Below are 65,880 nucleotides of genomic sequence, written 5' to 3' on the forward strand. Positions count from 1 at the left end.
TGTGGATGCTGCCTTGTCACTGGATTTAGGGTCTACTGGGATAAACTAGGACAAGCTCCCATCTGAAGATACAGCAATTTCATATGCAGACACCCCTCATTGACTTTTTGTGGTCCTGGAGATCCAAGCAGGAAAAGAAGTCTTTTCTACTGAAGTCTGGGGATATCCTCAGACCAAGACCTGTTGCACATAAGGTCATATTTTGAGTTTCCAAATGTAGTGAATTTGTGGGTCACTATGAGGGATACTTGCCCTCATAGTGACAGAGGCACAGCCATTCAGATTTGTTGCAGGTCCCTATACAGATTGTCTGTAGGTAAGAGCCTTGAAGCTCCAGCAGCTGCCATGCTGTAGGAGGGTTGGGTCAGAAGACACTATCCAAACCCATCAAGCTGACATCTTGGACCATGGTTGTTAACAGCAGGGCCTCCAGAACTTTATTATATTGATACAAGTCTGCAGAAGACCTGGATTTGATTCCCAGAACCCACCTCAGGCATCCCACAATTATCTGTAACTCCAGTTCTAAGAAATCTAACGTACCCATCTGGTCTCTGAGGGTACCCAGCATGCAAGTGGTGCTCATACTGACAAACAGACATATACACATACAATAAATAAAAATAAAATTTAAAGATAGAGTCACCATTTGAAAACATGCTAATAGAAATATAAACATGAATTTCAGCTTTCAGAACTTCATTTACATTGTTGATTTTTCAGGGGATAGGAGGTATGTTATGGTTTTACTGCTGTGAACAGACACCATGACCAAGGCAAATCTTATAAAGGACAACATTTAATTGGGGTTGGTTTATGGGTTCAGAGGTTCAGTCCATTAGCATCAAGATGAGAGCATGGCAGCGACCAGGCAGGGATAGTGCAGGAGGAGCTGAGAGTTCGAGAGTTCTATATCTTCATCTGAAAGCTACTAGTGGAAGTCTAACTTGCAGGAAGTTAGGGTGAGGGTCTTAAAGCCCACGCCCACAGTGACACACCTACTCCAACAAGACCACACCTCCAAATAGTGCCACTCGCTGGGCCAAGCATATACAAACCATCACAGTAGGGCTTTGGGCTTTGTGGGACACAAGGCAAAGTGATCAAGTCAGGACCCAAAAAAAATTAGAGGGCCTGGGTCTGACTCTCCATTCCTCATAGTTCCACAGTCCTGAACTCACACGGTTTCCATAGTGAGTGGGAATTCTCGGGAGAGCAAGAATTAGAAGTGACTTTTTAGTCATTTTTCAGTAGCTGAAGAAAGCAGAGGGATCTGAGGGTCAGAGACTACCATGGGGAGGGGTAATTTGCTCCAAGTGTTCAGGTGGGCCCCGTTTCTGAAGTTTCAAAACAAGGTTCCCTCAGGCATGAGTTAATTTGTCAGACACTCAGCAAATTCCCCAACACACACACACACTTAGGGGTTGACTTGGCTAGAGTCTGAGACAGAACCTGGAGGACCGAGGAGTCTATTGCAACAAATCTTCCATCCCCATTGCCTCCTTACCAACCCCATAGTCCTCTTCAGAGCCACCAGTGCGACCCTGACCTCACCACAGAGTCATCCGGGTGGAGATCCCGTGGCAAAGCGTCCCTAGAAGGAAGGAAAATCAGCAGAGACTCTGAGCCTTTTCGTGCAGGTAACCCAAGTGGACGGTATCTCACCACGCGCATCAAGCTCTCTCTACAGGCACGTAGGGATCAGCAACGGGTTGTGCACAGTGTAGGCTGCGACTGTGCCACCAGCCTCAGCTTCCCCACTTGAGACTGGCTGCACGCCCGGGGCCCCAGGGCCAGGTGTGCCCCACTCACTCTTCCCCAACCTCCGCCCGGTTCCCACGCTCTACAGCTCCACAGCGACCGCACCCTGGGTCGAGCTGCGTCTGTAGGCCGGCTGTGCCTGTGGCAGCCTTGTAAGGCAGTGGCTGCCTCGGGTGTCCGTGCGCTGTGCTCCGGCTGGGAGGGGCCTTAGTGCGAGCCGAGGCGGAGCGGGAGGAGGAGGGGCATGTGGGCGGTGCCGGAGGGCGGGGCCTGGGCGGACCGCTCTGAGAGCTCGGCGCCCGGGGGCGCGCGTCTAGTCGCGGAGGCGCAGCGGTGGATGCGTTCTGGAGGTAGGCTAGCGCCGGGCGCTGTCCGTGGTCCGAGGCGCGGTTCTCGGGCCAAAGCTCCGGATCCCTCCGGTCTGTGAGGCTGGCCACTTGCCACTCTTTGCAGTGGATAGATCAGCTCCCGCTGCTAAAGCAGCGGTCCCTCAGAGACCTCCGGGCAGTGGTGTCAAGAATGGGTATGCGTGTACACTGAGCCAGGCTCATTGCGTCGACACTTAATCCGGTGGACCGAAAACACCCCACGGCTCCCCACCAGTCTCAGGTGCCAGGCCTCGCCGGGCCCCGGGTCGTTGTCCGTGGACCTGGTGGGAAACGGGGTAAAGAGAAGCCACCGCCCGGAGCCGCGCATACCGGAGCTGGAGCTGCCGGGGCGGGCGTTCATGGGTCCAGAATCCTGAGCGCGCGTTGCGTCCTGCAGGTGACAGCGCCTGTTCGCTCCGCCACCCTCCTTTCGAGCCTGCATCTCTCATTCGAGATGGCTAGGGTTCTGTCAGGGTCTGGTGTTTGAATGCCCATGTTTGCGCGAAGGAGAGGGAGGATTCGACCCTTGCTCGGCGGTTTCGGTTATGTAAACGAGGCCTTGAACAAGGTGAGGAAGACGAGTAGCACCCTTTGTGGCGCAGCGTTGGACAGACTGTGTCCTGGTGATTGGTCCTGTGCGTGTCCTGGGGGCGAAAGGTGGCGTTCGGCCCAGCACCTACTTGCGTATCTGACTTCTCTTGTCCGCGTAGGTGGCCTTCTTAGGCGGCGTGAGCTCTCCAGGACTAGAGCAATGTTGGAGAAGGGGGTGGGGGTTAGGGGGAGATGAAGCCCTGCTTGCATAGTCTTTAGCTGGGTTCTCTGGCGGCGGGCTGCTGTTTCTGCTCCCGTGCCAGCCCCTCTCCCATCACGTGACCCTGGAGAACGGACGAGGGGGAGGGGCACAATCTGAGCGTCTCTAAAGGACTCTTCTATTCAGAAAAGCTCGTGATTACCACAGGGACCCACCATTAGAAAAGGTGCCCTATTCCAGTGGCGTATTTGAACTGACAGGATTGAGGATCCTCGTCTTTACCGATGGTGAAGTGAGGGCGACCTGCGCAGTGGCATGTTTTCCTCCTGGTGCTCCTTGGGTCCACCTTCTCCATTCTTTGAGGTTGTGGTATATGGCTATTTTAACTATCATATAAGGTTTTGGAAATTTTTATAAGCATTAGAAAATTCTGTTTAAGAACACTAAAACCAGCCATGAGGGGTGGAGGGTTGGGAGAAGTCTGCAGAATGGGGCCTTGAAGACATCTCTGCTGAGTTCCATGGAGGATGAGACCTAGCTTCCTCAGCAGGGCCTGCTGTCCTATTTATAGTGCACAACTGAAGGAGGAGCCTGTAGGAGGTGTGATTTCACTTTTGCCAGGAAAGGGAACCTTGCAGTCTTGTCCATCCCTTCTCCCTCGCCCAGAAAGGCTGTGCCTAGAGACCCCATGCAGGAGAATGGAGCTTCCCACTTCTTACTGAAGGAAGAGTTGGACCTGGTCAGCCACAGTCAGGGTTCAGACATAGCCGCCAGTCCATTACATCCTCATGGGGTCTCCTAGTGCTGATTCAACCTGAGAAGACCAGTTTCCTCAAAGAGAAGGGTCACAGTGTTGCAACCTTAGCATCTTCTATTTATAGCCAGGGCTTTCCTTGTCTGGCTCTCTATTTACACCACCTCCCAGTCAAAGTAGCCCCACCCATGACAGCCCCACCTATGTCTCTCAGGAGTCTCCTTATGGCATCCTTCACCAATGGCTTCTCTCTGGGCATTCCCCATCTGGGGCAGCCCCACCGAATACCCACAGCATCCACCCACAGTACTGTAGCGCACAAAGCTGTGCGCTATCGTACCTCTGCAGCACTTGGAAAGCCTCCCCCTAGTGTCTTTGTCCCAGGCAGGAATGGAATGGAGCTGTCCTGCTAGGGTCCCAGAGGGTGTGGTTTCTGTAAACTGAAGCCTGTACTTGTGTGGCCCACAAATGGTTTACTGTTATCAGGGAAAACTCCATGGACAGAATGACACTTCCTGATGAAGAATGAGACCTCTTTGGGCCCATGGTCTCCGTAACTGTACAATAACGTAACTCAGCTGTTAGCTGTGGTTTGCTGTCTAAATGGCTCAAATGTAAGGGTTTTCTTTGGTCTTTCAGGCAAGTATGAGGACGGTGGTGGTTCATGAATCGTGTCTCAGAGCCGGGCAGTGGTGGTGGATGCCTTTAATCCCAGCACTTGGGAGGCAGAGGCAGGCGGATTTCTGAGTTCAAGGCCAGCCTGGTCTACAGAGTGAGTTCCAGGACAGCCAGGGCTACACAGAGAAACCCTGTCTCCAACCCCCCACCCCCCAATGAATCGTATCTCAGGCTCCTTTGCCACCTGCTAGACTTTAGTGAGCTCTGCCAGATGGCTGGCCCCTGAAGTTCCCTCCCATAGGGACCCTGCTTCAGTACGATAATTTCAGTTTTTCTCCCGGTAGCCACTCCCACTGCCCTTTGTCCTGTGGTGGAAAGTGTGGGAGTGGAAGGGTCTTGATAATTTCACCTCATGAACATTTATCCTTGAACCCTGGCTCAGCTCTTGCCTGCAGTTTCTGACCTTTCACACAGATGAAATCACATAGCTACTATTCTGTTAGACTGTCTTCTTTGACCAGTCTTGGTCTAAGCAGACTCACTCATGGCTCTAGTTTTGTATCTTTCTTTCTGCTGTCAGCTGTCTTTACCTCCCTCTTGGGAGATGGAGAATACAGCTGCCTTGGACTCTCCTGCAAACGGAAAGGCTCCTGGAGAACAGCAATTTCTGGGCCTCAGGTCATGTGCACCTTCAGATTTAATGAACCAGGGATGCTGCTTCCAAGAGTGTCCCACCAGTTCCCTTCCCCTCATGGTACTCTGTGTTCTACCTTCCACCAACAATTGCCTAGGACAGACTTAAATGTCCGCACCTGGCAAGGTATGTCTGGTATCTGATTTGGGGTTGTGTCTGCACCTTCCTGGTTATACTAGTGAAGCTTGGCATTCCCTGTGTTCTCTGGTTCTCCCCTGGAAGTAGTAGTCTTTTGTTCTGATGAGTAATCTCCCCTTTGCCCCCCCCCCCGGGTTGACTACAGAGGGTTTTTGTATATATTGGACAAGTCATGTTTGTTGTACATAACAAGAATCTTTCCTTCTCTGAGCTTTGACATTTTAGTCTCTTACCACTAGTTGACAAGCAGAAGTCCTTTTGGGAGAATGTGTCCTGTGGCAAATCTTTCCTACCCAGGGGTATTTGGCTCTGGACAGTGGCAGATTGGTGTAAGTGCCCTTAGGAGCTCAGCTTCCTCATGCACCTGTAAGCGTGCCATGCTACACCCTTACTCATCTTCTCTGTGTGCCTCCATTTTTTTTCTGTCCCAGCACATAACAATTGAAGATGAGACACATGCGTGTCACAGAAGATAGTGCCATATATAATTCTATGTAAAACTCAGTCTACTTGGGCTGACTTTCCAGGGGCTTTGAGTGTAGCCCCATATGACTCTCTGGCCCCCTCCCATGTTTTTGTCCCCTTGTGGCAGCTTCCAAGATAGTGACTTCTTAGAGTTTACTCCAGAGAAAAGGCTTCAACTAATTTTTTACAACCCTGTTGGGAAGTCTTATTCTACTCAGGAGAGCCCAGGAAACTGATTTAATCACTTTCTTCAAAGTCTCATCTTTTTGGAGGGATACATGCAGACAGAGTGCTGTCTGGTCTCTGTTCTACAGGGACATTAGCATATAATTTACCTTCTAATTGTGGACAATCGAGGTTGACTTCATGTCAAGATAATATTTCCCAGCAAGATTCCATGCAGAAGTTCTGGCATTAAGGTGTAGATACATGTTTTGAGGGGCTATTGCTCAGCCCCTGTTAGGTAGTTGCCTGGCTCCAGGTCAGCTGCACCTACTGACTAGTCTTCACAGCCCTCTCTCACTATCCAAGGACAATGCTAAGATGTGTAGCATGCAACTTTGGAGTGCCCATGTACATTTGGTGATCATGAAGCCATGTTGATGTTATGTTAGGAACCAATCACCTACAAGTTCATCTGGACCTGACACATGGAGCTGACACATGGAGCTTCTAAAGGCATGGTGGCAAAACCTGGCATGCCATTGTGAGACAGATACTCGGAAAAGTGGCCTTCAGCACCTCTGCTGTAACTAGATCCCAGAACATGGGCCCACACACAGTAAGCATACCTCTTGATCTTGATTTTATCCATTTGGATCCATGCAGGATGTTGTATTGTCAAATATTTTGAAGGATGGACTAGAAATAGTGTTTGATCAGATGGTTGTGATGGGATTTGATTTGAATAATTTCTACTGGCCTTTGACGGTTGTCTAGAGCCTGGAGCTCATACTAAATACTGGATATGTGGATGCTACCACTCTCTTACTCTTCAATCACATTTCTGCAGCCACCCTGGGCTCCAGAGAAACCTGGTTTCTAGCTGGACAGTGGGAACAACCTTAAGCAGTCACTGAACACTCTGGAAAATCTCATGGTTCTTCTACATGCTCAGTCTTAGGCTCCCACTTAGCTACAGGGATTTGTCTTATTCATTATTTTTAGAAGGTATTTCTGTGATTTCCAAGAATGGTGGCTATCCTAATTCCCCTAGAACTGTAAGCCAGAACCTCAAATGGTCACTCCTGAAAGTGGCTGTATCCTTGCATTTCCTACTGAGGGCAGTCAGGGCAACATTGTGGGTAAGGCCTGAAATGTGAATTCCAGGAAAGTAAGAGTAGCTGGATAGAACAGCCACTGGCTTTGGGGAGTTCTGGGCTCATTTCTGTTGCCCTGGATGTTGGATACAAAAAAGGACCTAGATGTATAGGACTCTAACTCTAACCCAGTCTCCTTGCCCAGGATTCCCTTTTCCTAACATAAGTAAGGGGTTTTCTGGAACATGTAGTCTTGTTCTGCCTGCGCTGCAGCCCAGACCTAGGATATAGGAAGTGAGTTGACATGGACACTGGGCTACCCTCCCCCTGAAACATCCAGGAGAATTGTGTTGTGTTTAACCTAGAAACAATGAGAAGCACAGGGTTTGGTTCTCAGGTCAGCTTGTAGGCAGTAGCCCAGCCTTGGGACTCCAATCTTCGTGATGACTGGGACTGTGTTCCATCCTGACCAATCCCAGTCATCCTCTGGGCTGTAGACTTCTCGGTACACTGTGTAGATGGGGCCTGGGTGACAAGAGGGTGGGTTTCCTAATAGATTTGAGCTTCTGGTACTGCCTTTGTGTGCCTGCAAGATATACACATTCAGAAAATGCCCACTTTGTGGGAGTTCACCCTGCCTGGGATGACAGCTCCCATTGAAATAAGAGGCCTCTCACATGGAGTATCCTGACGAGGAGCAGGGTGTATGGCTGTATTATTAATGAAACAATTATCAAAGGCTGTGTTGTGTATAAGTACACTCTAAAGTACAGAGCTTGTATAGGAGAGGCTGTCTGTGTCCCATTCTCAGATGAGCCCTCTCTAGGGCTAGCTGGATGTGTCTAGATCCCACACAGTCAGACTAACCCTGGTCTTACATGGGATCTCATAGGACTAAAGCTTTGGTGGGATGTAGTGAGGAAGAAGAGGTGAGCTTCGAGTGGATACTATTCATTTTTTTCTTTCCATCTTGGACAGACTTCTTTCTCTTGAGTGTCAGGTCATGGTCTTTCTAATTGGCTGTCCCTGATCTCACCTTTGCTGATGAGGCCTGGGGAACTGAGGGCAGCCTAGCTGGTGGTCAGGGATTGAGTGGTATGTGTCTTGCAAGTGAATCAAAGTCTCACTTCCCTGGATTTATCTGGAGGTTGCTTCTTTCAAGCCCAATCAGCCTCTGGTAATGAGGATGAAATGGAGTTCATGGAACATTCTAGAGAAAGAGCTATCCCTGCCTGTGTGCTCCTGTGGAGATTCCTCAGAGAAGCAGAAGTGCTTTCTCCTTCTTTTCTGTATTCTTTCCTGTTTCTAGACACTTGCCTCACACACTGATATCTGTCTCACTCATGGGCACCTGGCCTAGTCATAACCCCTACTTTATTCATGAACACCCATCACATTCATAAATGCCTTTTCTGCTCAATGGCACCCTGCCCTGGTTATAGTAATTGATTCCTGCTTACAGACAATCCACTGATCCTCCCATTTCCAGTCCTATGGTGGGGCTGCACCCTGAGGTGTGTAGCAGTTGATGCTTGGCTTACACAAGTCTCTTGTCACCTCTAGCTTTTGCATTTTTTATTTCCTTCTTTTTGTGTTGCTACATGTGTACATGTTGTTTTGTGTGTGTGTGTGTACACATTTGGAAGCCAGAAAGCAACTTCATTGTCATTTCTCAGAACTCACTAATTAGGCTAGGCTGGCTGGCTGTTGCCCTATCTCCATCTCTCCAGTGTACAGGAGGATTAAAAGCACACACTGATATACCTTTTGTTGTTGTTGTTGTTGTTTTTAAACGTGGGTTCGAGGAATCAAACTCATCTCAGAACAGACTGAGCTATTTTTCTTTAACAAAAAAAATTTTATTTGCTTTAGTATTTTTCATTCTGAAAAATGGAGCCCAGTTGATTTTCTATAGACTTTGTTGAGAACAGTCAATCTTTTGGGGTTGGCAAGGAAAAGTTTAGGGGTATATGGGATGCAAGAAATCTTTTCTGGGCTAAAGGGGTCCTCAGGGTTTACAGAAAGCCTTGTCCCTGGCATCTGTCCATATCCCCTCCCATTGCAAGATCTGTAATTCTACCTCCAGCTGACCTCTCTTGCCCTCCTCAGGCCTGATCTGAAGATGCAAATCTGGTAACATAGCCTGTCCCTACAGTCAGTGCTGTTGTGGATAAGTTACCATCTCCTGTCCTCCTGACCCCTCAGGGAACATAAGCAGTCATTGCTGGGTCACCAGCTGGCGCCACTCCCCTCCTCCACCACACCTGCTCTCTTTGCTCCCAGAGCAATCACTGCTGCAGGAGGCCAGTTCAGGAAGGAGCACCCGCTGATAGACAGACTCCATTGGATGAATTTGGGGTACATCCTTTCTGGCTGTCTGAGAGACAATGAATTATAGGTTATCAGGAAAGAGGCACAAGGCATATCTAGGACACATACCTGAGGTGTAGGAGTCACACCTTGGAAGTGCAGAGCACACCTGAGAGGCTGCCCTTTATCACCACACTTGGTGGATCAGATGCCTTCCTAGATTCTCTTCTAAATGGGCTAACTTCCCTGATGGAAATTGTGCTGACATGGTGGGACACACAGAGATCTCCTTAAACCTTAGGTTTGCTTCAGATGCTGTGGGGCAGGAAAAACAGGAGGCCAGGGCCTTTAAATGGATGGTGGGGTAGGAAAAGACTATAGCTGGTCATTCCACAACACTGGAGGAGTGAAGGAACTAGGCCTATAGGTACCTCCATGTTCCAGGATACCTTGTCTGCAGCTTCAATTCTCTTTAGATACAACTTGTTCTCACTGCTGCTGTTGTGAGCTAATGGATCAGTTCACATTAGAACAGAGAACCTGTGGATAGGAGGCCTGGGTCCTAGGAGCCTGCTCCTGAGTGTACTCTGATTGCATGACACCCTTTCTCTTCCTTTCACAGAGCAAGTGATGCTCTGGTGATCTTTGTAGGGCCACAGTTAGGACCAAACCGACTGTTACTTTTATATTAAAAATGTTTTATCATGTAATATGAAGGTAGTACATGTTCAGGGTAAAACAAAGCAAAGATGGATGCAGAGTCTGGAGGCCTGACTACAGTCCCCAAGGTGTGTCCTGAGGGAAGGGTCTCAACCCCCCTGTTGCAGCCTATCCTTTGTGCAAGTGTGTTGTTGGCACCCTTCAGAGGTTGCTATGTAGGTCCCATACTGAGCTGATCTTGCTGAAAGATCTTGGCACTGGGACTTTAAAATAGTATGACCATGCTGTCAACTACTCAGTGAAGTCACAGTTGCCAGCTGCTCTGCCACGGAGCCCAAAAAAGCTCCAGGATGACTTATTCCAGGGATGAGTTTAGATAGGTTCTGCTTTCCAGAAGTTGGTTTTTCCTTAGCTTCCTACTGATTCCATTGGGCAGATACCTTTCAGGCCTGCACTCTGTCCTGACTCCTCAGTGCTGAACACTCATCTTCCTAGAGTGTCAAAGTTATCAGAAGGCTCTCTGAGCTACCTCTGTAATCCCTGATCCCCTGGATGTGGGTGGAAGTCCTGCCCAGGAGTCTCTCTCCTACAGTGGAGGGGCTGGAAGTGAGAGTTCCTTCCCATGAGGCCCATCCCTACCACAGTACCTGTTTACGATCTTGTGGGTCCATAGTGCTGTAGAAACCTGGTCAGAACACAGTCTGCACCTGTCTGATATGGAGTGGCCACACCAGCATGAGACATGCCCTCACTGCCCTGATGCGCGCCATTCTTCCATTGCAGGTTTGCTCACAATTCTTTTGCCTGGTTTGAATCTGCTGCTTGCCAGGCTCTGGCCTGCCTCAGCATCCTGAAGTCCTCAGAAGGCAGAGCCCCTCTTGTGTTTCAGTGTCCTGTGAGGGTCCAGGGCAGAAGCTCAGATAACCCATCAAGTGCATGGACTTGATTCACCATGAGTCAGGTCTTGTGGGGATGTAGGAGCTTCCCACTTAACCTCGCTCTCCTTATCTGCTGATTTTTTCTATTATGCTTTTATTACCATTTTCAAGGGGAATGGACAAGAAGGGGACCTGACCTTTGTGGCTGAATGTCTTTTGTGTTATTCTGGCTGTTTAGGGAACTTCTACTTTTGTGAGTTCAGCAGGGGCCGCACTTCACAGCATGACTTGACCATTGTTATTGAGATCTCCAGTCTGGACAGGGGCTGCACAGGCTGCACATTTCATCTTTGTGGGCCAGTGGTGTGTGCCTATACCAGGAGTTCCTCTCCCTGCATTGAGCTGTTATGCATTCAGTTCCCAGAGAGAAGCTAATTGGTAGTTCCTCATTCCTGCTTTCTGGGTGCTGGAAATGGCATGTGTCTACCCTTGCTGGAACATCAGTGGCTGTGGTGGGATCATCTGCATATCCTTGTGCTGCTGAGTCTTGCTGGGACTTGCAGGTTTGCTCACAATTCTTTTGCCTGGTTTGAATCTGCTGCTTGCCAGGTTCTGGCCTGCCTCCTCCAGAAGGTAGTGCCACCTCCTCAGTCTTCTTAGCCCTCCTGGATGTCTGGTTATTTTAGGAATCAACAGCCCACAAAATCCCAAATAATATGGCTGTACTTCTGGCTTTCCCTTCCTTGGGGGTCCCTTCCTCTGAGTCCAAGGGCCAACTTACTACACATAAGGATCCCAGGGCAGGCCCTTATTGTGTCTCCAGCAGTGGATCACTCAGCACTCCAGGGCACGACTCAGCCTCTGCTCAGAAGGCTCAGGTCTGAGGGACAATAAGTATAGAATGACTGGTCTGGATCTTAAGGATAGCATCATTTTATAGACTCTAAGCATCCCTCCAGGCATTCACCCACAACATGAGAGGCTGAGGGAGGAAGCTGTGGAAATTCGACTGGTGGGGGTTAAGGTAAAACCCACTGTTGCTGTGTCAGACCTTGTTTCCTTTTTCTAGAGTTTACAGGTGTCAGGTTGGCAGGGTCAGTGCCAGGTCCAACAGCTGGACCAACACAATTATGTTTGGCATTCAGCTCCCAGGGGTCCCAGACCCCAGAAACGGTGCCTTTCTTTAGCTCTTGCCTTATCCTGTTGCCTGGTACCACATGCTACAGCAAGAACCAGGGACACAAATGGACCGTGAGAAGCAGAATGACTTCTTTCTTCTCCTTCTTCCCTAGCAACATGGCTGACAGCAAGGCCAAGCCTGCCAAAGCTGCCAACAAGACACCACCCAAGTCCCCAGGAGACACAGCCAAGGCTGCTAAGAGGTTGTCACTGGAGTCAGAGGGTGCCAATGAGGGTGCAGCTGCAGCTCCTGAGCTCAGTGCCCTGGAGGAGGCCTTCCGTCGGTTTGCAGTACATGGGGACACCAGGGCAACAGGAAAGGAGATGCATGGCAAGAACTGGTCAAAACTGTGCAAGGACTGCCACGTGATCGATGGGAAGAATGTGACTGTCACTGATGTGGACATCGTCTTCAGCAAGATCAAGTAAGTGCCATGCAGGCTTAGGCAGCACAACTCATGTCAGTAGCTGTGAGGGTCTGTGAAGTGTCTTGATTGCAGATAGTGAAAGCTTGAAGCTAAGAAGTGGACACAGAACCTGTGGTGTCTGGGACAGTCTGGGCAGTACATTGGTCACAAGTGCCTTGGAACTGCTTGGCCATGTCCTGAGCTGTGGTCCTTGTCTCTATCCATTTGGCCTTGGATGTGGCCAGGTTGGGGGTTTATGGCCTTGAGAAAACTTAGTTAACTCTAACCAATACCCAGGTTAATGAGCTGTTGCTAGACATGATTAGGATCTGCTTAGGTAAACAGAGACCCATCCACTGTGGGCAGAGTCTGAGGTTAGCATGAGGCTCGGGCCTATGTAACTTTGTTTCCAGGATATGGCAGGGGCTCATGATACCCTCTTCCAGCCCCTTATCCACCTCCATTGATTTTGTACTTGAGAAATGATCACATGTGCAGCCAAACTGATACAAATCAGAGAATGGCCACTCATCTACTGTTTTGTCTTACATCTGCGTGCTATCAGGTCCCGTGGTTGATCTCTGTGGGTGCTACTAGCTAAGCATCGCTTCCTCCTCTGGATTTGGGTGGGTGATGTCTTCATAACTGTGGTTGCCAACCACCACTTTGCTTGTGGAATTGTTGGTGTTCTTCAGGTACAGTAAACTGCCCCCAGGTCGCGCACTGGTGCATGGGGGAGTCTCTGAGCAACAACCAGAAGGGTAGATGTGGCCCAGCAGATGGCCCCTGAGAACACCAACAAATATCACATGCCAGGAACTTAAGCGTTCCTGGGAAAGTGGAGGGATTTAACATGCAGCCCAATTGGAAGAAGTGACATAAGCCAGATTATCAGATTCAGGGTGATATTGACATCTTTCTGTTCCAGTTGAAGCTAGCTGTAGCTTCCTCTAGATCCTGGTTGAGGGAAATGAAAGAAGCTGAGCCTGAATTTTCAAGGTCTTGTCCCCTTGGAGGGGGGCTCAGTAAAGATTACTGGGCCAGAGTCTATCTGTCCCCATTCATTCCAATGCTGATATCAACTTCACTGTATACTGGGAGCTTGAGACCTCTGCAAAGCAAGAAAATCTCAACTCTATGCTCCCTAGTGAACTTCCTGTTGTACACAGCGTACAAAAGTGTGTCTTAGGTTTGAATGGTTGTACTGTAAAGGCTGACATGTGAAAACATGTCCCAAAGGGGTCCTCCATCCTGGCCCTCTCCAGGCTCTGCTGATCCCAGAGGATTCCAAAAAGGAGTCTGAGCTAGTCTATTCTGCTTGCTCTGCCTCCTTGTGACTTCCAATCCCAATGAGAAGCTGGAGAAGAGACTCTCCATGTAGCTTCAACCTATGCAAGCAGACACTGTGTGAGCATAGTTAGCATCTTTCTCCCATCTGAGACTCTGTTCCTATGATATCTCAGATCTACCTCAGCCCGAAGTTCAGTTATTGTGGGTGAAGATAATAGAGGAAGTTATGGTCAGTGGCTCAGATGTGTGTGGTCACTTTTCCCTGAAGCCCACTATGAAAGCCCTCACTTCTACTCTGGCCTGGCTCCATAATGATAACACTGATACCAGTTCTTCCCAAGCCTACTTGGAAGGCCTTTGGCCAGTGCTCCTATGTACTCCTAGACTGTGGTCCTTAGGCTTCTGTCAACGCTGCTTTCTCCACAGCTTCATCTGTGTGCGATGCTGTTGGGTACCAATGAACCCTATGTGACCCCCACAGAGGAGGATCTACTGAACACTGTATTCATTCTCTTGCTTTTATAGGAAGGTCAGGAGATAGTAATTCTGTCCCTCAAGTCCCTAAATAGAACAGCACAGTCACTGGAGATCAAGAGCCATGAGGAGTCTACAAAGTCCAGAACAGGTCATAAGGACCCAAAGATATGTATGCAGCAAGATATGTACAGCCTCCATACTGCTGCTGCTCCTTCGTAGATGACCTGGAAATCTTTTTTTTTTTTTTTTTTTGGTTTTTCGAGACAGGGTTTCTCTGTGTACCCCTGGCTGTCCTGGAACTCACTCTGTAGACCAGGCTGGCCTCGAACTCAGAAATCCACCTGCCTCTGCCTCCCAAGTGCTGGGATTAAAGGCGTGCGCCACCACCGCCCGGCTTGACCTGGAAATCTTGATGCTTATAGTTCCTGAGCATTCACCAAAATGACTGTCCCTGAGTTTGGGTACTGAGACCACCATGGACCTTGTCTGGGGGGAGGGGTTTTCCCAGGTTTGATGGAGCTCACTGTGCTGGTCACATGGCCTGTCCTGGCTATCACCTGCTGGGAAATGTGCAGCCTCCTCATAGAAACTGGTCTTTTGAGTTCCACTAGACAGTTCCAGGCAGGGACAGACAGGTATGTCTTGGTAAACAAAGCTGCTCTGGTAAGTTGGCCAGTCATGAGTGAGGGGCACTGACCCAGGCTGCAAAATGATGGGCACTGGACACTCTGGTACAGTCATTGCTCTCATCCTGGTGCCAAGAGCTTCTGTTAGGCCAGTGGACATGACCTGCAACATTGAGACCTAGAAAAACCAGGTTAGCTGTGTGTGCCATCTGCATACAGTTAAAGCTATGTCTACTGTGTATATACAGTTAAAGCCTTGTTTACCATGTGTATACAGTTAAAACTGATGGTTTTATGGAGCTCACCTCCAGTGTCTAAACTAGCAAATGAACTTGGACAGCTCCTCACTTTATCTCTCCTCATGGTTCTCCTCCACTAGCAAGTGTCCCTTATAAACCCAACCCTGAGCTTACCAGAAACTCTGGAAGCTCTTCCTACACTGGGAGCATACACGATGTCTTTTAAACAAGGCTAATGAGCTCATCATGTGCATCATGGTCTCCTTATGTCTCCGTGTCCTCAGTAATTCCAATGTTCAAGAGACTTGTGTCTATGAGGAAGCTTCTAGAAGGGATGGCTGGAAGGTAGGAAAAAGTGACCTTTCCAGAGGTCAATCAGCTTCTCCAGCTTCTGAAGGTGGCTATCTTCCAGCTTTTGTGTGCCTATATATGTGCACTGCACCCCCATGTAAAACTTGTGTTTCTACAGTCTCCTGATGGGTGGCCCTATGTGGTCATGGGTCTTTTGGATGATGAGGGCCACAGAGGACTGAGAACTCCAGTGCCACAAGTCCTTCTTGCCATGGGAGACACTGGACCCGTATGAATGAGCCATGTGAAGGGAATGCTTGTTTCCAGAATGCAGAACTTCAGATGATCAGACATTTCATCCCCAACTCCAGGACTTGCCATTCCTCATTGTAGACTCTGAGCTGCCTGGGAACCTTGGACTGTCCCTGCCTTGAAAGTCAAGGTCCTAGAGAGCAAGCCCAAGCCCAGAGAAGTCTAAAGGCTATGACAGTCTAGGTAGACAATCAGTGCTGGGTTTGCTGGCACTGTGGGGTCATTGATGTCTAACTGGGTGGCTGAGGAAGCCCAGGTGAGGATTCTGTACTAAGTAGAGACCCAGAAACTCTGATGTTCCTTTTGCCTACACATGGACCCTTGAGAACCTAGAGTCTGCCATCCCCTCATCTCTTACTGTCTTTGAATTCTCACTCCTGCTCAGAGGCTGGACTCCACTGGGTTCCTTGTGAACTATGTTCCACTTGGAACACTTCTGCTCTGGAGGAAGATCCTCACTCTAGAGGCATTTGTGAACAGAAAATTCAGAGTCCTATTGTCCACTAGTGTAGAGGGACTGTGTTCTGAGTACCAGGGTGCTGAGGAACTGCGAAAGGGGATCAGCAGAAAGGGCTGGGGAACTCTGGGATTGAGATTTCCAGGAAAACTGTTGCTGTAGTGGTGCTATTTGTATTATGAGGTCTGGGTGTTTGTGGTCCCTTGAGGGGCAGCAATTTGCCACCTGTAGGAATTTGGGACCTGGGAGGAAATTGCTTAGGTACCTCCAGGAAGTTGCTGACTCTGACAGGACTTGAGAGGGAAAAAAAAAGTTCAACTATTTCTGTTTTGGGGCAGGTTGCCATGGCTCTGCAGGCGTGGCGCCAGCTGGGGTATCTGCAGCCTTTGTTTAGGTCCCTGTCACCATGGCAGCGCTTGTTTGTTTTGATGTTACTATGTGTTAAATTTTAAACAAATTTCTTGAAGCTCTATACCAAGTTTTATTGTAGACTACTGTTAATCTAGACTCCCCATCCTGCAAAAGGCTCAGCATAGCCAGGCTCCACACAGTTAATGGAGACCTGACTTTGAAGCAAGGCCAGTGTGGTGCAGCTTGAGAAATACCTGGGGGCCCTAGGCATTGTATTTGTCTGTGACTGTCTGTAAGGGGTCTTTGTACCTGTGTATGTACCTGCATATGCTTGTGGCAGAAGAGGTACAGAGGCCTCAGGGTTGGGCTTACCTACGACCTCTTTATTTTAACCACCATACTTCCAGGTAAAGAGGCCCAGAGACCTTTGGCCTCCTTGGGCTTGGAATGGGTGCTGGGTACCCTCCAGAGTAAACGGACAGATTCCTGCCAACACTGTGCAGAGTCAAAAAGTAACTTGGCTGGGGTGTCAGGGCTGGGTGTCCATTATGTCTGGATACAAGTCAGAAGGAAGCCAGGCCAGTCCCTACATGTAAGAAAGAAGGGTCTAGATCTGTCTAGACTGGGGATTTGTCAGCCACTGCTCAGTCTATGAGCTGCTCTGTGTTCCTTACATGCCACAGATAGTCAGTAAGGCCTGATGGGATTTTTCTGATGTCCGTGTGCTGCCAGGGAGGATCAGCATAGAAGCCACCTGGGCTAATGTAGCCCATTGCTCCTAGGAACACGACACACGTCTGGAGTCCTGGCCAGAGTTTTGGGTACCGTGGAAAGGATGGGTTTCTGTGTCTACTACTTGTCCAAATATCTCAGAGAATCCAGATGCCGAGGACCCTAGACGTGTGAAGACTCACAGAGGTAGCCTTTATTCCTGGCTGTGGGCCCCACTCAGTTCCACTCACCTATGGCACACATGTCACTGGAGTTCCTCCTTCAGGCTCTGCTTCCTGGATTTCAGATAAGGCTAACAGTCATATGCTCCAGGGAAGAGTGGCCTGACCCTGCAGGCCTTGAGTGGAGCAAGATCCAGCATGCATCTTACTCTTCAGGCATCCCAGTACCTGAAGCCTTGTTGCTATTCTTACTTCTGCATGGCCCTCTAGTGGCTGTATATGGCAGTACATAGTAACTCCTCAGCTGCCTGCTAGGAAACTTAAGGGTTTTGACCTCTGTTGGGGGATAGACAGGACATGTGGAGCTTTTTGCCTGATAGTCATTGGGCTAGTGGCCCCCGTGACTTTCTGGATAAGGCTTTGTATGTTCTGGTGAGTCTGGAGTGATAGGCCGTTGGGATGGTAAGCATATTCTGTTCCTCAGCTCATCCATCTTGCCTTGGGAATCTGGCTGGCCAACTCATGAAGGACATGTAAGAGAATAAACTTCCCCTAACATCCATAACTTGTCTGAACAACTGGAGGTACATCCATCCTCATGGCTTACCCCTACTTAATCCAGGCCAGAGCCGTGAGGAGGTGGGGGTGAGCAGATGTAACCCACTTTGGGTCACCTAGTGAATGTTTATCCCACAGCCTCAGGCCCCTCGGAAAACACAAAATGACAGGTAGAAAGGATCTTTTCTAAGGATTTTTTTCTCAACAGAGGGAAGTAGCAATGCTGCAGGTCACAGATGCTTCCTCTGGGCAAGCTGGTGACTGCCAGTAAACAGACATAATGTGCAATGTGCCCAGAGTAGGGCCACAGCTTAGTGGGGTTAGCAGAGTAGGGTTGCTGCTTGGCCTCTGATTTTCTGAGATGGGCAAAGTCCTTGTGGCTAACTGACATCCAGGCCCCTCTAGGCAGAGAGCACATCACCTGTTCCTAAGGAATTTGAGTTCAATTTAAGTTCAGTGACCTGCTAAGGGTACAGAGAACTGACAGGCCTAGACTTTCATCATCATCATCATCATCATCATCAGCAGCAGCAGCAGCAGTGGCGTTATCTCCTGCACAGAGCCCAGGTCTAGGTCCTGGGAAGTCAGTGGGCACAGGAGAGTCCTAAGGAAGGAACAAGAGACTGGTGTCTGAAGAAAATGACCAGACTTCTACACCTCCCTTGAACACATCTAAAGAGCCAGACACTGGTAGCAACAGGCAACTTGAGGCCCATGGCAGCTGAGGCTTCTTTGTGGTTCAGCAGGTCAACTCCCTTACTGTTTCCTTACAGAAAGCCTCCAGAAAGGCTTCCTATGAGGTAGCATCCCTACAAGGCATCCCTGCTCAGGAGTCCCTTCCAGGTCCTTCAGCTGCTCTCTGACCACCACATGTACAGGGAGGGTATAGCTCTCATTCCTCTGGAGTGCCTCTGCCTGCATAGTAGCTGGCTGACAAGGTTGCTCTCTGGTGGTTGCTTCGGAAGCAACAGCTTCTGTAAATCTCAGGAAGTAAGAATAAGAAGCACAAGCAGCCTTGTCTTGTCCTATGTGCCCTATTCCTTCACTTCTTAAATGTTTTCTTATTACACGAGCCTTGACGAGACTCTTCGAAAAGTGCTGAGTAGGCTGAACGAGGGGCTCTGTGAAAGCCCAAAGCTGAGGTGGCGGATGGTAGTGTTTGTGGTATTAGCCATAGAGGAGTAGTCCTCAGAGGGCTCTGCTGCAGAGGCTGGGTCCTGACCCCTCTAGCCAGGTCCCAGGGTTCCCAAGAGACTGAGAAGGTGGCATGCAGATATGGGGACAGGGCCTGGGATGCAATCACAGGCTTCAGGTAAAACAGCTTTGGACAGCTTGAGAACCAAAGGCAGGGAAGCAAAAGCCCTAGGAATATCCCTTAAGTCCTGAGAGCTCTTGATAGAGGCTCTGTGGGAGAACCCTGGAGAGGTTTTCACATCTCTGAGGAAGAAGTGGGCATTGTCTTCTCGGAGCTGGTTGGGGATTCTGCTTCAAGAAGTGCCTGCATCTCCTGGGGAGAGTTCTCTGTAAACTGGGGCACCAAGACAGGGCACCCTCTCCCCAATGAAACAGTTAGACTTGTAGGGACACAGGCCAGAAAGAGATTCTTGGTACCAGTGGAGCAGACGTCCAACTCTATCTGAATGTGGTCTGTGATGGGACAGCCCCTCCAGTTACCCCATCCCCCAGTGACTCATACTGGTGGTGCCTGGTGCCGAGGCTGCCTAGAAATGGCCGTGTGCCCCAGCAGCGGGTTGCCAGGCAGGCCATTAGGCCTGGCATCCTCATGTTAACCCAGGAAGGGTTGGGAGTAGGAGACAAGAGTGCCATTGACTTCTCACGACAAAGAGAGCAGCCCTGGGGGGGGGGGCCTTTGATCACCCCCCCCCCCCCAAGGTCCTAGGAGAGAGGGGAAAGCTGTCAGCTCCAGGCACGACTGAACTGTGAAGCCAAGCTGCTCCAAAGCTCTAGGTTGCCCAGTATCTCAAGGGTAGCTGTTGAGTGCTGGGGGTAAGAACACTGAAGGACTAGAATCCACCCTCTAAGACACAAGGCACCTACTTAGGCTCCTTACCCGTATTAGAGGCCATTCTGCAAGGTTCTAGGTTCACACACTGTGTGCCTCTAGCTTCTATGCTGTATCCTTGGTCCAAGTGTAATGGCTTAGTGGCTTCCCCAATCTCCTGAGAAGTAGGGGTGGCCCACAACTTGGGGCCCTGTGCATTTCTCAAAGAACGTTTGGCTCAGCTCTCTTGGTTGTTTGGTCAAAATGCCCTATATATTCAGGACATGTGTAAAGCGTGAGACTCCTCTAGGAACCAGTAAAATTTTCATAGTGAGTGGAACAGTAGTGTTTTCATGTCTGGTTCCTTAGCACAGCCACCAAGGGCCCACTCTGTTACTGTGTTGCCACTGCTGTGTCCTCAAAGATGACTGCCCATAGAATGCTTATCTGGCCACTGCTAAGGGACATTTGGGTGGTTTTCCAAGTTTGAATGACTGAATAAAATCTGTACCTTATTCATAAATGGGTTTAACATGAGATTCAGTCTTCATTTCTCTGGAAGCAGCCTGCCCCCCCCAGGAAGGCTGGCTACATCCTCCTCAGCATGCCCCAGACAGCTTCCTCATCACTTCTGCTTTACCATGGGCGACTTCCTGTGTGTGTCATTCCCCATCAATGGATCTTCCTCGGTGAGGTGTCTGGTCCAAATACTTGGCCCATTCGAAAATTTTCTTTTCTTACTGTTAAGTTCTTTGTGTATTTTAGATATGAGCCCCTTTTCAGGTTTGTACTTTCTCCAGCTCTGTGGTATTTCTGTGTCTTCCATGTCATTTGAAAGAGCATGGCTCTTAATATTCTGAAGTCTAGTCTGCCCACTTTTCTCTTATTGAATGTGATGACTTGGCCTCATTTCTAAGAAATCCTTGACCACCTAAGGTTACCCATGTCATCTCCCAGATATACACGAGAAAGCTATTTCTGGGGTCATGCTCTGAGTAGACCGAGGGAGCTGTGGATCATAGCTGGCTTATTTTTGCATAGGTAGCAGATGTTCCAACTGCTTTCTGAAACAGTCCTTTTTCCTTGACCTTGTTCAGTTAGGTACCTGTGTGGGTGTTTCTGGACTCCAGATACGTCGAGCTGACTCCAGATATGTCTCACACCTTGTTAGTATCTCTCATCCGGTCTCCTTCAGGAGACTTCGCATGGTGTTTTGGACCTCCAACTCTGTTTTTGGTTTGTTTATTGTTGTTGTTTTGAGACTGTGTTTTGGAGCCATGGCTGTCCTGGAAGTCAATCTGTAGGCCAGACTGACCTCGAACTCATGGAGCTCTACCAGATTCTGCCTACTGAGCGTGTGCTCCACCACCACTTTGTTTTTGTTTTCTTAAACTCATCTTGGCTGCTCTGGATCCTATGCTGATGGAGAGAGACTTCAAAGCCCTGCTGGGATTTTGTTAGCCAGCTCCTTTAAATCCTTGAGTGCTTAGCACTCTGCAACTGGGGTCTGGGCATGCCTGGCCATACGAGGCAGCGTCTCTCTGGCCATTTCACTAAAACTCCCCAGCAACATGCAGGACATGCAGACTTGTGTGTCTTCTACATTATGTCAAAACATTGAAAACTTCAGTAATTTGGATTAGTTGGGGGGTGAGTGTCAAGTTGAAAATGCCTTAAAGTAAAATTACAACAAATTTTGGCAGGAGGATTTTGTGAAATGATAGATTATCTAGGATGCTCACAGGTGATTAGGGGCTCCAGTCTCAAGCCTGCTGACTAGGTTGCCCTGTAATGCTCACTCTTAGGATTTTGATCAGGCGGATGATATGGCGCCTCTAAATCTTGTCTACTTTGATAACCACAGCTTTAGGCTCTTTCCAGGCCACTTCTGATCCTCCCACTCCTTGATGGGCTAGGATACCCCTGGGAAGAGTTTGATGGGATCTTTGCTGTTTTTCTCTCTGCTCTCCCACCCAGGAGAGATCAGATGCAGAAATGTCCTGATACTCTGGTTGGTAACTTTTAGCTGTGACCAGTAGGGGTCACTGCAGAATGCAGGAAGGGATGGTATACCTGTGGGGTTGGTCCCAGAGGACCTCTACCTGAGGACTTACGTGACCTGTCATCCACAGAGGGAAGTCCTGCAGGACCATCACCTTTGAGCAGTTCCAGGAGGCACTGGAGGAGCTGGCCAAGAAGCGGTTCAAGGATAAGAGCAGCGAGGAGGCTGTGCGTGAGGTGCACAGGCTCATTGAGGGCCGAGCACCAGTCATCTCTGGCGTCACGGTGAGGGGGGTGAGGCACGGGTGGGACTTAGTGTTCTTGATTGCATCTGCCCTTGGGGAGACCATGGCGCAGTAGTATCTGAAGGCCACACTGGGTAGATTTAGAAGACTTTTACACTTGTTGTTAGTCCTGTAAGTGTGCGACTAACCCAGAGCCAGGAGAGGTAACCCCTGGTCTGTGGCCTAGCAGGTTCATACTCCTTGTCTTGCTTACTCTCCAGCCCCTGCCACCTCCCACCTAAATGGTGCAATGAATGGTGGCAGTCCTTACCCAGTTCTAACATTTGCCTTGTAACACTCTCTTCTATTCTCTTTCAGAAAGCTGTGTCCTCACCCACGGTGTCACGGCTCACAGACACAAGCAAGTTCACAGGCTCCCACAAGGAGCGTTTCGACCAATCAGGAAAGGGCAAGGGCAAAGCTGGCCGCGTGGACCTGGTGGATGAGTCAGGCTATGTGCCTGGTTACAAGCATGCAGGCACCTATGACCAGAAGGTGCAGGGGGGCAAGTAGGCTTACAGGCCGAAGCTCTGGACGCTACAGGTGGCAGGCGCAGGACTTACACCCATTGCACTTCATTACATTCCTATGTTTAACTGGGCAGAACTCAGAATGCACCTCCACTAGGTGATGGTGGGGGCAGTGCCCAGGCCTCCTCCTGCTGGGTGCTTTGACACTTCTCTCTCAGACCCTAGGTTTGGGCCATGATTCATTGTCCTGTCCTAACATACCTGCCCTGTCCACAGCTGGGAAGTGGACTGCTATTTCCAAACTGTCTCCCAGGATCATACCACACTGGCCACTTGATCTGCAGGTAATGGGGGGGGTGTTTTGGGTACTGGCAGAAATGAGGATGAGCAGAGCAGATGTCAGAACTCACGCTGACCTTATCTAGGCACTTCTGAGGCGGCAGGAACTAAGGAACTAACCAACTGCATAGAATAATCCTAAACAGGCCCCTTCAACTTTCTTGAGCAGAACACATGACTGAGGGTACTTGATGGGTTGTGCCAGTGTGTGCGAGAACAATTCACATCAGCACACATGCATGTATGTGTGTGTACATACATGCACACACGCACACATGCACACATGCATATTCACCAACCGAGTCTGTGCTGAGAGTGGCCAAGAGAAAATGCAAGCTCTCTGGTGACCAGAGGAGTGACTTGGGAGTATGAAGCTGGAAGTTTCTTCAGTGTTGTTCTAAGAAATGGCAAGACTATGTCCTTGGTCTCAAGAGTGATCCAGGGAGATTCAAGATATCACGCTGCCATGTCCCATCACCAGGTTGGGACACACATGATGCTGAGACACTTCGTCCAGACCAGGCTTGGGCAGTTTTTCCACCAGTGTGTTATGGAGGCCTTTGCCGAGGCAAGTTATGCTGTGTTTTGCTCAAAATTATGTCTTCAGCTCTATGGAGCCTTCCCTGGGTTCATTTTCCTAACTTTTCTCACAAGTGCAAGTGCAGGGCACTGGACACTAGAACTAGGCCCAAGAAAGATCTGCAGCATCTGCTAAGGTTTCTTTTTCTGCCACGAAACAGAAGTCAGGACTCGGCTCATCCATGTGTGAGGGTGCCACTTAGCCAGGCCCAAAGGCATGTACCATCCTCATAAGAGTCCCACAGCAATTGTTCCTTTGCATTAACACAGCCCTAGCCTTGCATGCAGCTTGGTGGACTGTGTGGCTTTGTTCCTAAAGAGAACACACAGTGGCCTCAGGATACGCTTCCTTGAGCAGATGGCTGTTGAAGGTGGGTGTCTTACATGACTTGGACAGCACAGGTAGACAGCAAGGCTGTCTTCCCCACTGCCATGGCACACAGTCACAGTATCCACCTCTCTGGGGCTCAGAGAGCATGCCTTTGCTGCAACACCAGGGAAGACTACCTTAAGAGAGAAAAGCATGGGCCTCAATACCAGACCTCCAGACAGCAGGCCAAAGGTTCAAAGTTAACAAACCCCTCAACACAGCCACCACTGGAAGATGGGGATGGTCAGCGTCCTCCCAAGGTTTTGTGAGTTTGCAGTACGTGGCAAGTGGTGGGGCCTCCTTTCTGGAATCTTACCTCACTGGTCCGGGGAAACAAAAGGACTCTTGCACTTCTCACACCCTCGCCCAGAACCCCTAGTCCCCATGTGGCTGGCAGTCTCTTGGTCTGAGGATGCTCTTTTCTACTGCCTATCAACAGCCTAGTTGCCACCATCATAGCCAAGTAAAATGGAACACACACAAACCCATCAGGAGGTGACGGCATGTGGGCCAGGGCAGAGGGGGCAGGCTAGTGTGGCATCAGAGGGTCCCCACAACATGTAGTGGGCCAGATGTTTCCCTGACCCCATAGTAGTTTGAAAACTCTGGACACTGCCTTCTGTTCAAAGGGCCAAGATGCCAGAATGGTGTCAGATGAAGATTCAAGTCAAGTCCAGGATTAACAGCCTAGGAACACCTAGGAAACAATGTAAGTGTCCACCTTCACAGGACTACCCAGCTTCATGAGGAACCTTCATTATAAACTGGTCACTTCACCCATGTGCTCAGGATTGAGCAGAAAAGCTCAGAATGGCAAGCTCATATAGGTCCTGGGCAGTAGAGGACTGGAACTGCCATCAGAGTCCCCAAAGGTATGATCCTCAGAAGGAAAGCATTCCAGGAAGGAAAGCACTTAAGAAAAGTTTCTAATGGATCTAGCACAACTTGGACTCTAAATGAAAATTGGGTCACTCTGCCTTGCCGGTCCTCACTGTCCTAGGCACAGAACCTGAGCACCCTTGGGGTACTGCAGGATAGTCCTAGACCCACCCATGTAGTTCCTCAGCAGCACCCAGAACTGTGTCAGACAAGTGGTCTTCATTTTGTCCTCCCTTACTCCCAGAGTTTCCTCACACAGCACCTTTCTCTAGTCAGTGTTAAGTTTAACTTTAAAAATAAACCCTCCCACTAGATGATATATATCATCTAGAAAGGAAAGGGTAGTAACAATTAGATCATAAAGACTTAGTGTCTCCATAAAGTGTCTACGGAATTTGTTGTGGCATCTGTGTACCCTCTCAACATAGAAACTGATTTGAATCCAACTTTGCTGCATAAAACAGATGTGTATTTTCCTCAGTTTGATTTGAACACACAGGTAGAGTTTGTCTCTGTTGCATGTTTTATGCAATACCAATTAACTATTAATAATTATGGATAAATAGAATTCAGTGTCTGTGAATAAAAACAAACAAAAACTGCACAGCATGCAAATCAAGACCCAGGGCCATTTGCTGTTAGGTGACAGGCACACAAGAGACAGGGATAGGTTCTCATAGGGGATGACACCCAGGAGATGACCTTTTTTTCTTCTAGAGGGGACACCCAGGAGACAAAAAGATATATTCTATCAGGGGAAGACACTCAGGAGACATAGACAGATTCTCTTGAGTTATGACAGTAAAGAATAAGGACAGGTTCTGTCAGGGACGAAACTCAGGGACATGGATCAGAGTGACAGAGTCATGTTCTGTTGTGCATGACACTCAAGGATATGTTCTGTCAGAGTAATACTTGGATATATTTTATTGGGGGTGACACCAAGGAACATGGTCTGTAGAGGGTGATATACAGGGACACATTCTGCTAGAGGTGATATTCAGGAGAAAGGGACAAACTGCAGGGAGGAGCCATGCAGATGGTGTCTTAAGTGTCAGGGAATGATGGTAGGTAGGTTGGAGGCTGTCTGAAACACTGACTCTAGTAGAACCCCTATTTATTTCTATTTAATGCTTTGAACAACTAGTTAGTGGAAATGCTTTACCAAAATCAGAGTTCAAATTACGTATTTAAATATTGTTGAAAAATCTATATTTATACTGGAGTATTTTTACACCTTTCAGTATCCTATCTTATATTGGGGCACAGGGACATTATGATAGATGGAGAGTTTTGAAAAGGGCTGCATGACAGTTCTGCCACCTCCCTGTAGTCTGTCCCAGGGAGTTGACAGGTGTCTGCCCTGAGCCAAGACCCAACCTTACCACTCCCAGAGGCTCTTGACTGCTTCAGCTGCCTGTTTCAATGAATAGTTTTACTGGCACACAGCTGTACCCATGTGTTTACATACTGTTCTGTAGATGCTTTGGTATTACAACTGGCTGGGAGGACTGAGACAGATGCCATGGCACAGACACATATGGCATTTGCCACCTGTCCTTTTTCAGAGAAAACTGCCTGTCTATGTGCCTGGCTCGCCCTCCCTCTCTCTCTGTAGACTCGTGTACTACCTGGCTACGACAAGGGCACATAGGGGAAGCCCTGCCAATTAAGAATGGCAAGAGTTACAATTTAGCTGTACTGTGAAGACATCAGTAGACAGAATATCCTTCCAACACTGAGCCAAACTGCTCTTCTTCACCAACATACTACTGACCATTCTGAACTTTACAGTTCATGGGTGTGGCCATCTTGGGACTCGTAAATTATCTCTTCCTTTAGACTTCTTAACTAAACCAAGCCAAACAACAAAGCCTGTACAACTTAAACTTGAAAGGAATAATATGCTACTACTAGTAGTTTGTACTAAGTTTTTTTTTTCAAGAAAGGGAGTTAAGTTTATATATATGTGATATATATTTTTACACTATTTTATTAATGTTAGGGAATATGGAGTTTATCACTTTATCAGTGTGATGGGTAATGTTGATGCCATGGGTGTTCTGACTCAGAAAGACATTTATGCTGACATCTAAACCACACTTGCTCAGAATGTCTATCAGGTCAGGATGGCCCTGCTGTCTGTCCCTCCTATAGAGTGCAAGGCATCTAGTCACCTAGCTGGACATATGGCCTGGCTCATATTGCTTTAGTGAAACAGCTTATGTCTATCAACATTTCGTTCATTGTGTTTGCTGTTATTAACATTGTGTGTCAAGTTGGTAAAGTGATGAATAAAGGTTTTAAAATATGGATTTCTATTTTCCTTAAAGTACTATGATATCTAGGCTAGTCATCACGTCCTCTGGCCGGCAGGGCCTTGACACTTGGGTATTAACACAGAGGTGTCTAAAGTCTTCCTTGTGTCAGCACTCACCAGCAGAGAGTCTCATGTCCATTCCACACAAGAAGTTTCTTAGCTTAGGCAGGAATGCATGCAGACCAGCCATCTGCCAGATTCAAGGCAAGAGCTGGCTTTGGTGCAGCCCTGGGTGAGGTCCAGGCTTAAGGTAGTTACTTATAAACCGCATCACAGATTATCAGCACTCCAAAGGCAGGCGCATCATCAAGATGTTTAAATTAAGGTCAACTTCAAATACTAGTGCAGAGTATCCATGATGTTGCTGCTCGTAAGGGGAAAAAAGGTTGGTTTTTGTTTGATTGTTTGTTTGGATAATGTAATAATTTGCTACCAATAGACATAAAAAAATGCAGAAAGTGATCACAAACGAAATGCCTTTAACAAAAAGTAAAACAAGAGAATTAGCAGGCAGGTGGCTCAGATTAGTAAGAGCTATGTACATATTTTGTGAAACTAAAAGTATTTCTTTAAGATACGTGGGAACAGTCACACACAAACCCAAAGGGGAATAGAGAGGCTAGTGCTCACAGGCTCTTATGTACTTTAGAGGTATAGAGGGTGGACCAGTTTCCTGATTAACAGGGGTAGACATGCTGAAAAGACACAGTCTAAAAACAGTCAGGAGTGATGGTACACATCTTTGATACCAGGAGGCAGAGGCAAGAGTATCTCTGTGGGTTTGAGGCCAGCCTGATCTACATGGGCTCCAGGCTAGCTCATGATACATAGACCTTGTCTCAAAAGAAAAACAAACAAACAAACAAACAAACCAAAAACAATCCAGAAAAACCAATCACCAACTGAACAAACAAATAAAAATGACAATACTGGAGTCAGAAAAAAAACAAAACCACCAAAACAGACTAGAGCAAATATACAAAATGAGATGGCAGACAGAACAAAGACAAATACAAAACAGGAAAACTGATGAAACAATACGCCCAAATACATCAGTGGTTTTGGAAAATGTATAATGCCATGGGCAACACCACCAGGAAGGGAAGACAGGAAGCTGGTTCCCCAGATACTTAGCTGAAAAAGTTCAGGACAGCCACCAGCATGCTCTGGAGTTCACCTGTCAGATACTTACTAGGATGGGAAGGCCAGGCCTGCTTGTTCACTGGCTTGATGAGCATCTCTACAGTGTGGGAGCTGAGGCATAGCCAATGGCCAGAGGTTGTCTTCTTACTCACAGAGTGGGCTCTTACTTAAAAGCCAAGTGTCACAACACATCTACACAATGATACAACTTCAAATCCTGAAGCTATTAAAACACTAACAAATGATTATCAGTACCAAAAGTAAACTGAAAATTAAGGCAATATAAGTTAATTCATAGACATACATGATATACAAAAACTCAAACAGAAATAGACAGTTAGCTGTACCACTCCTGACTTGGGGTAAGGAGCTGCAGAACACAGCTGAGAACCCTCAAAGCCTCAAAGTTGAGGCTTGAGATTCACTTCCTGCCTTGAACACAAAACCCACCTGGGCCAGTGCAGGAGTGGAGGGCAGAAGAATCTTTCTGACCTTGTGAGGCAGAGACCACGGTCCACTACACAACCCCAAGCTGTCTCCAGAGAATCTACTCAGCATCAATGTGTAAAGCCATCTCTCTGCATGGGCTTTACTCTACATAGTATTGTCCTGGTGGATTAAATCTGACTCTTCTAACGAGCACCTTTTAAACAGGCATCTGGGTTTCACTCTATACAATGTGTATTTAAATCTTTCCCTGGTTTTCAGGTGAATAGTCTGTTTATTTGCAGGAGCTATTAAAAGCAAAAGGGTGAGGCAGAAGTGGGGAGGTTTTTTGTTTGTTTGTTTTACTATGACATGTTAATGTCATACAAATTCTTAAAATGTTTGTCACATCTGTAAGTGTTACTTTTTAATTACAACTTGGAACTTATTTTTTCCTGCTCACTTTGTGTAACTTGTTTTATAGAAGAATTCAATAAGGAAATCAGTTATAATTTATAAAGAGTCACTTAAAAAGTTAACTTTTTAAACATAGCAATATATTACTTCTTTCAATAAGGAATGCTTGTCACATGAAAACATTTTAATTATACAAAACTTTCCCACATTGGGAAGAAAAAAAATACTGCAGGTACTTTACAACAGGATGTGTAATTAACAAAGCTTCTCAAACACATGAAGCCCCAGGGTCGACTGCATCAATTTAGGAGATATGAGCAAGCTGAGCTCATGAATACACTGTGAGGATCCTAAGGTAACTACAGTCTCATTTGGGCACTCAGACAGATATATACCCAGGTGTAACCCTGGGGCTATACCTGACAGAGGGCATTGTAGCTCACTAGCGCTAGCAGGACTGTCGGCCACCAAGCTGGGAGCTACGGCGTGGGATCAGGGCTGTAGTCTTCTTAAATTCCTGGAAGCTCCAGTGCATCTGCTCTACCTCAGCTCTATGTTGTGCCCGTGTACGGCTCAGCTCCTGCAGGAGATGTTCATTGGTGCTGACCAGGGAGCTGGAGGATGAAAGGAGAGTAATTGCTGAGTTCTTCCCAGTGCACCACCTACTGTTGTGTCCCGACTGCCACAGCCTGGCTGAAGTCCACCAGCATAAAGACATATCTCACCTGTGCCCTGGCATGGTGCTCCTAACTGTAGCAGTGCCAAGGCAACCACTTATCCCTGGCCCCATTATCTTCTTCTTACTGGCTACTGTCCCCCTGTATGACCTTTGCAAACCATACATGGACACAACTAGAGCCCTTGGCTTGTGCAAGCCTTCCTAAAGGCACTGCTGGTCACTGAGCTAAGCTTGGGAATAAGCTGAAGAACTCAATAGTTATGTCTTCCTGACATACCACAGTTCTATGGCAAGACAATGATAATTTTTATGGCTAGTAAATCCATATTCTGACTGTAATGACCCAATACTGCAATGTTTTTAACTCCTAGCCACATGGTTAATCATGACGTGGCAACAGCAAGGTGCACAGCAGAATTCAGAAGCACTAGTGCGTTTCCCAAGGTGACATAATGAATAGCATCACAAGTTCAGATGAAGCAAGGCAACATTAACCTTGGCCACCTTTGAAGATGGCTGCCCCATTGAATAGTCTACTAAGTAGGTGCTGGCCTTGTTTGTTTAAATCACAAAAATGGCTGCTGAATAACATCAGCAAGCCCATGAGTGGGCAAAAGCCTGATCCCACTGTCTCCAGACTTCTGCATCTCATTCTACCCATATCTGGGCAGGATGCTGAAAGCACAAACACCACAGTCCCCGGACCCAGCATAGGTGGCCTGCTAGAGTCCAGGAGTGTATCCCTTCGCCTGTCACTGCTCTAAATTAGCAGGTCAGGTTCCTTCCTTCCATTCCTCCCTACTGGGTCTCAGCAGTCTTCTCTGCCCAAAGCCTTTCCTCCAACTCTGTAAGTCAGGCCTGTCAAAGGTCAATGGAGTTACTGGACTGTAATGACTTAAGAGTGAAAGAAATTAGACTCCAGACAACCAAATTACCCTATTAAAAAATGGGGTATAGAGCTTAACAAAGAATTTTCAACGGAAGAAACTCGAATGGCCAAGAAGCACCTAAAGAAATGTTCAGCATCCTTAGTCGTCAGGGAAATGCAAATCAAAACAACCCTGAGATTCCTTCTCACACCAGTCAGAATGGCTAAGATTAAAAACTCAGGTGATAATAGATGCTGGCGAGGGTGTGGAGAAAGAGGAACACTCCTCCACTGTTGGTGGGACTGCAAGATGGTGCAACTACTTTGGAAATCAGTCTGGCAGTTCCTTAGAAAATTGGACATAGCATTACCTGAGGATCCAGCTATACTACTCCTAGGCATATACCCAGAAGATGCTCGAACATATAACAAGGACATATGCTCAACTATGTTCATAGCAGCCTTATTTATAATAGCCAGGAGCTGGAAAGAACCCAGATGTCCTTCAACTGAGGAATGGATTCAAAAAATGTGGCATATTTACACAATGGAGTATTACTCAGCTATTAAAAACAATGAATTCGAGAGGTTCCTAGGTAAATGGATGGAACTAGAAATTATCATCCTGAGTGAGGTAAGCCAATCACAAAAGAACACACATGGTATTCACTCACTGATTATTGGATATTAGCCCAGAACCTTGAAATGCCCAAGATGCAACTCACAGGCCTCATGAAGCTCATAAAGAAGGAAGACCAAGTGGGGGTGATTCGGTCCTTCTTAGAAGGAACAACAAAATACTCAAGGGAGCAAATATGGAGACAAAGTGAGGGACAGAAACTGAAGGAGGGGTCGTCTGAAGACCACTCCACCTGAATATCTATCCCATGTGCAGTCACCAAAGGTAGATGCTGATGTGGAAGTCAGGAACTGTATGCTGATAAGAGCCTGATATGGATGTCTCCTCAGAGGTCTTCAAGAGTCTGACATATTCAGAGGCAGATGCTCACAACTAGCCATTGAACTGATCATGGGGTTCTCAATGGAGGAGTCAGAGTGAAGACTGAAGGGGCTGAAAGGGTTTGCGGCACCATGAGGAGAACAACAATACCAACCAACCACAGCTCCCAGGGTCTAAACCACCAGCCTGGGAGCACTTAGGGAGGGATCCAGGGCTTTAGCTGAATATGTAAGAGTGGAGGGCCCTGCTGGGCATAGGTGGAAGAAGAGAACCTTGACCTCATGAAGGCTGGATGCCCCAGGGGGTGGGAATTTTGAGGGTGGGGAGGTGGGAGTGGGGGGGTAGATAGAGGTTACATCCACAGAGAAGAAGGAGGAGAAGGAGGAGGGGTGAGGGGATTGGGGGTTCCTGGGTGGGTGGGGGATGGGTTAAGGGGACAACATATGAAATGTAAATAAAACATCCAATAAAAAAAAAAATCAGTTATAGCTACCAAAAAAAAAAAAAAAGAGTGAAAGCTTGGCTTAGTCTGACCCCACATGAAGGACCTTACATGTGGTCACCTAGTAAGGAAACAACAACAACAACAGTAATAATAAATACAAGGAAGATGGAAGAGTCTGGGAAGAGCTAAGGTAACGATGACTACAGGTGAGCCCTCCTTATAGGAGGTTCCAAGAACAAAGGCTGCTCCAATGACCTGTTCTCACTCAGGCACTTGCCTCTTTCCCAGAAGAAACTTCCTCAATATAATGAGGGTCTGCCTTGCCCATGTTAACATTCCTAGCCTCCCCCTTCACTCACCATACAGCAGCAAGTGGAAATATAATGTGCATGTTTGTAAGTGAATAACCATGGCCTCCAGGGAGGAGAAAGTACATGCTACTAGTAGCCATGACCCAGGGAAGCAGAACACTGGACTAGACTTTACCATCTCTAACATGTACTTACCCCTCAGATTCTAGTCCATACTTCCTGGCTCATATACGCCTCAGCATGCTCCCATGCAGTGCTCCCATGCCTTAGTGTGCTCCCAGGCCTCAGCGTGCTCCCAGGCCTCAGTGTGCTCCCATGTCTTAGGCTGCTCCCATGCCTCAGTGTGCTCCCATGCCTTAGTGTGCTCCTGGGCCTCAGCATGCTCCCAAGCCTCAGAATGCTCCCATGGCTCAGAGTGCTCCCATGGCTCAGGTTGAACACTTTTCAGGTCTATACCTCAGAGCACACTCCTTGCAGCCATCATTATATCTCATTTTTTACCAAGGGAATATTCATACATGTTCAAAGTCAACATGGTAATGCATGTGGGTCTTGAACACATACTGTCAGCTGTTTCTTGGTGCCTCACATCCCATGTCTCAGCCTCCCCCTGTGACCCACTGACGCAGGGACCTGTGGCTCTCTTGCAGCATCTGTGTGAGCTCCTGGATCTTGTCATAGTGCTCCATGTGTTGCTTCAGCTCCACAACTTCCCCAGAGAGTTGCTTCATACTGGTCTGAAGTCCTGAGGAAGACAGGAAGTAATATTGTGAAATGATGTTCATCTATACATTTTGATCATTCTGGTTTAAATTAAAGCCAAAGAAAGAATATTAGAGACTCAAACATGGGGGTGAAGAGTATCAAGGCAACATCTGCCTCCCTCTATGGGAGCTAATACTTCTGCTACCTATACCTGATACCCTAAAGCTGGTACCAGCACAGACTCCTCCATTGGATCTGCCTGCAGAGTTTCCTCCTTCTTCAGGAAGCAACCTACATTCATTCACAAGGGAGCCTGTGGTTTAGGGCAAAGCATTATGAAGTCTATGGTGAACATATATTTGATGAATCCACTGATTCCTTTCTACCTGTACTAGAGCCAGTGTTTTCTTTCACTGAGTTTCCAACTCAAGAGAGGAAAGCAATACTATTTATTTGCTTCCTACATCTGAACAAAGGATAGATAAATCTATATGTAGACACACGGCTGTGAAACCATATAGCATCAGTAACATCAATAAAGCCAGAAAGCAAAGTGTGGCAAAGGACAACAGTGACACTAGCATAAAGTTCTTTTTACTAGTCAGCAGTATGCAAACATCTGTGCCATGTCAGTCAAGACAACAGCCTCCCCAAGAGCACAGGTCTAAGGGATTCTGGGAAAACAGCAGTGGCAGCCTGGTCTCAGGGCCTCCCAGGAACCTCACATTAACCAAATATCAAGAGAAGTTAGATGAAAACCAAAATCCCACAGGAGTCTCAAGTCCCTAACCCAAGGGACTAGGCCAAGCCCCAGAGGTATGGTAAGTGCATGACATCTCTCTCTACAGGAACAATTTGTCACCAGCGGGGCATCTGACAGATACAATGTTGAAGATCCCAAAGTACACATTTTCCTGGGTCAATGACAGGACTGTGGTAAATTAAGTGAAGGTTTCATCTTGCTAGTGAAGCAGAGACCAGATGTTCCATGTAGTGTAAGGAGATGGGAAATCCAGTCCCATTTAGAACAGGGCCCTCACTGGGAAAAAAAAACAAAACAAAACCACTTCTTTGGAGAGGACTGAGCAAAATATGACAACAGAGAGAAGGGAGGGGGAGAAACAAGAGATGCCCAAAAGGAGGCAGTTGTATTTTTGATCCACATAGTCAGAGAAGGTGCAGTAGCCTATCTCCTGAGGGAAATACTGAAGAACAAGTGTCATGAAAATGAGTGACAGAAAACTCCTGCTGCCATAAGAGAAGTGTAAGGAGTCCTACCTTCTGAGAGCCAGGTCCACAGAGCAGATTCGACCCCACACATCAGTTCAAAATAAATAAAGACAAACAGAAAATGACACAAGAAATAAGGAGCAACCTGAACCAGAATTACAGAACGTCAGAAAAACTCATGTTACATTAGCAATAAAGAGCATTATACTAGAAGTGAAGGCAACACTAGAAGGAAAAAAAGAGCCAAGACAATATAAGTAATGTCTCACAGAAACGACCAGCATGCATGATTAGCCCTGAGGACCCAGAGTGGCATGTATGCCTTCCTGGTAACAGCAGCTCTGTGGTGATTTGAACTGGTATGGCCTCCATAGACTCATGTGTTTGATGCTTGGCCCAGGGATTGGGACTATTATGAGGTGTGGCCTTGTTGGAGGAAGTGTGCCACTGTGGGGGTGGGCTTTGAAGCCTCCTATGCTCAAGCTATGTCCAGTGTGCAATCTCCTTCTTCTGCCTACGGATCAAGATGTAGAGCTTTCAGCTTCTTCTTTAGCACCATGTCTGCCTGGATGCCACCATGCTGTCACCATGACAATAATGAACTAAATCTTTGAACTGTAAGTCAACTCCAAATTAAATGCTTTTCTTAGTAAGAGTTCCTATGGTCTTCTTGTCTCTTCACAGCAATAAAACCCTAAGACATGCTCTCAATGTGGACCTAGAACTCACTTAACAAGAGGGAAACCTAACCAACTACCCAGGGTGAGTGAAGTCATGAATCTTGGAGGAAAAACTGACAATCACCACTTTACTAAACCAGCATAATCCCTAACTATAAATATTCGTGTCCTTATAGTCACAGATAAATGCAGTCCTCACCCCTCATTAAGGAAATGCCTCTTTGCAGCAGAGGGAGATCAACACAGAAAACACCAACCAATCCAAACACAAAGATGTAGAGCTCATTCCCAATGGATACACCTACAAAACAACTCATCACACTTAGGTTTCCAGAAACACTGTGGAAGAGTCAGGTCAGATGGGGAGGAGAAGCAAGACTGTTAAGAGCCAGAGGATCAGGAGGCTTGCCATGAGACTGTGCCTCCAGGTAAAATTTGAAGCTACACCCATAAAGTCTCACCAACATGGCTGTCTAAACATGAACTGAACAACAGACATGCCCAAGTGGGTGGGGGAAGGATCATGAAACTTCAACTCTATACAGAGAACTGCAGTCAACTAAGAAATACTGGAAGTGGGAGAAATTCTTTCCCAGGGAAGAACACTCTACCTGGTTGCCCAATACCAAATGGTCAGCCCTGAAAACATACATACAAGTAACATTATATAGCCTGAGCAGTTTATATTTAGGAATGAATATGTATATGTATATGTATATGTGTATATGTGTATATATGTATATATGTATATACACATACATACATACATATATATATATATGTGCATATATGCACGTAGCAACAATTAATGAAAAAAGAATTTGAAAAAGAGAGGCATATGGGGGGGGATTGAGGGAGGAAAGGGAAGGGGAAATGACATAATTATAATCTCAAAAAGAAGAGAAATAAATAAGATGGGATGTCATCTGAGGAATGATACTCCCCAAACAACAACAAAGAAAACAAAATGAGAAAAAAAAACTCTCTACTTAAAAAAAAAAGAATATAAAGAATTTTTATCACTCAACAAAACAGTCCAATAATAGTAGAGACCTGAGGAGACACTTGGCCCAGGCGTCAGACCTGGGTAGCATTCCTCCCTGTGGTGCTGAGGGTCAAGCGGGAGACAGTCACCTCCTGGCTCTTTAAAGTTTCCCTTGAAACAAGAGGAATGTGTGCTCAATAGTTTGCCCTCCCGAAACACAGATAACCACCCTAGACATCTGAACTTGACTTTTCTTAAAATTTAAAAAGAAAACAGACCAAAAAAGTGAAGAAAGAAGTGAAAATTATCTGAACCTGAAAGAATCATAAGCAGCTGCCATGACACCTGCTTTCTCAGAAAGCAGAAAAGCCAAGATCCTGATGGCAGTGGGAGTGGCAAGACAAGACACTCCCTCCACATACCACCCCAGACTGGCTGCTACAGGCAGCCACTAACAACTAGACTGGGGCTCCAGAGCAACTCAGGCAGTATTTACTGATTCAAACTCTTGGCATAAAGTGACTTAGAATACAGTCTACTCTATGTATTCATGAGTACTCAGATTTTACCAAATAAACTGTGCAGCTTCTTACCAGCAATCTGCAAAGTTAGTGCAGTTGAAGTGTCTGCATTCTTTACTTCTTTTTTCACATTGTATAGAAGAGACTTTAAGTTGCTATTCTCTTCCAATGATTTGTCCAAATGTTGTCTCAGTGTGTCCTAGAGGCACAGAAAACAAAGGCAGACAAATGAAATTTAGTCAATATATTTAATGAAATGGATTAAAACTCTGGACACTCACCACAGACTAAAGTTTCAGTTTTCATAGTATAATTCTGAATCACAACACAAAACAAAAATCACACTCTAAGGCAGGCTACCTAGTCTCACCCACTTGAAGAGGAAGGACACAAGGAAAAGGTGAGGGGAGGCAAGGTATGCACCACAAGAATTCAGGTGCAATACCAGAGGAGCAATGGCTGGTAGTTGGTAGGTCTTCTCTCTCCATGGGGATTCCATTGACACAGCAGTTCCCAGGCCTCAATACTATTCAGTGTTCTTGGCACCCTTCCTATGGGAACTCCACTATGACCTGGGTCTTAGTTTGCAAATGTGGGGAATTCCATCAGCTGTACCTTATTACAAGTAGGAACTGAGGCCTGAGTCCTTTAGTATCTTCACAGGCAGAGAAAATGCTGAACACAAGCTAGGACAATAAGACTGAGACATAAGACAGAGATCAAGGTTCCCATCAGAGCAGTAATGACAGCTATTGCAAAGGCACTGCAAGTCATCAGGTTTCTGACAGGTGAGCCAAGCATGTTGCCTGTAAAGTTTCCCACAGTTCTGTATGCACCTCCTTATAGATCATGCACTAGTGGGCACACTCATAAAGGTATGGGCTCTAGACAGGGCTGGGCTGGGAAAGAGGAGTGAGAACTAGCATCTCATCAAGCCCAGTTAACAGAAAACTGGTGCATTTATTACGTATGTGGCAAGCCTACTCTCACATGAGGATGTCTACCAGGCCGGGATGTCTTCTATTTAAAGGCTGCCAGACCCCAAACCACTTCTCTCAGCTGCATCTTTCCTTTCAAAGCGCCTCCTGCAATGAGGCCCCTACATAGGCTCTTCTTTCTGATACTAGCTGTCAGTGGTGGGTTGTGCTAGATTCTACCTCAATCATACTCCAGGCTGTGATGGGCACAGACAGCAGGGTACTGAATACAGCCAGACTGGGAAGGTACATCTGCCTTGGAAACTATTCAGAATATCATGTTAGGGGCAGAACTTTTGCCTCAAGACAATTCTAAATGTCATGAGAAGGTCCATACAGTCTAATTCTGGAAGGTGGCTCTCATAATACTTTCCCAGCTGTCCCAGGAAATGGTTATTTTCATATGAACTCCTGATCCACTTGCTGGATACTCCTTCTCCACAGCTGGATAACCAGGAGCATGGCTCAGCTCACTGGAACAGACAGAGAACTTTAGCTTGTTCCTGCCTTGGCACTCAAGGTTGCCCTCACATAGATACTTTTGTGCATCACTTCCATACTGCAGTAGGGCAATACTGACTTCTGGGCCCTGACTATCTGGGTCTCACTGCTCCAGATACAGCAGGGTTCACGAATACTCACTGTGTCTGCCCTAACAGGGACTACTGTTGCTTTCTTGTAATAGACTATGCTGTGTCCCATGGGGCCAACAATCTCACATGGACAGGACTCTGCATAGCACTGTGGTCCAGGCATTCTGGGCTCGGCCTTCTCCAGATACAAGAGCTCTGTGTACATGCAAGAGATCCACAGTGGTTTCAATACCAGAGACCGTGGGTGTCAGTTCAGTTTCTTTGTTTTCTCTAAAATGAGGTTAGAGTATCATCTTTTGTATAGATCTTCAGAAAATGAAGATATTATTTGTAAGGCAACTTTAAACTTTTCCACTGAAATCTTGTGGATATTCATCCATTTTACAAATGAGGCAAACTAATTTTACAGGAGGCAAACCAGGCAGTTGCTGCAGGGACCCACTAACTCAGTGTGTTCATGGTTGCTGGGTACTCACCTTGCCAGGGGTGGGTGGACAAATATACACTGGCAGAGGGGACAGACTGTAATGCCCTTCTAGGTATCATGAGGACTCTGTAGCCCATACAGAGATATGTGTAGCATCAAAACTTTATGGTAAGAAGCCTAGAAGAAGATCCTGACCTGTCAGGCTTTTGGATAAGTGCTGAGTCTTAGCAACTGATTTGTGCTCAGTTAATTTCAGTCTAAGCAGAAGCTGGTGACACCGTGTTGGCCCAGGCTCATTTTGGATTTATGTACTACAAAGCCACAGAGCGACCAGATTAGTACTCACTCTGGTGCGTGCACTGGTAGGTGGCTCTTTAGCCCAACCTTTCTGCCTTTGATGTAAACCATTAGTATAAACTTAAAAGAAGTGAGAACACCCCAGTACTTTAAACACAATATAACCCCACAGAATTAATCAGCTTAGATGCCAGGTCTAAGTTTGTATGGTTCTTTCTGGGTATACCAACTGGTGTTAGAGAGTTCCCTAGACTCAGACAAAACCACCAAATGCACCTTGTTGGTGCAGAACAGAGACAAAGAACACAGATGACCCAACTAACTACAACCTTATACACCAGGACTAAGAAGCCCAGACAACCAACAGAATGAATATGGTTCATTTCTTCTTCCTCCATCTCCTCCATCTAGACTCTGAAAAGAACACCAGGAAAAATTTTGGCCATTAGCAGCAGTACCATCATAGTTTCTCTGTTTTCTGGGACCTGGGTGTGAAACAGTCAGATGGAGCTCTGAAGGCACCTGCTAATAAGGAGAAGAAGCTGCATGGCCCTGGAGCAGCACAAGAGAGCTCAAAGGTGGTTGTGGAGCTGCCCTTGCTCTGTGTAGCCAGACCTGTCTTTCCCTTGTCCCATGAACAACTACAAACAACAGAAAGCACTCACTCACCAGCAGAGAGCACTCACCAGCAGAGAGTACTCACTCACCAGCAGAGAGCACTCACTCACCAGTTCCCTCTTTGTATTATTGAGCTCTGTTGTCACTTTGGTCACTGTAGCAGTATACTGTTGCTGTTGTTCAGCAAGGCGGCTTTGCAGAGTCTTATTTTCAAGAGATAGGTAACCAATTCCTTCCTTTTCTAGTGCTGAACTGTCCCGAGTTGCTGTGAACTCTTGAAGAGATGACAAAACATGCCTGGCCTGAGCTAGGAGTCAAAAGGGAATACTATTAGTATATCATAGAAAAAGGAAGGACTATAAACAACAAATAACAAACAACAAAAATGCTCAGTATATTGCTAGATGTCTAGAAAGCAGAGCATATAAGGAACAGAGACATTGGCACCTTGAAATCACCTTGCTTGGCTTCCCAATAATGGATATGGCTTTTAATGTACAAAAAAGGCAACCCTCAAGAGAAGGTAGTCAAATCAGAAAGATGTGGTGAATGTTTGGTAGTTTGGTCAGCAAACTTCAACATGGCAACTATATCATCACCATCATAACGACCATGGACCACTTCTGCTGCAACAACACACTGGCCCTGATTAAAGACTAGAGGTATAGCTATCAGGATCCAGTACTACAGATCCCAGGGTTTCTGATCTAGGAACAATTAAAAGGGTCACAACCCTGAGAGATAGTCAGGAACTATGTTGGCTACTAAAGTCAACCTGACACAAGCTAAAGTCATCTGAGCGGAGGGAACCTATAAGATGGGGCTACAGGCAGGCCTGTAGGGCCTTTTCTTAATTAGTGATTAATAGGGGAAGGGCCCAGACCATTTTGGGTTGTGCTACCCAGGCCTGGTGGGCCTGGTTGCATAAGAAACCAGACTAAGCAAGTCATGAGAAGCAAGCCAGTAAGCAACACTCCTCCATGGCCTCTGCATTAGCTCCTGCCTCTAGGTTCCTGCCCTGTTTGAGTTACTGTCCTGACTTCTTTTGATGGTGAACTGTGATGTGGAAGAGTAAGCTGACTAAACCCTTTCATTTCCAAGTTGTTTTGATCATGACGTTTTGTCACAGCAACAGTATCCCTGACTAAGACAGGAACCGTGGTAGGCAGTGGCTTAGGCAGCTCAGTGCTGATGGACCTGGCTCCCAAAGGATACTAACATGTAGCCCAGGCTACTTGTGAAAGCAGCCAGTGCCCAGGTTCAGAGCAGTATGCATGAGGAACACTGCATGAGGAACCCTGGCACACTCTCATTCTGTATTTCCAGTGTGCAGAAGAAAAACCTGAGACCTCACTAGGGAAGACAATCCCATTGGGTTTCTATCATATTCCTGAAGCTCTGTGAATCCAAGCTGCTGTACTCAACTATATGCACACAGAGAATCAGAAAACAGAAAATAGTTTCCCAGACTTCCAAATGCCCATAAGAAGACAGAGTAGAGACCAATACTGGGCATGGCATTTGTAGCACTAGCAGGTAATAGCCCATAATCACAAAGCACTCCAGCCACCAAGAAGGGCAGCAACAGTAGGGAGGACATGTAATAAAGCATGTAATACTCATAAGAGTAATATCAATTATTTAGCATGGGGATAATTATTCCCTTCTCTGGAACCCCAGGTTGTATGAACACTGAGAGCCCCAAACCTAGCAGGTGAGCAGTATCTACTAACAGATGCTGCCAGGACTCACCAAGGAAGGCCTCATTGCCATGCAGGGATCCACTGCCACTTGAGCACCTGTCTATTAGGTCGAGGAGCGCCTCCAGAAGTGCCACTTCCAGAGTGGACCTCCGCTCAGGCATTGCTGCAGAGCAGAGTTTAGGAGACAGCTACGATGAAAACACAATGATGAAGACTGGCTTTAAGTTGGCAGCTCACTGCAAAAGCTAGGTCTCTAACACAACATGCCAGGGTCTAAAATGTTTGTCTCCATAATGGAAGGAGCCCACGCCCAGGAGCTGAGAACAAGAGACACCCATCAGTGAAGCTAGCTTCTCACAAGACTGTAGCAGTATAGCACTCTCCTCTCCCATTTTCCTTCTTTCTCTCAGTCCAGAACCTGAGAAAAGGCTGCAAATGGACATGGTCACATCACATATGAAAACAGCCCTGGAACTAGTAGTCAGAGGCACTAGTCTACTGTTTCTAGCTTGGTCCAGAAATTCCACAGCCAGCTTCTTCTTCTTCTTCTTTTTTTTTTTTTTTCCTCAGTTTCAGCTTAGGACCAATCAAAGAATCAACCACCTTGAAGGCTTCTAAGCCAAATGGCTCTACCTCCTAGACTTTTCCATTTCCACTTCTACTGGCTGTAGAAAAATCTCCATTTTCCCCACCCTGCTCCAGCAGCTTGGCCTGCTCTCAATTTAATGGGTGGACCCTGAGCCTCAAAGCCTCCAACTGGGGCAGCTGGCTGCTACTGAGACAATGGAGTAGTTTCTGGAGCCTTCTGGGTCCTTGAGGATGTGAGAACTCTTAATTCTCTCATCAGGAATGAATCTTTCGGCAGCCATAATGTATATTTCCAGGATTCTCCCTCATAACAGTCATTGACGACTCATCCTGCCATAAAGCCTGAATTTCAACTTTGGAGACAAATGTAAATAACAGAAAATCACCCCTACTATGTAGCTGTGTTTGCCTCAGAACCAGAGCATTAGAACAGTGGAGCACAAGATCAAGCATCAAGAGAGTTGTTTAAGAGCAACATTCAGTGTGGGGGGGTCACAATTAGTACTGAAAATATAAGATATAGCAAGCAAGAGACCAAACAATTGTGCTGCTCAAACACACTTAATAGGAATAAGGCAGATCTCCAGCTGCTGACCCCTCTGCTACAGCTGCTCACCACTCTGGGGTCACTTGTGCCATGAGATGTCCGCTCTTCAGCCTCCAAAGCCTGAGAGTGAGACAAGGCCACCTGACTCTGGCCCTCCAAGCCATCCTGTCTGCTTAGACTGTCCTCAAGGCTGGAGGGCCCGTCAGCCCTCTCTAGGAAGCTCAAACACTCCCGGTCTGAAGGCACCTGGAATCTCCCACCAGGCATCCTTCGCTTCCTGTACTTTTCAGGGACAGGCAAAGGATTTACTATTTTTTGTGATGACAAACTTGACTTCTGAGAAGATGAAGCACAGTCCTCAACATCCACAGAGTCTGTAATATAAAGAAAGTGGGCAGAACCCTTATTAGGCTGAATTCTCTGGGATCTGGAGGCTGGTTTTATAATTTTAAAAAGTACAACCATGAGTGTGAATGTGTGTCCACCAAACACAGGCACATGAAACAAACACATGCTTATTGCATGTGCCCACGTGCATGCACATGCAAGCAAGCGCACACACATACACACGCACAAAGACACATGAGAGGAAGAGGCAGGAGGAGGTGAAAGGACATGAGGAAGCACATGTGGTAAAACATGGATTTTGAGAAGAGCCTAGATGAAGTGAACAGAATCCGCTCTTGTTAAGTAGCAGGCTTTTGTCGGTACTTGCTCTGCATCAGCTCATACAGAATAAATGTGTCAACAATGTTCTCTAGACAACATCACACATGTGTGTTTCCAAGATATCAAATGGGTTGGGATAATAAAATGACACGGGAGAGTCATGTATTTACTCACTAATACCCTCTGGGAAGGGCAAACAAACTCGTGTCTAGGTAAGAACAATGACAGCAGGGAAGGCAGTCAACAGGAGCATGGCCCTGCCTTAACCACAGCCCAGAACTCTGAACAGCCACATTACCTGAGCACTGTACTTCTGAAGGTCTCACAAATGTGACTGAAACAAGTGCCTCAAGATAGCAGGTTTGCTTATGTGGGAAGTTTTGATACTTACACTGTAGATGCTCATGGTACTCTCAATTAACTTATTTAATTTTCCTCATCTTTGGTATTAAAAATGTAGCTAGTTTCATGAGCTTGGCCTGTGTATTTAGAAGAAAACATGTGTCTATGGGACTAAAGAGGGACAGGAAGAAATGTGAGAGGCAGAGAAAGAGGATGTATGCACAATGGAAAAATATCAAGAAATTTCCAAACTGGCAATCCAAAATACGGGTGTGTGATAAATTTTGAGGCGCTAAATCCTTTCCAAAGATAGTTTAGAACTTCATATATAAGTATAAAGACATCAGGAAAAATTTCAGAGTTATAGCAAACACTGTGAGTAATGTGTAAATACTTATTTAGAAAGGCAGCTCAATCCTGGCAGGATTGGGTGATTACCTGGCTGTGAAGTGATGCGGGCATGCTGCACATGCATATGGCAGGCCTCTGGCAAGCCATGCTGTGGGGGGAGCTCCCCACAGAGCTGGTCCTGTGGTGAATGACCTGGACACCCTCTGGAGGTGACTTTCTTTTTCTCATGGCCTCGCCTTGCTGAGTCCCCACATTGGTGCTGGATGGACAAAGGACTCAACAGATGTCTGGACTCTATTTTATTGAAAAACATTTTAAGTCATCATTAAAAATTACATTTTAAGTTTGTGAGAGCAATGTAATCTATAAAATATACTTTCCTTAAATCAATTAAGTAAGACAAAAAGTACTGAGTAGGTTAATATAGCAGTCAACACTACAGTGAGTTCCAGATAGTTCTACAGAAAGGAAAATGGCAGTGTTCAAGGGTGAGAAGACTCAATACCAAGTAACTAAGATGGGATGGCGGTGTACAGAAGACAGAATTCACAGACTGGGAAATAGATGCAAGTCAACTGCCTCAACGAATGCCCAGAGTAATTACACAATTTCTCCTTTCAACAGATGTTCAGAATAACTGGAGGTAGGAGTGGTCTTGACCAGTGTTACAGCACTCTCAAACCACTAAGCACTGACTCCAACTGTGGACAGTGTATAAACCTGGGCAGTCCTACAGCATGGGATGGTAAAAGGTCTATATTAGGACACAATAAAGCACATTCTATTATAGAAAAAAATGTCTAATTTGGCTTAGTAGTTCTTTGAAGTGCTGTTAGGAATGTAAAAAGGCAATCAGTGGAGTGAAAGAAAGGTCTTAGATCCAAAATCCACACGTAATTTGTATGATTCAACACCAAAAAACAAACAAACAAACAAACAAAACAAAAACAAACCAGGGTGGGAGACTTTAAAATACAAGAGAAGATATAGATGGACAATACTGTATCAATACCTGCCAGGAAAAGGCAAGTTAGAACTGTAACACACCCACACACCCATGAGAGGAACTAGGGTTAAGAGGACTGAGGATAGCAGTATTGGGAGATTATGGCTCAAGAGCTGCTGGCCCCAGCAATGAATGGCTCTGGGAAACTCATCATGGAGTACAAGACATTAAGTTAAAGCTTATAAGCAAGTCTCTGGTGAAAATTCACAGGGTTTGAGAAGTTTTGAGATCCTGGTAGAACAGTGGCCTAAATGGTAGAATTGACTCCTGAGCACCAGGATTTCAAAAGAGCCGAGTGGCTGACTATTCCTCACAGGTGCTGTAGACATCTAGCTTTCTTGGTAAAATCAGACATTTTTTTTCCTACGCTCTGAGAAAGAATGAAATTCAAACAACTGCAACTATGACTAGACTCAACTTAGATCCATTAATTTTTTCCTTTGTAATTCCATAGTAGAAATACTAGCATTCAGAGTCAATACTGTAAGCATTGTAAGAATATGCTCAAGCCAGGGCCTGTCTGACCCACGTAGCGCACCTTGGGCATAATGGAGGTCAGCCTCATGTTCCTGTTGGCTGGAGTTTGTGTTCCCAGGAGGATTGCTTAGGTCCCATTCACACTCGGCAATCAGGTTTAGGACAGCTTCGTCATCAGCATCCATGACCAAGCATTTTTTGGCCGAGGTCTCGGTACATCTGTTTCTGAGGTGGTGTGGTCTGCAAGGGAAATGGAAACATCTCAGTGTCCATAGGCCCAGGAATACTCCCAGCCAAGGATGGCTCTCATTATAAAGTAACCTGGAAGAGGGACTCACTCAACACAACTGGCAACCAATAACAATGTCATGAGATGCCACCAACACTATTACCCCAGCATTAACAGAAGCCCACTAGAAATAGCTAAAAACAATGTAAGTTCCAAAATGTTCCTCTGTCCCTATAATCTTTTAACAGGCTAAAATTCAACTTATTCTCTTTTTGACACATTCACAAGAAATACATGTGATCAAGAAACTTAAAGGACCACATGTTTCTGATGTGTATATTTACCTACAGCTGAGGAAGGCATGCATACATAGCCTTTAACTTTTTGGCTCCATATACGAATGACAATCTTTAATCACTAATCAATAAGCTAATTAAACTCAGACTTCAGGGGTCATATACAACAAAGAAGAAAATTCATAGAAATTGTTCAGAACTGCCACCAAACAATGACAACTTCAATGCTCAAGAACAATACATCCAACTGGCTATAGAGAGACACTGACTGACTTTACAGATTGTAATTTTTCAACAATAGTAGCAATGTCATTATGCCTTCCTGAGTATTATGTGCACAACTCAAGCCAAGTATGAGAGATTGGCTGACAGTGGCTCACGTGGAGGGAGGCCCAGGAATACTGTGCTGAACAAGACATTCACTGCGCCTGTGAAAGAGGTGCAGCATGTACTCACTGAAAACACAGATCAGCTTCACTGCCAGCTCAACAGCAACTACTAAAAAAGGTGAAGAACAGATGAGTACATTAATGTAGAGAAAATGAAATCATAACGCTCAGTAGAAATCAAAAAGGCAGAAAGAAAACTGAAGACAAAAGAACAAAGAACATATAATGATTAGAAAATAGTAATGAATATGGTAGCCATTGGTCCAAAGATGCTAATAAAACACTGTAAATGCCAATGTTCTAAACCTTCCAATTAAGAGAAATATATTTAAAAGATCTGCTTATATGTTGTTACAGAGATTTGTCATCCTCCTCAGGCTGTGCCTTGTCTTGAGACTCCATTTTGAAGATAAAGGAGAATTGTGCACCTTGAAGCACAAATAAACAATACCATCTGTCTGGCACTACCCACAAGGTAGATCTATAACTAATTTATTTCTAAAAGTAAAATGGGTACCCCTATAAATTTATCATCACCTATAAATTTATCAAAGTAAATCAGGTCAGAAGGAACATATTGGCATATGATAATACTATCAGGAAACCCAGGCCCTAGAACTTACCAGATTAAGTAAAGGGTGCAACACACTTACCTGAACCCCACAAGGAGAAAAACACCTAACAGACAGCAATGGTCCCACTACTCTGTCATGAATTTTTCGGATGTGAGTTAAGTGACTGACAGGAAGAGAATTCCCAACTATCCCAGGAAATTCAGCTTAGCTCATCCCATTGCAGATGTGGCCTGCTCAAACTGTTATCAGTTACATAGTCTATGGTCCTGCTCTCTGTTTCTCCAGCTCCTACAATCACACATCTCATTTCTATAACTTCTTTTTTACTATTGTTTGGGGACAGGGTCTTTTTACATAGCCATAGCTGTCTTGGAACTCACAGAGATCCACCTGCTTCCAAAGTGCTGAGATTGAAGTGCTGAGATGAAAGGTGTGTGCCTCCATGCCTGGCTCATTTCTAGAATACACCTCTGACCTTACAGCCTGAGTCTACACTAACACCTCCAGGAGATCCCAGTAGGGTTCATTATCTTATTTCCATAGACTCTTTTGGTATTTCTAGCACCTTACTACCTTTGCCTCTCAGGCCTCTTCAAGACTCCTTTATCTCTGTTGTAGCCTCTTTAACTCTTTGTAGCCATTCTATAACATATACATACATACAGAGAGATATGCATACATACATCTGAGACATATAAAGAGACAGAATAAAAGTAAATTTATACATAGATACTAACCACCATGGGTGGGTGGGGATGGAATCAAGCCAGGAGTAGAAATAAAGACTTTTACAATGAAGAAAGATCAGACATTTGATAGGAAAGACATTTGTATGTATGTCCCAGAAAGACATACATACAAATATAAGACATTCATGTATGTCCCAGAAAATGTGTGCTGTTTTAAAATTTTTACATAAAAAGAAAACTTTGCAATTTGTGTGTGTGTATGTGTGTGCACTTAATGCCACAGCACACATATGGACATTACAGAACAACTTCCAGGAATCTGTTCCCCCTTGCACCATGTGAATCCCTGGGATGGAGATCAGGCTGCCAATCTATGTATTTGTAGTAGCCACCTTTACTCACTGAGCAATTTTTAAACGGTATTTGTTTTTAAGACTATTTTGTTGCATGCGATAGAAGGGTCCTCAAGCCTTACTAACTTAACTTACATTATACTTTTTTTTCTATTTTGTATTTTAAGACAGGGTTTCTCTGTGCAGCTCTGGCAGTCCTGGAACTTTCTCTATAGACCATGTTGACCTCGAACTCAAGAGAGCTGCCTGGTTCTGCCTCCTGAGTGCTGGGATTAAAGGTGTATGCCACCACCTACTGGCTTACACTTGTTGGGAGCCGACTCCGAGCAGCCATCTTGAGCCATATACCCTGACAAGAGACTTGTTTTCAACAGCCTACAACAGCTGAGCACACTCTGATAATTATCTTGATCCTTTCAATCAAGGCCAGGCAGTGGTGGCACACGCCTTTAATCCCAGCACTTGAGAGACTCAAGGCGAGAACAGGGCAGACTCTGTCTCCAGAGCAGACTCAGCAGACTCTGTCTCGTTTCCAGATCAGACTCCCTGTCTTGTCTCCATTCTTCCCGTCTCCGTCCCCACTCTCTCTCTTGCTAGATCCTGACCCACGGACCGGAGCAGCAGAACAGGCCGTTACATACACTACTTTTAATGTCAAGTGACTCATCAGTTATATTTTCTATAATCATTTGCAAAGAAAATACTGTTGACTTCTTAGCCATATCTATCAGATGTTATAGGTAATTAATACTGGCAAAGAATTATTCATATAGTAATTTGTTTAGTTTCCTTTTCCTTTTTTATTTTTAAATGGATTTCTACTGCCATCGATAAACTTCACTGAGAATATCTTCAGAAAGAAAGAAAAAGGAAAAGGAAGCTGCCTTAAACCAGTGAAAAGGAAGCTGAACATCCCAGACACAGAGTTCATTAGGAGTATAAGAGGCCTGTATAAGGAGTTCATTAGGAGTATAAGGGGCCTGTAACTGAAACATCAAGATTATCATATAAAAGATGAACACTGCAGAGAAGGGCTGGAAGTCCTTTCTTGCCTGGGCTTCATGTAATAAATACATCATGTGCAAAAAAGGTTTGTGATATAAAGCCTGGTGGAGGTGGGAGCAATGTAAATGTCAGATAACAGGTCATGGGACTCCTCTTTTGGACTTCCATGCTTTCCCCTGCTCATAAGCTGGCTTCCCATTCTTAACAGTCTCTATTTCTAACCATGTGTCTTGATATAAGACTTAGTTTTGGGCTATAAGACTCTGTACACTTCAACAGGTATCCCTGGGACACTGGTGGGTACCCAGGGACTCAGATCCACACCTGTAACAGGAGCTGTGTCAGAAGGGGCATCATCTACATGAAGGTATGACTTCACATGCCTTCTGGTGGGACTGTAAACTTGTACTATGGAAATCAGTGTGGCAGTTCCTCAGGAAGCTGAGAATAGACCTATTTCAAGATCCAGTTATACCACTCTTAGGCATATAACCAAAATACACTACATACTGCTCCAGAGATACTTGCTCATCCATGTTCACTGCTGCTTTTATACAATAGGCAGAAACTGGAAACAGCCTGAATGTCCATCGACTGATAACTGAATAATGAAAATGTGGGACACTGACATTATGGAATATTATTCGTCTGTTAAGAAAATGAATTTTTCAGGTAAATGAACAGTGCTAGGGGAAAAAAATCATCCTGAATGACATAATTCAGACCCCAAAAGACAAATATTGTCTGTTTTCTTTTATATGTGATTGGTACCTTTTAAGCCCTTGATATGTGTGCGATCATCCACTTCACCATAGAGGTTAGATAACTATTAAGGGATTAGAAGGGAGGAGGGGATCTCCCAAGGAAGAAGAAATAGAATAATATAATCTTATGAAAAGACACGGAAGAGACTGGAGTAGGGGATTAGATACACGCTGGTGACAGAAGAAAAGGGGGAGGGAGGGAACTAAGGATGACAACTGACACTAAGGGCTATTTGAGGAGCTACATTAAAATCTGCTACTGTAGAAATTTCCTAAAAATATGTGTGTGATGGATAGTTTTATGTCAATTTAATACAGGCTAAAGTCATCTGAGAGGAGGGAACTTCAATTAAGAATATTCCTCCAAAAGAAGAGGGGTGTAGGCAAGCCTGTAGGGCATTTTCTTTATTAATGATTGATAGGGGAGGGTCCAACCCATTGTGAGTAGAGCTATCCCCAGGCTGGTGGGCCTGGGTTCTATAAGAAAGCAGGCTGAGCAACCCATGAGGAGTGAGCTAGTAAGAGCATTCCTCCATGGCCTCTGCATCAGCTCCTACCTCTCCAGGTTCTTGCTCTGTTTAAGTTCTTGCCTTGACTTCCCTCAGTGATGGACTGTCACCTGATGTGTAAACTGAAATAAACATTTTCTTCCCCAAGTTGCCTTGGACACAGTATTTCATCACAGCAACAGAAACTGTAACTAAGATAATATACATATATGAAAGGAAAATAAATTTTAAAAACAGAAAAACAATTTCTCCATAAACTACAAATTGAGGCCATGACATGCTCTCCACTAGTGCCATAATATGAATAGCAAAGTTAAAGAAAAAGCTGACACAAGAGACACCAAGAAATCCAAAATGCACTGTTCTGAGGTATGGCTGTCTACACAGCAGCTTTCTTGTTTGAAATAGACTGGCAGTACTGAAGAACTTTAGAAGAAACAGAGAGATAGATGTTTACCACCATCTACTTGAGCCCCAGTCAGAACTGAGAACTTCTATCTGCTCTGCATACTTGTCCCTCAAGGACAGGTGGCACACAGACACTCATGCCTGATAGCTGAATGTCCACTCAACAGGCAAGTTTGAAATCCATTTGAGTGGAACCACATCACTCCATACCTTCCAACTGTCGAAGTGGCTGAGAAGTTCTCCTTTGAGTTCAGTGATTCCTCTGGGGCAAAATGAAGCTGGGAAGCCTTCCGCTCACTCTCTCTCACAGGACGGTCATCTAAAGAGAAAATTCCCAAGAACTGTAGAGAACAGGGGCAGATGATTGCCGTTCTTCATGAGAGTGGACACATCTAGTTCTCCCATTCTGGAGCTCACAATACCAGAAGGATTTGGTGCCTGATGGCTGACACAAGCTCTCATCAGTGAATGGCATGCATCATACTAGAATGATGAACTCTGGTGGTTACACTTGGTTTCCCAACAATGCCAAGAGGCTAGCCAATGTCCTTAAAGCTTGCTGTCTATGAGCTGCTACTGGAACAGGCTGATACTCTTTGCAAAAGGACATGTAAGGTGCACAATTAAGACATGCTTCTTAAATGTTTATTAAATGTGCATGCCAGACACTGGATAAGTCTTGTCACATAAGCACACTAAAGGGTCTGCAGAGAGGAGAGTCCTCCCTACAATGAAGACTTCGACTATGTGAGTTTGCTCTTAAGGGTAAGTCCCCAGAAGCCCAATGCTGGAACACAGAGACAGAGGAGAAATCCCAAATGTCCCATATAAAGATACAAAGCCTCCAAAGGCCTTGACAAAAAAGCCTTCTGACATGTCTTATATAAGTACCTAAGGATGAGAAGACCCTTACTTGGAACTTTCCTCATTTTATGTTGTACATGCAGTTAGGTTCCCATGCTATCTTCTAAACAGTATTTACTTTATGGCACACAATCATAGGAAATAGTAAAAAGTGAGGAACCCCCCCCCACACACACACACAATGTTGCATAATCACATGTGTCTTCTCTGGACTAGGAGAATATGTCTAATCTGCGCTACTTTCTCCTCAGAGGCTGTGCAAATCCCTGGACTACTCCTCCAGAACTCAAATGCAAAACCTCCAAAGCCAATAAAGTTCACCACATGCACTCGTGTACACACACACACACACACACACACACACACACACACACGCACACACACCCCTTTCCTAACGGTAGCATCTTCCCTGACCCTACTGCATCCTACAGACCCCAGGCTACAACTTTGCTCCTTTCTCTACAACCTATCCAGAGCCTCCTAATTTCCTACCTACAACCAGGACCAAGGCCCTCTGCAGGCTCACCCTGTACAGAACCAAGATGTTCTTTTTCCAGCATCTGCCGATCCAGGGCCTTTGGACAGGATTTTTCCAAAGACTCTGATTTCAGTAATATCCCTTTGCTGTGTATGAAAATACCTCTTACATTCCTTTTCCATACAAACTGTGTGATTCTAAATCTAAACTTTTCTGGCAAGGGGAAGGCAGTGATTTAAACCTAAAGGATTCAAGACTATCCATAGTTGTAATGCTTCTAAATACAAACTCAACTGTTTATAAGTTACTTAAACAGTCAAATAAAGGATAGAACACGGCACATATCCCTTCCAAGTATCTTCAAATTAAACACAGAAATCCCAAGTATGTTTTAACTAAACAATGTGCTCTAGGCAGTTGGCCCATCTGCTCCCAGGCTCAACACTTTGTGGTCTAACAGTGTTCATGCCCACAGGAGGTCCATAGCATATACCTATGGCTAAGAGTTTCATCAAAACTGAACTGAATGTATGACATGGGGTCCTAAAACAGGTACTAAAGCATTAGTGTCAGTACTCACAACATACTGGAGCTGGGCTCTCTGGGTCAGGACACAGAAGGTGCAGGCACTCAGCACCCTCCACCTTTGGCCAACAACCGTACCTTAAGGTTAGAGATACAGGACCACCACTGCATGGGTAATGGACTACCAGTCACAAATGAGACAGGCTTATTCACCATTGCTACTGGCTCATCCTGCCTTAGGAGCTGAATTCTTGTGGAAACGCAACCTTTTGGGCTAAGAGAGGCCAGCCTATAATCAGAGCTATAATGCCAGGTCCTCGAGTTTCCTTTAGAGAACTGAAGAAAATAATCCCAACTAAATCACTAAATAGGTGACTTCTGGTGACTGTGGCTGACCAGTAAGGTCAGCTTTGCAAGGAATAATTCACCCCACTAATTTACACTGTTTACAGAAGGATGAAACAAAAGGAACATGTGCTTTCATGTTGCTAAATTCCTCTGCTATCTCTAGAAACATCTCTGAGATGCAGGGAAAGGGAGTTTAAGGCATCAGAACACCATTTACACACAGAAGATCAGTTCATGGTCAAAACATGATAGTTCTTGGTGCTATGGCAAGATACCTCCCAGACTGTATGGATGAATTTAACTTGATGTTCACTCATGAAAGCTCTTGACCTACTGATAAACCCACAGGACAGCAGTTACACAGTGTCCATCTTCCAGGCCTGAAGAATGGATGTGTAAGGCTGGGACTATCTATGGTAAGTTCCATATATCTGACTGACTGACAATGTCTGTCCTGAATTTATATAGTGGGTATGAATCCAGAGCTGACTAAGATCTGGCCAACCCATGCCTGTCTACACATAAGGGCCAGGCTGAACTAAAATCACCCAGACAAGCTCAGAGACACTCTAGCCATATCTCTGTTTTTGCTGCTGTTATATCTTTTTTTAAAAATTATATTTATGTACATATTTGTGTGTATATGTTTGAGTGTGGGTGCACATGTATCGCAGTGCATATGTAGAGGTCAAAGGGCAACTTACAGCAGTTCTCTCCTTCCACCATGAGGTTTCTGGGAATTAATTCAGGTCATCAGACTTGGTAGCAAGTATCTTTATCTACTTTACCCACTGGCCCAAAAACAAGTATCTGGAATTTACTTTTTCCAAAAGACTCTGAATGGCAAACTCTGTGCCTCCAGGCATTTGCTATGGAGGAAAAACGGTCTATTTTCATTTCTAATAGAACTTTAGTAGTTCTACTGCTCTAATGATCCTCTAGGCTCAGGAGGTCTGACCCCAATAACAACAGAAATTCCAAGAAATGCTTACATGCACTAATCACCAAGTTTTAGGCTCAGTGAGAGGCCTTATCTCAAAAACAAGATGGGTAACACCTGAGAAAAGATACCCAAGGGCAGTTTACATTTGACCCCCACATGCACAGATATGTACACATACACTAGTAAACACATGTATATACAACACACACACACAAACACACACACACATACACACACACACCACACCACTATCACCACCACCACCACCAAAAAGTGCCAAGTTTACAAGGTCATTCCTGAGTTAATACCTGTAAATTCCCAGGATAGGACTTGTAGGACTTGAAGGTCAAGGAACGTGTAAGCATTTCTTGGAATTTCTGTTGTTATTGGGGTCAGACCTCCTGTGCCTAGAGGATCATTAGAGCAGTAGAACTACTAAAGTTCTATTAGAAATGAAAATAGATCACTTTTCCTCCACAGCAAATGCCTGGAGGCACAGAGTTTGCCATTCAGAGTCTTTTGGAAAAAGTGAATTCCAGATGCTTGTTTCTGGGCCAGTGGGTAAAGTAGATAAAGATACTTGCTACCAAGTCTGATGACCTGAATTAATTCTCAGAAACCTCATGGTGGAAGGAGAGAACTGCTGTAAGTTGCCCTTTGACCTCTACATATCTACATAAACTTGGTGATTAGATTGGACTGGCTGGCCAGCAAGACTGACTCCAGGAAGATGAAAGACACCCCAGAGCTGACAAGGATTTGGGCCATCAGTGAAAAAAAAAAATCAGCTTCAGTTGGAACAGCAGCATAGTCTGTCCAGGAGCACAAAAAACAGCTCCACTGCATGAGGTTGTGAGGGCAATGGCTCCTCCACCTACCTAGCTGTCGGAGCTTTGGGAGCATGTGCACAACAAACAGGCGGTAGTCAGACTCATTCTTCACAACAGGGTTAAGCCGGAAGTCCACATCCTGGAGCTCTACTAGGGTGTGGAGCCTAAATACTTCTGCTAATGAAGAAATACAGTTGTAGTAGAGATTGAGGCTCTCCAAGGAGACAAGATACTGTATGCCCTGTTAATAAGAAAATATCTCATCAGTTCATCACGAAAAATAAACTATTGGTATGGGCTAACCAATTTAAACACACTGATAATGAATATACTAATACCAGAAAAACTAACCATGTACCATGTTCTTATTTGTGAAATTCTATGTTCCATATAGGGCAACTACCATATGAGGTATTTGAATAGAGAGGTCAGTGATTCCTAGCACAGCTACTCTCTTGAGTGCCCAATATGAATCACATTATATTATTTACATAATTTCATTTACTCTCCACACACCCAGATTAGGAGGCTAATGCTTAGGGATTGAGAGGAACCAATCCTTGGTTTGGCCAAAGCTGGAGCCTGTACCTAAACTAGCCAGACTCTGAAACCAATGTTAGGAATTGTCTTGATAGTACCATCTTCCTAGGCAATGATACCCTATGTTTCTTTCAAGGTAAGGCCCTCCTCTCTGAATTGAGCAATGTACTGGCTGGTTTTGTGTGTCAACTTGACACAAGCTGGAGTTATCACAGAGAAAGGAGCCTCAGTTGAAGAAATGCTTCCATGTGCTGTTAGGCATTTTTTCGATTAATGATCAAGGGGGAGGGCCCAGCCCATTGTGGGTGGTGCATTCCTGGGCTAGTGGTCCTGTGTTCTATAAGAAAGCAAGCTGAGCAAGCCAGGGGAAGCAAGCACCCCTCCATAGCCTCTGCATCAGCTCCTGCCTCCAAGTTCCAGCCCTGTGTGAATTCCTATTCTTACTTCCTTTAGTGATGAACAGCAGTGTGGAAGTGTAAGCTGAATAAACCCTTTCCTCCCCAACTTGCTTCTTGGTCATGATCTTTTCTGCAGGAATACAAACCCTGACTAAGACAAGCAATAAGCAGTATTTATACAAACTTCCCACTTGTGTCTCCTTGGGAGACTTCTTATTTTCAAATCATGACTGGGCACCTGCAATGAGCCCAAGATTTGCATACTGTCATTTAGGGTAGAAGGCCAAATGGCAAGCCATGGATAGATATAACCTACAGAAGGAGGCAGCACAGCAGATGAAGGGATGAGCACGCATACTTCAGGCTTTGGGGTCTTATCTCCTTCCCTTTAAAGATAATCCATCTTCTTCAGAAAGCTATTACTTTGGTATTCAAAGTAGTTTAAAGGTATAATGGGATGGGTTAGACACTTAGCTCCAGATAGACACTAGTGATAGTATAATACAATCATCCTAAAGGTACAGTCTATAAACATTCTTTGTATAGTTTTGAAACATGTTGTATTTTTTTTTAAACCATTAAAATGTTCCTCTGACACTGATATTTTAACAAATAAGCCTAAACGCACCTCAAGACTAACCAGGGAGTTACGTGAGAGGTCTAAGGATTTTAGAGCTGTCAAACGAATCAAAGAGTTCCCCAGGTGAGTGATCTTCTCTTGGTATGTTCCAGGAATAGATAAAGATCGAAGCTCAGCTAGGAAAAGAAAATTGTAAGATTTTAATCTTCTTTTAAAATTTAAAATAGTATAATAGAAATTCAATTTAAGGGAAATACTTTAGACATTTTTAGAACACAACAGACACACTCTGCTTGACCAAAGTGTAATGAGGCTTACAGATGTTATCCTATGTCCATTAGTGCACTTCTTATGAACCAGAGGTTAGCAGAGAACCCTGACAAGTCATTTGACCAAGAATTCTCTGCCCTCGGTGTCTGCTCACCTTGGTCCCTCATCATATCACTTATCCTTCACCATCCCTAGGAGCATAGGAAGATTCTGCTCCTCATTTCCTTTTAGTAATGTTCCAGTCATGGACCCTTGCTTCCCTGCCCTGCTTGCTTGCTAAAACATCTACTTGTCCATGCCACACTGGGAACAGAATCTTTATACTACAAAATCCTACTGCATCAGGGATTGCCTGTGCTCATCTCAACAGCCCCGAATACAGTCTTTTTTAATCTTCTTGATTTTGTTTGTTTGCTTTTGAGACAAATCTAGGTAACCAAGGATGGCCCTGAATGCTAGATCTTCTTGCCTCAAGCTCCTGAGTCCAAGATTACAGGTATGGACTACTACTTCAAGCAAGTTTCTGGACTCTGTCTTTGAAAGAATGATGAATGAATGAATGAATGAATGAATGAATGAACAAATAATGGAGGAGAGCAGGCTAAGCCCTAGTATTCATTGCTATCTGCTTCCTAACTGCAAATGCAATTTGAACGGCCCCCTACGCCCTAGCCACTATACTTTCCTCACCCTGACTTTTATCTCCTCCAACTGTGAGTCAAAATAAACCTTTTTACTCTTAAGTTGCTTCTTATTAGTTTTTTTTCATGCAGGAAATGAGAAAAGCAACTAATATACCTTCTTACTAAATAACAAAGTCTCTATACAGAAAATCCTCCTGATTGACCTGAATACTATTAGGCAATAAAATCAACCTGACACATGTTTTACGTGTACTTGGAACATTCTCCAATAGAAACCAGATTCTTGGTCATTAAACAATCTCTGCAGACTTAAGAAAACTAAAATCATACATAATATGTTCTCTGACCATAATAGAATTACACTAGAATTAACAGAAAAAATAACAAGAAAACCTCCCGACACAGGATTCTTTAAAAACACATCCCTAAAGAATTAAAAAAGTGAACAATTACTAAATAATTCATGGGTCTAAGAAGACACCTAAAGTGATATTTGAAAAGTATATTGAAATCAATGAAAATTAGAGCCAGTCATGGTGGCAACTGCCTGTAATCCTAGCCACTTGAGAGTCTGATAAAACTCCAAGGTTAGATTTGGTTAAATATGGAAATCAAAGTCATCTTGGCTTAATATCACACTTGGAAAATTAAAAAAAAGGTTGGGGTGAAGTTCCATGACAGAGCATTTGCTTAGCACATGCAAAGTCCTAGGTTCTATCTCCAGTACCATTACAAACAGGAGAGATATAACACTACCAAATGTGTTAGTTTGTAAAGAGAAATATATAGATTAAAATATTTAAATTATAAAACAAGTTTTAATCCACAAGGTTTCAGTTCTAGAATCTAAAGAGTAAAATAAATGCAAAGTAAGCACAAAGAAATAGGTAGAATTTAAAAACAGTGAAGACAAATCAACCAACCCAAAAGTGGCGTCTTTGAAATGATCAATAACCATAAATCTCCAACATGACTGAAAAACAGAGCCAGATTAAGTACCATTTATGAAAATGGGGATATCCCTACAGACTCCTCAAACATTAATAAACTAGTAAAAGAATGCTGTAGTCAGTTCTGTGTCGATATGGTTGACAAGAGGAAAAAAAACGAATTAGTTTAGATAATGAAAATTCACTCTAGATGAAACAACTATCAGTTTAAAAATCGAATTTGTAACCTAAAATCTTCAACAATGGAAATTCTAGGCCTGTGTGGTTTTACTGTAAAAGTTCAGGGGAAAAAAAGTTTAAAAAAAAAAATCACAACACAAATTTCACAGGATCTCTTCTTGCACAAAACATGAGGCCCTAATGTCCAAACCATATAAAAACAGACCTGCATCCCTTATAAACGAAATGCCATGTAGAAACCCAGGAAGACAGAAGAAAGCTGCTGCAAAAATGAGGCTCAGCCTGACCATGGCCATACATAAAAACATATAGGTCGGGTTCACCGGCTCTCAAGGGACCACAGCTACGATCTTCCCCCACAACCCCGCCCAGTCGGCCCCGCCTCCCTGGCCCAAGGGCCGGGACCGTTTGTGGCCAAGTGGCTTTCCCACTGAGGCAGAGCTATCAGGCCTGAAAGCTAACCCAGGGAGACCCTGAGCCCCGGGTGTCTGTCTGTCCCCCACGCACCCAGGTCGCGGTGGGGACCGAGGCCGCTGCGCTCCCGGACAGTCTCTTCGCACAAAACCAACCGCTGGCCTGGCGCCATGTTTTCAAACCGGACGCTTGCACGCGGAGCCTGCGCAGTGTAGTGAACTGAAATGGGCTGGACCAACCCTGCAGGGGGCGGACCCAGGAGGGTGGGCGGAGCTTCGGTTGTGTTTAAAACTTCCTCTGGAGCAGGGCAGGTTCATCCACGCACTCCCAAGCGGCTGGGTTGTGTGTGCAGCCTAACCCTGCTTTGGATACTCCCTACGAGAGCCCCATTACGTTCAGTGTGGTCTGTGGTAACAGCTGCTAGTGCCAGGGGCATTTGCATCTATTCCCACTTCCGATCATTTCCTACCTCATCCAGGAGCCTTCCCTCCTAAGGTTCTCTCCTGCCCCAGCCCCTGAGACACTTCTCCCCTCCCCCCACCCCACACACCCCGCGCTTCCTCACCCTGTGGCTGGAGAGACAGGCTGTGTGCAAAAGTTTCGAAATGTTCTGCCTAAGACACATTGAAAGTCCCTTAATCAAACCTGGGGTCTACTGACTAGAACTTCGTCCATCTAGGTGACTTTCAGGCATTGAACAGGTATCTAAGCTTTTCATAAGCCAAATAAAGGCATGTGTGGTTGCCATCTAAGAGACGTGGCGCCTCGGGACACAGCACAGGTTTCAAACACCTTCTTTCATTCTATTTTGCCTGACCAAGATCAGAGTCCAAGTGGGACCTTGGGGAGAGGGGTGGCCTGTCTGGAACAGACCAAGGACCAGCTTTTCTACTGCAATGAAAAGTCCCAGTAGAAACTTGGGAAATAACATTTCTGTTTACTGAAGAAAGAGGGACAAGGATTAGCTATGCACCCTGCAGAGATTCCTACACGCCTATGATTTCTACATGCCTCAGTAATAGGTTATGCTAATGATTAATCACTACCAAATACTCTTTACAGCGGTTTATTATCTGCCATGGTAACATTAGACTGTGAGCCAAACCTACATGTATTTAAGATGTCTTATGTCTTTAAGTTCCATTTGAGGTGTTTTGGAGTGAACCAGAAGCACTGGAATTTGATTTGGTGCTGGTGAAAACACAGAGCAAGGGCCAGTGATGTGACATGGAGTCAGAGAGCATGAGCCAGGCTGGGTCACATCAGGTGCTATCCCTTCTGCCTCAGAGTTCATAAAGTTTTCTCATCTAAACCTGAAGGTTCCTTAAGTGGGGGCCCACAGTGTGGTCCTGCCTACTATCTGAAGAGTTGGCAGGCAGTCCTTCCACCCAGAACATTCCATTGATCTCACATACATTCTCCCCCATGCTGGTCCCAATCTTGGCATTCATCAGATGTCTGAGATAGGGTAAGAAGAGCCACTGTTGCCATGTATAAGGCTTATGAGAACTGCTTCTTTTTATATGCTATCCCTGTAGGACAAGCCAAAATATGTGCTGCTTAAGACCCACAGTCTAGGCCAGCTGGATTTTGGTGAGAGCAGGGGAGGCTTCTCTGGCTCTTTGTACCTGATACCCCTTGCAGGTTTTCTAAGATCTTTCATAGAGGCTCTCACTCCCCAGCTTTAATCCCTAAACATGTGGGTGTTGGGAGCCGACTCTTAGCCGAAAGTGGCTATCATCTTTATAGCCATCTCAAGCCATATACCCTGACAAGAGACTTGTTTTCAACAGCCTGCAATAGCTGAGCACACTCTGATAAACATCTTGTTACACTGTTTAGTGCCCCCAGCTGCAAGGTGCTCCTGGTATCCATGGCTACAAGGCACGTGACATAGTGCCTTCAGTTGAGCTTGTCCACAAGGGCAAGTCACGTGGTAAAGGGTATAAATACCCAGGATTTCCTTTCTATGTGTGTCAGGAGAATAGAGGAGAAGATAGGAGAGAATATAGAAGGTGTGAGGAGAATATAGAGGAGAATATAGGATTTCCTTTCTATAATTGTGAGGAGAATATAGGAGAATAGAAGAAACTAAAAGAGAATAGAGGAGAATATAGGAGAACAAAGAAGAGACTTGAAGAGACTCGACCAGACTCTGTCTTGTATCCATCTTTTGCGTCTCTCGCCCCTCCTCCGTCCCCACTCTCTCTCTTGCTAGACCCTGACCTGTAGAACAGAGCAGCAGAACCGGCCGGCCTTTACAAAGTAGCAGAACCGGCCGTTACAAAAGAAATGGCAGTTACATGTAGGCACAAAATACATAGTCATCTTCAAAAAGACCAGGAGAAAGGGAGGGAAGCCTGAGGCTGACCCATGTGTGCCTAAAGAAAATAGGGGTTCAAGCTAGTCCCTGAGGGTTTCTATCTTCCTCTATGACTGTCTTTGGCCATAAGGAGTAAAAGGAGGAGGTGTGGTCAAAACTGAGAGTTTTAGATCAGAGGAGGGCTCATTCTGGCCCTGCATCCTCAGTGGGCCTTGTAGAGTAATGGGTGACATGTCATTGTTAGAGCTCCTCATCCTCTTGTAGGGGCAATACTTTAGTATGCTTCCTTAGTTAGTTAGATCTCTCCTTCCTGTTACAAAAGCTGGGCTTGTGTGTCACCACAGGGAAGCACACCACAGTACTTCCTCCTGAAGTCAATCAGGAGCCACACCAGCCTGCTGACAATGTTGTATGGAAAGGTGAGAATTCAAAGTCTGACCCAGGTTCCACTAACCTGGGTCAGAAGTTATAAGGTCAGCTGAGGCCAGGCTGAAGTCACTTCACCTCATGAGTTCCTGAAGCAGGACACTGTATCCATGAGTTTGAAAACACTGTCATGTCGTTGGAGCAATGGTGAGGATGATCCATTGGCATTGTTCTGCCCTAGGGACCAAAGGCTAAGCCACAGTAGCTGGGTTACCCGTAAGAGCCAAAGTCAACTTGTAAGCCCCAAGGACCAGGTAACTTCCTGGAATTCTGGGAGTTGTAGTTCTTGAAAAATAACAAAGCCACATGGGAAATATGGTAGCCATGTGGTTTTGTCCTTAAAAACCTCCAACATCACAAGACTCTTGCTTGGATTCCAGGGAATGGACCTGATCAGAGTCTACCTTGATCAGTATTTAATTAAAGCTTGTTTCAAATTTGGCTCAAAATTATGGAACTGTTTTTTCTCTTGTGAGTCTCAGGATTATCAACCTTGCCATAGTGATAAGAAACCCTAAAAGAGCTCCCATGGTCTCCATAGGCCAGAGCCTAGCCACTCCTGTTCAAGATTAGACTGCCTTGGTATCTATCCAGCACTGGGCCTGAGGAAGTTAGTTCCTAGCATGTACATCTAAGTGAAGTGTCTCTACTTCCAGTTCTTTGACTGCTTGAGTTCTGAATCACAACAGCAAAAGTGGTAGAGACTCCAAATGTGACCACCAAACCTAAGAGATAAGATTCTCCCTAGGTGGCTACCACAATGGTGTTCACCAGGAACTTGATCCTCATAGGCATACTTCTCTGATATAGGACTCTTCATGTAACCTGCCAGATGGGACCCTGCAGTCCTGACTTTGCAGGCGGAGACTCCCCAGGCATGATACTCTGGGTAGGGACTTCCTAGGCATGAGTCCCCAAGATATGGCCCTTTAGGTAGAAATTGCCCAGGCTTCACTCCTTGAGGAAGAGCCTCTTAGGTAGTGATCCCCCAAGGTGGGGACCACTCAAGTGTGACCCCTGGAAGATGATCTATAAGGCATAAATACTCAGACATGCCCCCACAGGTGAGGAGCCACATGTGTGCCCCTCCAGGTGGTGAATCTTTCCTGGCAGTGACTTCCATAGTTGTGACCTTCCTGGTGTGACATCCTTATATGGGCAGCTGATCCTTCAATGTACTCATTGGCCCCTAATGCTGAGCTATGATTTTCAGAGAGGAAGGTTGAGTAGCTAGGCAGAATCCATACTCTGGAGCTGTATCCGCAACTTTCAGATAGTAATCAACTGGGTATACAACACTCCATAAACATTGTACCCTTGTACTCACCAGGGACTACCCTATGCCTTGCATTTCCCTCAACCATTCACTCAGACAAACTATCTGTACTGAGTATTGCAGACTGCAAGAAGAGACAGAGCAAGGCCCTAGTCTAGGTAGAGCAGGCACCTTCTGCCAAGGCCTAGCATTTCTGAGGCCCAGGCTCACTCTGTCTAGAGGAGCTCCTCCTCACCTAGAGGAGTTGGCCCTCCTCTGAATAGACTAGACAGTGTGGCCCAGGTTTCCAGGTTGTAGAAAGCCTATGGCTTCTATAAAGAAGAGCTTACATCAAGTCCCATCCTGTTACCATCACACAAACTTGCCTTTGCTTGGCAGCCTTAGTCACCAAGCCCAGATGCTATAAGCTGGACCAACAAACTCTGTTCTTTCAGTGCTTAAGATTCCCAATGTCAGCCCTGTTACCACTGGAGTGCAGTTCTCATTAAGCTCAAGACTATCGTGTGGTAAGATTCTGTGAGGCCAGGACCTGTGAGGGCACCCATTTCTCTTCTACAGTCATATACCTTGATGTGACAGCACAAGGCAGGGAGCATGAGCCAAAGTGGCATCTCATATTGAGTGACAGGGGTTACAGCAAAGGTCAGAAGGCATCCTGGGTTTATAGCATATCAACATATTGTCAGGGTACTAAGAGTGGGAACTCACAGGTTCTATGCTCCTGGACTGGCTTCACTTCAAACTTCAGTTTCTTCGCCTCTTTAAAAAAAATGGAAAAAAATTAAACTTTTTTTCATATAACTAATAGCTCCTAACCCTCTCAGCCTTGCCTTTCCCCATCACAGAGGATGAGACCTATCTCTTACAGCTTGGGGTAACAAGTTCTGACTAGTGGGATGTAGTTATAAAACTACCATGACATTTTAAAGCTGAGTTTCTAGAAAAAGAGGCAAGCCACAGACCTTCTGTTTTTGCTTTGAGCTATGATGGCCAGAGCTGTATCAGCCACTTTGGAACCAAGAGGGAGGAAATGGCATTACAGTAGTGTTTAACTTGGGCTCTAAACTAATGTCACTACTACCTTCTGACTGTAGACTTTTCCCTGAATAGGAGAGAAAACACTGGCTTTGCTTGACTGCTGCTGTGTCTGATCTGTGCTATTGAGATCTTTCACAGTGGTGGATGCAATATATTTGGCACAGGCCACACCACATAGTGGGTGTATAGCCAGAAGACATGTGACTATGAGAAAGTTTCAATGAGTCTGTGACCCTAAAGAGAACTCATGTTCTATTTGGGGGACTTGAGGCATGCATAGTTAAGGAGATCCAGTACCTAGATCATGGGAATAGGAGGGAACAGAGAAGACCCCAAGAAGCTAGTGCTCCAATAGAAGGGGAACCTGGGGGGATGTCACGCCCTTGACAGGGATCCAGCTGGCTAAAGTCCAGTCAATGTGGGTAAGTGAAGGTGGATCTGGGCAAAGCACAAAGAAAAACTTGCATGTTGTTTACCTGGTTTCCTAGCTATATAAGCAGGGAGTAATCAGAGAGCTTATTGCTGGCCTTTATCATTTCTAAGTCATATGTTGACTTAATCATTTGGATGAGACTCCTTTTCCTGAGCTGAGGGTTATGTAAGTATAGCATCCAGGAAAAGAAGACAGAACTTCATCTTTCAGAAGCTCTCAAACTTCATCTTTTAGAAGCTCACTTTTAGAAGTGAGTGATATGCTAGGGAAGGTTCTTTTGTTAAACTAAAGCATACTTTTTTATATAGATGACTTGTTTCTAGCCCCAAACTCACACATTAGAGTGCTAACCTCAGTGGAAAAGGGTTAAATCCAGGGGTCTTAGGAGGTGATATGGTGGAGCCTCACACTGGGATAAATGCCTTTCAAGAGGCATCAACAAGTCATTTCCTTAGTCTATGTCAAGAAGGAAAGCAGGGAGGCAGATCCCTAGTAGTGGACCTGACGAAGCCTGATCCTGGATTCTAGGTCTGAGGAAGAAGCATACACTGTAGAAGCTCACAGAATCTCACAGCAGCATGAATTTCCTGAGATGCCATGAAAAATTGCTTACATGTCAAATGTCACTTCATGGGACTGAAGACAGAGTTGCCTACAAATCTTGAGGTGAGTTTTCTGGTTATTAGGCTAGTCTAGGTACAATCCTTGTATGAGTCAAAAGACACTCCCAAGAGGAGCCAGTTAAGGGTGAAGCAGAGGCTGAGGTAAGGCAGCCCTAGTCTGAGAGCATCTGGGGTTATGAGAGCTGGAGGAAGCAGGGAAGACACTTCTCTGGTGGTACAGAGAAAGTTTGGTTCTGCCCATACCTCTGTATAGGACTTGTGGCCTCCAGGACTAAGACAAGAAGTCTATGTTGTTCCAGGGGAACAAATCTCTAGTAATTTGGTAAAGCAGCTACAGAAACAACACATGCACACGTTATTTGTCAACCCCAATTATAGAGAGTCTCTAAAGACTCTACTGTGTTTGGAATTGAAAACAAGGAGAACATGTAAGCCATGTATTTGAGGCATAGTCAGGACATGAGACAATAGAAGGCTTTCAAAGTCAAAGTGAAACGCCTGCATAAGTTGTTTTGAAACACTAATCCTTGGTTATGAGGATCAGAAACCAGGATGTCAGTAATCCTAATGTGAACAGGCAGTTACTGGCAGAAGTTTCCCATGTGAGGTTGGGGTAGTTTCTGCCTGGCTCTGACTCTGGCAGAGTCTTAGTCCATAGCTATTGTTAATCAGGCACATGAACATGAGAGTCCCCCTCTTCACAACCTATAAACATTTTCAATTTATTTTGGTTAATTTTAATACAAATGACCCCATTTGATTATGATAACTTTTATACATTCCAAATCCAATAACGTATCAAGACATTAGAATATAGAAGACAGCTTGATAGGGCCCTAACGTAGAAAGCTGTTCACAGATGTTCACTGTCTCTTCAGCAGCTCCAGAGGAGGCTGGTCAGGTCACACAGCAGTTTACATTGCCTGCTGTGCATAATTCTCATCTACATCTCCAGTCTATGTCAGCTCTGAGTATGCACGTGGGGAGCCAAAAGATGACTTCAGAGCCCTAGAATTCTCTGACTCTCAGAAGCTATGCCCAAACAGGGCTCACAGTATCCTTACAGCACAGCTGGTTCCTGCTGTAGCACACAGTAGCACCTGTCTCTGTCCCTCCCCACAGCAGCATCTAAGGTTGATAAGGATCCAGACGCAATCATTCTAAGAGGCAACAAACCTACCAGATACTCTTCAGAGTTGAGAACCTGTTCCCCAAAGATACCTGAGGTGCAGTAGCCTGCAACTTCAATTGTGCTGTCTGGGGTAGGAACCTAATGAGTGCTGTCTAAGTAGAAAGCTCATCTTACAGAAGATTTAGCCAGGGAGCCAGAGAGCTAGTGATCCAGGGACCTGCTTAGCTCTGACCCAGAACCCATGCAGAGAAGCCCAAGCTTTCATCTATTAGACATACGGATCCCTGGGAGGGCCTACCCCCTTATCAGCCTGCTGCTACTGGTGACACATGCTTACAAGTCTTTATCTCTCACTGGGGTAGTACTACCCCCAAAGGAAAGCTGTGGTTGTCTTGTGTGGACTCTGTGCAATTTTGCTATTTGTACTTACTTGGTCTCAGCAGTTTCGTTTCTTTTCTCTCTCTCTCTCTCTCTCTCTCTCTCTCTCTCTCTCTCTCTCTCT

The 65,880-nt window shown here is 45.6% G+C and overlaps 2 protein-coding genes across 3 annotated transcripts; one reads left to right on the forward strand and one right to left on the reverse strand.

The window, feature by feature from the left end:
- The first annotated feature begins 2,035 nt into the window (after positions 1 to 2,035).
- On the forward strand, positions 2,036 to 26,975 carry Tppp (tubulin polymerization promoting protein). The gene is made up of 4 exons (XM_028782717.1): positions 2,036 to 2,111; positions 11,949 to 12,260; positions 21,871 to 22,024; positions 22,342 to 26,975. Exons 2-4 carry the CDS (start codon positions 11,953 to 11,955, stop codon positions 22,534 to 22,536), a joined length of 657 nt encoding a protein of 218 aa, XP_028638550.1. The 5' UTR covers positions 2,036 to 2,111; positions 11,949 to 11,952; the 3' UTR covers positions 22,537 to 26,975.
- A 2,160-nt stretch (positions 26,976 to 29,135) lies between these two features.
- Positions 29,136 to 58,314, reverse strand: Cep72 (centrosomal protein 72). 2 transcript variants are annotated; one of them, XM_028782725.1, is made up of 12 exons: positions 58,221 to 58,314; positions 55,718 to 55,845; positions 54,200 to 54,392; positions 50,374 to 50,482; positions 45,008 to 45,186; positions 43,551 to 43,757; positions 42,171 to 42,475; positions 41,016 to 41,154; positions 39,374 to 39,570; positions 36,424 to 36,550; positions 32,864 to 32,975; positions 29,136 to 29,580 (listed from the first exon to the last, which is right to left on the reverse strand). In XM_028782725.1, exons 1-12 carry the CDS (start codon positions 58,297 to 58,299, stop codon positions 29,415 to 29,417), a joined length of 1,941 nt encoding a protein of 646 aa, XP_028638558.1. In that variant the 5' UTR covers positions 58,300 to 58,314; the 3' UTR covers positions 29,136 to 29,414. The 2 variants fall into 2 exon arrangements, with proteins under 2 accessions (XP_028638558.1, XP_028638559.1); XM_028782726.1 differs by having other exon boundaries at positions 55,730 to 55,845; positions 58,221 to 58,308.
- Positions 58,315 to 65,880: the final 7,566 nt, after the last annotated feature.

Source organism: Grammomys surdaster, unplaced genomic scaffold (genome assembly GCF_004785775.1).
Source record: "Grammomys surdaster isolate TR1022 unplaced genomic scaffold, NIH_TR_1.0 843, whole genome shotgun sequence".
NCBI lineage: Eukaryota > Metazoa > Chordata > Mammalia > Rodentia > Muridae > Grammomys > Grammomys surdaster.

Coding starts and splice junctions, on each gene's coding strand:
- Tppp (XM_028782717.1), top strand. CDS start 11,953: ATGGCTGACAGCAAGGCCAAGCCTGCCAAAGCTGCCAACAAGACACCA. Junction 12,261..21,870: donor ATCGTCTTCAGCAAGATCAA/GTAAGTGCCATG, acceptor TGTCATCCACAG/AGGGAAGTCCTGCAGGACCA. Junction 22,025..22,341: donor CAGTCATCTCTGGCGTCACG/GTGAGGGGGGTG, acceptor ATTCTCTTTCAG/AAAGCTGTGTCCTCACCCAC.
- Cep72 (XM_028782725.1), bottom strand. CDS start 58,299: ATGGCGCCAGGCCAGCGGTTGGTTTTGTGCGAAGAGACTGTCCGGGAG. Junction 41,155..42,170: donor GCACAAGTGACCCCAGAGTG/GTGAGCAGCTGT, acceptor TTTTCATCGTAG/CTGTCTCCTAAACTCTGCTC. Junction 39,571..41,015: donor TGGCAATGAGGCCTTCCTTG/GTGAGTCCTGGC, acceptor TTTGACTCCTAG/CTCAGGCCAGGCATGTTTTG.